The 72,089-nt window shown below is 40.5% G+C and overlaps 2 protein-coding genes and 1 pseudogene across 4 annotated transcripts; 1 reads left to right on the top strand and 2 right to left on the bottom strand.

The window, feature by feature from the left end:
- Positions 1–7,510: 7,510 nt before the first annotated feature.
- Positions 7,511–7,735, top strand: LOC112393269 (small nuclear ribonucleoprotein G pseudogene; annotated as a pseudogene).
- A 7,738-nt stretch (positions 7,736–15,473) lies between these two features.
- On the bottom strand, positions 15,474–35,124 carry DPPA2 (developmental pluripotency associated 2). The gene is made up of 9 exons (XM_024735324.1): positions 34,983–35,124; positions 32,085–32,141; positions 27,686–27,801; positions 25,301–25,448; positions 23,512–23,672; positions 22,718–22,771; positions 22,060–22,318; positions 18,192–18,387; positions 15,474–15,582 (listed from the first exon to the last, which is right to left on the bottom strand). The coding sequence occupies exons 1-9, from the start codon at positions 35,122–35,124 to the stop codon at positions 15,474–15,476; spliced, it is 1,242 nt and encodes a 413-aa protein (XP_024591092.1).
- Positions 35,125–43,007: 7,883 nt separating this feature from the next.
- DPPA4 (developmental pluripotency associated 4) lies at positions 43,008–50,507 on the bottom strand. Of its 3 annotated transcripts, none has more exons than XM_024735352.1 (7): positions 50,436–50,507; positions 48,587–48,746; positions 47,518–47,681; positions 47,380–47,430; positions 46,743–47,040; positions 45,059–45,254; positions 43,008–43,754 (listed from the first exon to the last, which is right to left on the bottom strand). In XM_024735352.1, the coding sequence occupies exons 1-7, from the start codon at positions 50,457–50,459 to the stop codon at positions 43,724–43,726; spliced, it is 924 nt and encodes a 307-aa protein (XP_024591120.1). In that variant the 5' UTR covers positions 50,460–50,507; the 3' UTR covers positions 43,008–43,723. The 3 variants fall into 3 exon arrangements, with proteins under 3 accessions (XP_024591120.1, XP_024591122.1, XP_024591121.1); XM_024735354.1 differs by lacking the exon at positions 43,008–43,754 and adding an exon at positions 46,374–46,444 and having other exon boundaries at positions 45,169–45,254; XM_024735353.1 differs by lacking the exons at positions 43,008–43,754; positions 45,059–45,254 and adding an exon at positions 46,452–46,551.
- Between the last annotated feature and the right edge of the window lie 21,582 nt (positions 50,508–72,089).

The raw sequence follows: 72,089 nt of genomic DNA, 5'->3' as shown, positions 1-72,089 counted from the left end.
ATAAAAATATAATAATAATAATATTGATCAGAAAACAGAAGGACTGAATATAAATGAGCCAATAATTTAACTCAAGGAAAATTACAACTCAAGCTACAAAAAGAACCATTGAATAGATTCAAAGAACCATACAGGAAGGAAAAAATAAAGATAATAACAGAAATTAAGGAAACAGAAAATAAAACAGCAAGTCAGAGAGTGATCAAAACCAGAAATCAGCTATAGTGGACTTGGACGTGAGTTGACCAGATTCCCCTTCAGTGAAAGAGACTGTTGTCAGGAGACAGTCTCCAGCTGTCAGCCCCTGGAAGAGCACCTTAGCTGCAGACAAATGCCCTTTCCCAAGGTCATACCTTCCCTGTGCAGCCCATAACCAGTGACTGATTTGGCTAGGGTATAAGGCAGAAACATTTAACTTAAGGTGGGCCAACCCTGACATTTTAGCTCCAGAACTGCCCCTAGAGGTTAGTCAAGCCTTTGATTCCTGCTTGCATCACTTTCTAATTTCTCCCTCTCCCCAATCCCACTTTCTTCCCTTTCCTTCTATTGGTGTTGGTCCTAAGGTGCTCCCCAATATCCTGTACCCTAACCTCTGTCTCAGAGTCTGCTTCCTGAAGAACCCTACCAGAGCACTGGTCTTTGGAAAGATGAATAACATGAATAAATCCCTACCAAGACTGAAAAAGAAAACAAGAGAAAAATCAAATAAACAAAATATACAATCTAAAAGAGACATTAACTACTGACAGAGCAGACAAAAAAATATGGTGATAACTTTGAAAACCTGCAAGAAACAAAGTTCTGCAAAAACATAAGATGAAATAACTAGCATAAAAATAAATAGGGGGCTTCCCTGGTGGCGCAGTGGTTGAGAGTCCGCCTGCTGATGCAGGGGACACGGGTTCGTGCCCCGGTCTGGGAAGATCCCACATGCCACGGAGCAGCTGGGCCCGTGAGCCATGGCCACTGAGCCTGAGCGTCCGGAACCTGTGCTCCGCAACGGGAGAGGCCACAGCAATGAAAGGCTCATGTATTGCAGAACAAGAAATTGAAATGATCACCTACTTCCCTCAATACAAATCCTGCCTAGATGTTTTTACATGTGAATACCACAAGCTTTCAAGTACTAAATAATTCCGTGATTATACAACTTCTTCCAAAAAACAGAAAGGAGAAAACATTTCCAAACTCTGTTAATGAAACCAGTATAATCTATATTATAAAGCCAGGTAGGTTGGTATGTAAAAAATATGATCAAGCTAATCACTCATGTAATGCAACAAGTTTAAATAAAATATGAGCGAATCGAATCCAAGTGTCTTTTAACACATTATGATAATATTAATTGGCTACAGCACATAATCAAAAGTTAAATATGAAAACACTTTTTAATTAAAGAATAAATAAATTTTTTAAACATTTTTAATCCATGAGGCCATAATGGTACTCAAAAAGGAAAGAGGAAAAGGAAAGTTCTTCTTTACAGTAGAATGTCAGCTAAAAATTGAATAAAGACTGATAAGGTTTTGCAACCTTCAGTGTAATAATTGATTCAGACATGGATGACCACTGGATGCTAAAATTCATTAGGTGAAGATTTGTTGGGAAGACATGAGATAGTCACACAATGTCAAAGTATCACCTTAAAGAGTAGTTACAAATTCCAAAGTGAAATCTGCATCTAGACCTTGGAGAAATCTGGTGGTCATCACTTTAATAAAGTGATAACATTTTTAATGTAATGATGAGACAACCTGAATTGTGTATCTTCTCACACAATGGAATATAAAATCCTCAATCTCATGCATGAAGTATTCTTGCCAAAAACGTTTTATCTGAATCTAATCAAGCTTCCAGTCTTAATTTCTAATTTACAGGAAATATAGAAAATTAATCAAAGAACACTATAAGGAGACAAACAACTAGAATGTGGTATATTGTACAAGAAAACTGACCTTTTCTCTTCAAAAGGTCAATATTAAAAAAAAATCTTTTTTCGTTAAAAGGAACTAAAAAGGTATTAAAATAAAATAGAATGCCTAAGACTCTATTGAATCCTGGATTTTTCAAAGAAAACTACAAAACATATTTTGGGGACAATTAAGCATATTTGAATATGAACTAGACATTAAATGCTATTATGGAATGGCTGTATATTTCTTAGGTTTTATAATGATATTGTGATTACATAGAAGAATGTCCTTATTCTTAGAAGATGCATGCTGAGGTATTTAGGGACCAAGAATGTGTCTGCTTACTCTTGTGTCTGCTTATCTGGCAGGGTAACCAATCAACAACAAATAGAAAAAGAGGTTTATCAAATATGGCCAAAATGTTAACAAGTGGTAAATTATTTCTATTCTTTCAACTTTTCTTCGGTGCAAAATTTTTCAAATAAAACATATAAAATATAATCATAAAATGAATTGTGATAAGTTAGCAGTATAAAAAACACAACTGTGTTTCTACATTTGAAACTGATCAGTTTTATTTTACCACACTAATTAACTAAGGGGGAAAAGTAATTTCTTTCAGCAATGTTTTATAGTTTTCTGTGTACAAGTCTTGTACCTTCTTAGTTAAGGTTATTCTTTAGTATTTTATGCTATTTTTGATGCTATTGTAAATGGAATCATTTTCTTAATTTCCTTTTCAGATCATCACTGCTAGTATAAAGAAATACAACTGATTTTTGTGTTGATTTTTATATTCTGCAAATATAATTAGCTCTTATAGTTTTGTGTGTGGGGGGTTGGTTTCGGTTTTTTTGGCCACACCACACGGCCTGTGGGATCTTAGTTCCCCAACCAGGGATCAAACTCGTGCCCCTACCGTGGAAGTGTGAAGTCTTAACCACTGGACCACCAGGGAAATCCTATAATTAGCTCTAATAGTTTTTTGATGGATGATTTAGAGTTTTCTATATGTAACATCATGTCATGTGTGTATAGACATAACTTTATTTCTGCCTTTTGAAGTAAGATTATGTTTCTTTCTTTTTTTCTTGCCTAACTTCTCTGGCTAGAACCTCTAGTACCATGTTGAAAAGAAGTGGTAAAAATGGGCATTCTTGTTCCTGACTTTAGGGAAAAAACGTTCAGCTTTTCACCACTGAGAATGATGTTAGTTGTGGGCTTTACATATATGACCTTTATCATGTTGAGGAAGTTCCCTTTATCATGAGGAGGAAGGGAACTTCCTCCTCGATTATTCAATGTTTTCATCATGAAATGGTGCTAGATTTTCTTAAATGTTTCTTCTGAAACAATTATGTGTTTTTTTCCTTCTTTCTATTAATGGGTATATTACACTGATTTTCATGTTGAACCACCCTTGTGTCACAGGGATAAATCCCACTTGGTAATAGTGTATAATTCTTTTAATATGTCATTGAATTCAGCTACTTTTTAGTATTTTTGTTCAGGATTTTGGTATCTATACTCACAAGGTACATTGGTCTATCATTTTCTTATAGTGTCTTTGGTTCTGGTATGAGGGTAATGCTTGCCTCCTAGAACAAGTTAGAAAGAGTTTGAGAAAGACTGGTATTAATTCTTCTTTAAATGTTGGATAGAATTCAGCAGTAAAGCCATCTGGTCCTGAGCTTTTCTTTGTTGGGAGGTTTTGATTACTGATTCAGTCTCCTTGTTATTGATTTATTCTGTTTTTCTTGAGTCGGTTTTGGTAGTTTATGGGTTTCTATGAATTCTTCCATTTCATCCAACTTAGACGATTTCTTGGTATACAGCTATTCACAATATTTTCTTAATTATCCTTTTTATTTATGTAAAATTGACAATGCCTGCCTTTCATTTCCAATTTTCGTATTTGAGTTTGTTTTGTTTTATTTTTTAATCTAGCTAAAGGTTTCTCAATTTTCTTGATATTTTCAAAGAACTTCTGGTTTCATTAATTCCATTGTTTTTCTATTATTGACTTCATTTATATCTTCTCTAATCCTTATTATTTCCTCCATCTCCTAACTTTAGGTTTAGTTTTTTTCTGGTTTGTTAAGGTATACAGCTAGGTTATTGATTTGAGATCGTTCTTCTTTTAAAATGTAGACACTTACTGTAAAAGTTTACCCATGAGCACTGCTTTCACTACATCCATGAGTTTTGGTATGTTGCATTTTCATTCTCATTAATCTCTAAGTATTTTCTAATTTCCCTTGTGATTTATTCTTTGATCCACTGGTTATTTTATTTTATTTTTTTTAAGATTTATTTATTATTTATTTATTTTTTGGCTGCATCGGGTCTTAGTTGCGGCACGCAGGATCTTTAATTGAGGCACGTAGGCTTCTCTCTCATTGAGGTGCGCGGGTGCCTCTCTAGCTGTGGTGTGCAGGTTTTCTCTCTCTAGCTGCGGAGTGGAGGCTCCAGGGCATGTGGGCTCTGTAGCTGTGGTACATGGGTTCCAGAGCGTGTGGGTTCTGTAGTTTGTGCCATGCAGGCTCTCTAGTTGAGGCACATGAGCTCAGTAGTTGTGGCATGTGGGCTTAGTTTCCCTGTGGCTTGTGGGATCTTAGTTCCCCAACCAGGGATCGAACCTGCGTCCCCTGCATTGTAAGGCAGACGCTTTACCGCTGGACCACCAGGGAAGTCCCTCCATTGGTTATTTTAAATTGTATTGTTTAATTTCCACATAGATGTGAGTTTTCTAGCTTTCCTTCTGTTATTTCTTCTTATATTATTGATTTCATTTGTATCTGCTCTATTTCCTTCTATTATTGATTCTATTGATTTCTTCATTCCATTTTGGTCAGAAAAAATAGCTGCATGATTCCAATTTTTTTAAACTTACTGAGACTTGTTTTGTGGCCTAATATATTGATTATCCTGGAAAATGTTTCAGGTATACTAGAGAAGAATGTGTATTCTGTTGTTTTGGGGTATTCTACAGATATCTGTTAGGTCTAACTGGTTTATAGTATTATTTAAGTTTCCTATTTCCTTACTGAACTTCTGTTATCTATATATTATGGAAAGTGGGGTATTGAAATTTCCAAATATTGTGGAGCTGTCTATTTACTCTTTCAATTCTGTTTGAGTCATATGTTCCTGGGCTCGTGTTTGGTACAGATATAATTGTTATATCTTCTTGATGAACTGACCCTTCCATTAATATATGATTACTTATTGTCTCTTGGAAGTTCAGATATACAGTTTTTACTTTCTACATTTCTTTTTTGAATATAATGAGCATGTAATCATTTTATAATAGAAAAAAAAGAGTAAGGTAAAGGGAGTAATATCTTCTCACTCAGAATGTAGGACCAATAGTGGGAAAATACCTCAATATAATAAAGGCCAAATATGACAAACCCACAGCTAACAACATACTCAACAGTGAAAACCTGAAAGCATTTCCTCTAAGATGAGGAACAAAACAAGAATGTCCACTCTCACCACTTTTATTCAACATAGTTTTGGAAGTCCTCGCCATGGCAATCAGAGAAGAAAAAGAAATAAAAGAAATTCGAACTGGAAAAGAAGACGTAAAACTGTCACTCTTTGCAGATGACATGATGCTATACATAGAAAATCCCAAAGACACTACCAGAAAACTACTAGAGCTCATCAATGAATTCGGTAAAGTTGCAGGATACAAAATTAATATACAGAAATCTATAGCATTTCTATATACTAACAATGAACTATCAGAAAGAGAAATTAAGGAAACAATCCCACTTACCATCACATCAAAAAGAATAAAAATACCTAGGAATAAACATACCTAAGGAGGTAAAAGACCTGTACCCAAAAAACTATAAGACACTGATGAAAGAAACTGAAGACAACACAAACAGATGGAAAGGTATACCATGTTCTTGGATTGAAAGAATCAATATCATTAAAATGACCATACTACCCAAGGCAATCTACAGATTCAATGCATTCCCTATCAAATTACCAATGGCATTTTTCATAGAACTAGAGCAAAAAATTTTGAAATTTGTATGGAAACACAAAAGGAAACACTTCAGACTACACTACAATGCTATAGTAATCAAAACAGTATGGTACTGGCACAAAAGCAGACACATAGATCAATGGAACAGGATAGGAAGCCCAGAAATAAACCCACACACTTATGGTCAATTAATCTATGACAAATGAGGCAAAAATATACAATGGAGAAAAGACAGCCTCCTGAACAAGTGGTGCTGGAAAAGCTGGACAGCTACATGTAAACAAATAAAATTAAAACATCTTCTAACACCATATAGAAAAATAAACTCAAAATGGATTAAAGACCTAAATGTAAGAACAGATACTATAAAACTCTTAGAAGAAAACATAGGTAGAACACTCTTTGACATAAATCACAGCAACATTTCATTGGATCCATCTCTTAGAGTAATGGAAACAAAAGCAGAAAAAAGGAGGGGGAACTTAATTAAACTTAAAAGCTTTTGCACAACAAAGGAAACCATAAACAAAACTAAAGGACAAGCTACAGAATGGGAGAAAATATTTGCAAATGATAGGACTGGCAAGAGATTATTAATTTCCAAAATATACAAACAGTTCATACACCTCAATATCAAAAAAACGAACAACCCAATCAAAAAAATGAGCAGAAGACCTAAGCAGACACTTCTCCAAAGAAGAAACACAGATGGCCAAAAGGCACATGAAAAGATGTTCAACATCACTATTTATTAGAGAGATACAAATTAAAACTACAATGAGGTACCAACTTACACTGGTCAGAATGACCATCAGCAAAAAGTATACAAATATGGAATTCCCTGGTGATCCAGTGGTTAGGACTCAGCGATTTCATTACCGGGGCCAGGGTTCAATCCCTACTCAGGGAACTAAGATCCCACAAGTTGCATGGCATGGAAAAAAAAAAAAAGTTTACAAATAATAAATGCTGGAGAGGGTATGGAGAAAAGGGAACCCTCCTACACTGTTGCTGGGAATGTAAATGGCTACACCCACTATGGAGAACAGTATGGAGGTTCCTTACAAAACTAAAAATAGAGTTGCCATGTGATCCAACAAACCTACTCCTGGGCATATATCCAGAAAAGACAAAAACTCTAGTTGGAAAAGATACACACACCCCAGTGTTCATAGCAGCACTATTTACAATAGCCAAGATGTGGAAGCAACCTAAATGTCCACCAACAGAGTAACAGATAAAGAAAATGTGGCATATATATTATATATATATATATAATACACACACACACACACACATACACACACACACACAAAATGGAATACTACTCAACCATAAAAAAGAAAGAAATAATGCTATTTGCAGGAACATGGATGGACCTAGAGATTATCATACTAAATTAAGTATATTAGACAAAGACAAATATCATATCACTTATATGTGGCATCTAAAAAAATGACACAAATGAACTTATTTACGAAACAGAAATAGACTCACAGACATAGAAAACAAACATGGCTACTGCTGGAGCATGAGGGATGACTCAAATTCTGTTTGGAGGCATCTTTGAGCTTGCTGAGTAGACATCATAAGCAAAGCTCACCCTCCTGAGTTGAAGAAATTTATGGACAAGAATTTATCATAAAAATTAAATGGTGGCAGACATGTCCAAGGAATACTGTAGGGATTCAATCCCTTTATGAATTTTGTGATAGATGAATGTGTGGAGATGTCAACTAGTGAGCAACAGAACAATACTGGAATGGTGGTAATACGAGGAAATAGTATCATCATGTTAGAAGCCTTGGAACAAGTATGAACAATGGCTGTGTTCACCAGAGAAATCAACTGCTTCTATGTGTCCCCTCTCCACATTTTATTATGATAAAATCTGAGTCATGTACATTTTCTTACTGAACTTTTTTGCTAAATAAACTTTTGTAATAGTCAAAAAGAAACAAACAAAAAAAAAGAAAACAAACTTATCGTTGCCAAAGGGGAAGGGGGGTAGAGATAAATTGGGAATTTGGGATTAACAATTACACACTACTATATATAAAATACATAAACAACAAGGACCTACTGTATAGCACAGGGAACTATATTGAATATCTTGTAAAAATGTACAGTGGAAAAGAATCTGAAAAAGTATATGTATGTATATATATACCTATAACTGAATCACTTTGCTGTATACCTGAAATACTATAAATCAACTATACTTAAAAAAAAAAAGGAGGGGGCTTCCCTGGTGGCACAGTGGTTAAGAATCCACCTGCCAGTGCAGGGGACATGGGTTCAAGCCCTGGTCCGGGAAGATCCCACATACCGTGGAGCAACTAAGCCCATGCACCACAACTACTGAGCCTGTGCTCTAGAGCCCGTGAGCCACAACTACTGAGCCCGTGTGCCACAACTACTGAAGCACAAGCACCCTAGAGCCCATGCTCTGCAATGAGAAGCCACCACAATGAGAAGCCCTCGCACCACAACGAAGAGTAGCCCCTGCTCCCCACAACTAGAGAATGCCTGCGTGCAGCAACGAAGACCGAACACAGCCAAAAATAAATAAATTAAATTTTTTTTTTAAGTAGGACCTTTTGCAAAACAACTGGTTTAGACTCTTCAAAAAAAAATTGTAATTGGGAATTCCCTCGTGGTCCAGTGGTTAGGTTTCCCTTCTTTAACTGCCCAGGGCACAGTTTCAATCCCTGATAGGGGAACTAAGATCCCACAAGCCACAAGGCAGGGCCAAAAAAAAAAGTAATGAAGAAAGTAATGGAGGAATTGATCCTGAAAAAGTTTTAATAACCAAATATAATGTGTAAACATTAACTGGATTTTGTTTAGAAACATTTTGAACAAGTGTGAAATTTTGAAAAACTCTGGTTTTGATCTCTACAACTTTTAAATAATTTAGTAAAAATATTATATATGCTGTAATATATATCAACTTTAGAAAAATATAACACACTAAATTTAGGTAGAGGGAATATAGGTATTCATTGTATTGTTTTTTTCAGTTCTTCAGTGTGTTTTGTTTTTTGTTTGTTTGTTTGTTTTGCGGTACGCGGGCCTCTCAGTGTTGTGGCCTCTCCTGTTGCAGAGCACAGGCTCCGGACACGCAGGCTCAGCGGCCTTGGCTCACGGGCCCAGCCGCTCTGCGGCATGTGAGATCTTCCCAGACCCGGGCACGAACCCGTGTCCCCTGCATCAGCAGGCGGACTCTCAACCACTGCGCCAACAGGGAAGCCCTGTTTTGTTTTTTATAAATTTATTTATTTATTTTTGGCTGTGTTGGGCCTTTGTTGCTGCGCGGGCTTTCTCTAGTTGCGGAGGGGTTACTCTTCGTTGTGGTGCACAGGCTTCTCATTGTGGTAGCTTCTCTTTGTTTCAGAGAATGGGCTCTAGAGCGAAGGCTCAGTAGTTGTGGTGCACAGGCTTAGTTGCTCCACAGCATGTGGGATCTTCCCCAACTAGGGCTCAAACCCGTGTCCCCTGCTTTGGCAGGCAGATTCTTAACCACCGCACCACCAGGAAAGTTCCTTCAGTGTGCTTTAATGTTTTTCTAATGAAGGTCTGGAGGAGAAAGGGGAAATTTATGGCTTCTCGTCGGGAAACATGCAAGCAAGAAAAGAGTGAAGCAGCTTTTTTCACTTATGGTTGGCAATCGTTTGACCGAAGAACTCGGCTGTGATTAGATTATTGATATGATACAGAGTAGTTAAGTGATTTGGGAGAGACCCAGCGTTCCACTGTCTCTCGGGTTCTTTCCAAATAGGTCTGTGCCAATGGAAAACTTGATCTTAAAAAGATTTTTTTTTCTTATTTAATTAAATTAATTAATTAATTTTTGCAGAGTAGAATAGGGCAGGGACAGCACAGTTATGAAAAAGGAAGATAATTGGTAAAGAAATAGGCTGTTAGTACTGTTGAATCCTGTTTTCAAGAATGTCCTAAAACACCTATGGCTTTGACTTTGTTATTGATCCAGATTATTTTTCTTGCATTGGGGAAAATATCTTTCATATGTAAGGGATGGTTTTGCAAGAATAAGTCATGACCAAGACAAACTACCAGCACAAGAGCCCACTGTATTTGTTGCATGACAAAGAGTAACTAATTTGTCCAATTAAAGACACGATCTTTTTGAGTTAAAAAACAAAAAAAGAAAAGAGTGAAGCGATATTTAAAGTACCTAAAGGAAAAAAAAAAACTTAGAACTAACTAATTTGTCCAATTAAAGACACGATCTTTTTGAGTTAAAAAACAAAAAAAGAAAAGAGTGAAGCGATATTTAAAGTACCTAAAGGAAAAAAAAAAACTTAGAACTTTGGCAAAATTTTCCTTCAAAAGTGAAGAAATAATTTCTCAGACAAAAACTGAGGGCATTGGTCACCAGTAGATCTGTCTCGCAATAAATGTTAGAAAATTTTCAGAGGAGGGTGAGGAAAGTGATTGGAAGGGCTGGAGAAGTTTCCCGAGGGGCGGCGGCAAGAGGCTGCTGTCACTGGATCTTACCCACTTCTTTTGTCACCGCGGGACCGTCGCGAAGTCCATACCCTTCCGCAAGTACCGAGCACTCTCACTACCTGCGCCGCCAAGTCGGCGTGCGCCACCCAGTAATTCCGACCGGAACCGCAACGGGAGCCGTGCAGGTTCCGGAGAGGTGGTGCGCCCCACTCCGGACGTAAAGCTGGGTGGACCACGGCTCATTCTCGCCTGGGGCTCCGCCCACAGACACATCTCAGGTGCAAACCCCGCCCAGCCAGGGATCTTTTGAAGGATCATTTGCACAGAAAGCTGGCTCTGCTGGGATGCTTGGACTTGGGAGAGGCTGTAAAGGCCCCTAATCCGGTTGGGGTTTCAGGGAGGATCGGGAGCTGAGTACTTCAAGAGTTATCTAGGCAAAAGGGGACGGGAAGAGCCTTCTGGGCAGAAATTGTACGGAGAAAGGTCTTGAGGTAGAGAAAAAGGAGGCTAGACTTGTAGGCAGAGGCAGATTTATAGTGAAGCTAATGAAGCTTAAGTTTCAGAACCTGTCATTTGCACTACCCCTTTCAAGGCTCGGTACCTAATTTTTGCATTATTTTTCTCGAGGGCCTCCCGAATTGTGTAAGGTCTAGACCCCACAAAACTTGACTCCACATAGGGTGCCAGTGGAAAAGAGGGACATGATCAGATAATTGTTTATAAAAATGATCATCTGATAGCCTATGATCGGAGTAGGTAGGAGTAAGGCGAGGAGATCAGATGAGAGAAGGTAATGGTCTGGATTAGTGTGGTGGCAGTGAAGATGGAGAGGAGAGAATGGATTCCACTTACAGTTAAGAGAGAGTAGTGCAGGACTTTGACTGATTGGACCTATCTAAAACAGTACCATGGGCTGCTTCCCTGGTGGCGCAGTGGTTGAGAGTCCACCTGCCGATGCAGGGGACACGGGTTCGTGCCCCGATCCGGGAGGATCCCACATGCCGCGGAGCGGCTGGGCCCGTGGGCCATGGCCGCTGAGCCTGCGCGTCCAGAGCCTGTGCTCCGCAACGGGAGAGGCCACAACAGTGAGAGGCCCGCGTGCCGCAAAATAAATAAATAAATAAACAGACAGTACCATACTACACCACCGGTTAATAGCTGTCCTTTTGCGCTGTTTTATACTTTTGACTTATTACCACCTGATATGTATTTTATTTTCTTTTAGTCTGCTAAATAATTTTCAAAAGGTTGAAAACATATCTCTTATAAAAATATAAAATGAACACATGACAAAGATTTTATTCATCATAATAAACTACTCATCCATTATTATCTTAAATAATGAGGGAACCAGTAAGATGGTAGGTAAGACTTGTTCAAATGAGAATTTGAGTTTCAGAGATTTAGATTATCAGCCAAAGGAATACTGAAATGAATTTGCTAATAGTTGCAAAAATACTAATATCCTATGAAGCAAAAAACTGTAATTCTGGGAGTTATTTCTTCAACCAGATGGAAATGGATTCCATCTCTACTAGACAAAATCCATTTGCGTTACTAGGAATAGGAAGTATTTGCATTGTTCTCAGACTAGAATTATTTGCATTGCTATCCGTTTTCTACAAGTTAGCCTCTACCCCTACAAAGTTGTATGATAGCTTAGTCAATATAAAGGCAATCAAAGGTATACCCCAGCACTACAATGAAAGATGACCCAGTAATCCTCTTCTGCCCATTTACAAGTTCTGGACAATTTTTCTGGACATGTCTACCCTTACTAGAATGTAAGATTTAAAAGAACAAGGATTTTTTTAAATTCATTGTTGAGTTATGAGCACTTAAAACTCTATATGGGGCTTCCCTGGTGGCGCAGTGGTTGAGAGTCCGCCTGCCGATGCAGGGGATGCAGGTTTGTGCCCCGGTCCGGGAGGATCCCGCGTGCCGCGGAGCAGCTGGGCCTGTGAGCCATGGCCGCTGAGCCTGCGCGTCTGGAGCCTGTGCTCCACAACGGGAGAGGCCACAACAGTGAGAGGCTCGCATACCGCAAAAAAAAAAAAAAAACCTCTATATGGTACATAGCTCTCAATAAATATATATTGAGTGAGTGAGTGAAAGATGAGAAAGTAGGGATATGAGTGTAAACAATTTCTTCAAGAAATTTGTTACAAGGACCTAGCAGTTGTTAGGTGGAAGGAGGTATATGTACAGAGAAAGGCCTTTTTTTAAAAAGTTCAAAGACATTTAAATCCAGATAAGGACCCAATGAAGAGAGAGTGAATACACCAGAGAGGAGGTATCTTTTTCAAAGGCTTTCACCAAATATGGAGTGTCAGGACCAGAGCCACAATCTTCATGGGAAGGGCCCCTTCCCACTCCAAGCCTCTAAATATTGGGGGAGCAAGAGAGGGTTGGACTAGATCAACTATTCTCAACTGTTTTGGTCTTGGAACTCCTTCACACTCTTAAAAATTATTGAGAATTATTGAGATTTTGCTTGTCTATCAATATTTGCCAGATGAGACATTAAAACTGAGTAACTTTTAAAAATATTTTTTCACTAAAAATAATAAACCCATTACATGTTAACATAAATATCTTTATGGAAAATAATATATTTTCATAAAGAAATTTAGTCAGAAGAATAACATTGTTTTACAAATCTCTTGCAAATTAATGTCTGGCTTAATAAACCTGGATTCTTTAAAAAAAAATTCTTCAGAAAGAATACGATATAGGTCAGAAACTCAGCTCTAAAGAAGAGTTCTAGAGAAGAAGTAAAAGGAGATAAAATCTTTTATTTTTCTTATTCCTAATTGAGCTAACATATGTTTGTTCAAAATAAATAAATGGATAAATAAAATGAATGACAGCAATGTTATAAGGGAGAAGTAGGAGTTGGAAATACTATATTACAAGGCACTTGCAATACTTGTGAATTGCTATATTGTTATTTGAAAAAGAGCCTGGGGACTTCCCTGGTGGCACAGTGGTTAAGAATCTGCCTGCCAATGCAGGGGACACGGGTTTGAGCCCTGGTCCAGGAAGATCCCACATGCCACGGATCAACTAAGCCCGTCTGCCACAACTACTGAGCCTGCGCTCTAGAGCCCGCAAGCTACAACTACTGAGCCTGTGTGCCACAACTACTGAAGCCCGCACGCCTACAGCCTATACTCTGCAGCAAGATAAGCTACCGCAATGAGAAGCCCGCGCGCTGCAACAAAGAGTAGCCCCTGCTCACCGCAACTAGAGAAAGCCCACACACAGCAGCAAAGACACTACGTAGCCAAAAATAAATAATAAATAAATTCATTTTTTAAAAAATGACTTATATTTAAAAAAAAAAGAAAAAGAACTTGATTGCTAGTAACCATAGCAAACTCAAGGGCAAGCACACACAAAGAAAAAACAGTAGTGAAAGTGTAATTGATATACAGGAGAGGGGAAAAAAATGGAGTCATATAAAACGTTCAACTAAAATGAGAAGGAAAAGAGGGGAAGACAAAAAAATTCAAAAAGAGGGTGATGAAAACAAATACAGATCTTAATCCATCTATATCAATAATGTTGAACATCGATTTTCTAAATATACTAATTAATCCAGAAAAATTAACAAAAAGAAGCCACCACAATGAGAAGCCCGCACACTGCAACAAAGAGTAGCCCCCACTTGCCGCAACTAAAGAAAGCCTGCGTGCAGCAACGAAGACCCAACGCAGCCAAAAATAAATAAATAAAATAGATAAATTTATTAAAAAAATAAGATAGAAAGGCCAAAATCCAAAGCCCTGACATCCCCAAATGCTAGGGAGGATGTGGGGCAGAAGGAACTCTCATTCATTGCTGGTGGGAATGTAAAAGGGTACAGCCATTTTGGAAGATAGTTTGGCAATTTCTTACAAAACTAAACATACTCTTATGATTCAAAAATCATGTTCCTTGATATTTATCCAAATGAGTTGAAAATGTATGTTCACACAAAAACCTGCACACAAATGTTTATAGCAGCTTTATTCATAATTGCCAAAACTTGGAAGCAACCAAGGTGGCCTTCAATATGTGAATGGATAAATTATGGTACACCCAAACAATGGAGTATTCAGCATTAAAAAGTGGGCAATCCAGCCATGAAAAAACATGAAAGAATTTTAAATACATTTCCTGTTGTGAAAGAAGTAAATCTGAAAAGGCTACTGTATGATTCCAAATGTATGACATTCTGTAAAGAGGCAAAGCTATGCCAACAGGAAGAACATCAGTGGTCTGGAGCTGGGGGGAGAAAGTGTTAAATAGGGGAAGCACAGAACATTTTTATAGCACAGTGAAACTATTTTGTATGAGACTAAAATGATGAGCATGTCATTATACATTGGTCAAAACCCATAGAGTGTACAACACAAAGAATGAACCCTAATATAAACTATGGGCTTTGGGTGACAATGATGGGTCAATGTAGGTTCAACAACTGTGCCTCTCGGGGGCAGGATGTTGATAGTAGAGGAAATGGGGTGGGGAGGAGGGGTGATATTTGAGAATTCTGTACTTTCTGCTCAATTTTTCTGAAAGCTTAAAACTGCTAAAAAAAAAACAAAAATCTATTAACTAAAATAAAACCAGATTACATTCTATATAGCTAGTACTTGAAGCAGCAGTAACAGTCATTTTTTGGTAAACCCCAGTACAGAATCCAGACATTCCCATCTGTACTTAAGGCATCAGGCAACATTGAGGATGGCGAGGACAGAGCATAGCAATCATTGGGATGCAAGTCACTTTAACTGTGGGCTCTCCATCATTTATCTCTTTTTTTTTCATGATTACTAGTAAGGAGTTTGAATCATAATCAAAGATTTCCCAACAAACAAAAGTCCAGGACTAGATGGCTTCACTGGTGTATTCTAACAAACATTTTTTTATATTGAGGTAAAATTGGTATATAACGTTATGTTACAGGTGTACAACATAGTAATTCAATATTTGTGTACACTACAAAACTGATATAAGTCTAGTTACCATCATTACCATACAATTACCCCCCTTCACACATTTCATCCACACCCCACCCCTTCCCCTCCGCTAACCATTTATTTTGTATTAAGACATGGCCCATCTAAAAACAATGATGTTGGTATGTCCAAACCAGGTTTCTTCCTCTTCCCCATTGCAATTAATCTTTTCATAATTTTCTTATTCCTTTAAAGCAAGTCAGAAAAAAATTTTGGAAAATGGTTAGAATAAGATAGACCATTACATACCAGCCCCTTGAAAATGACCAGTAAAATGAGGAATAACCCTTCTGGAGTTTGTGAGTAGTTTGCCCCACAACCCTAGGATGGTGGGTAAAAAGATTTTATGTAATAAGCAAAGGAACAACATTGTTCACTTAATATCAGGGCTCCTATTCTCTAAATTACAACTGGTTCTACTTCCTTTATCTTTATACTCTCCCTTTCCTCCTCACAGCTTCTCCCCACATCCCCTCTCTGTTCACACTGCTCTTGGTATTCCCATTAAAAATTAAAAAGAAGAAACAGAGGAGGGAAGGAAGGAAGGGAAGACACAAACAAGATCCTTTGACATTACTGCCTCAACTAACTGCTATCTCCTCTAGCTCAGGTAGTAGAGATCATCAATATGACCTGTTCCTAGTTTTTCACATGCTCTGCTCCAACTATCACCTGACCCTCTCAACATACTCTCAAAAAGGCTGCCAATGGTGTACCAAATTCACATTCTCAGCAACACTGCATTAACCATAATCTTACATGGCCATCTCACTACCAACTATTTCCTTCTGAAACTCTCGACCCATTGCTTTTTTTCTCATTTATCTCCCAACCTCTAACTGCACTTTTTCAGTCTTCATTGCTCACCTGCCATCGATAAGCTGCTTCTCTTTTAAGGTTCTTCTGCAGTCCCTTCTAATTCTTACATATTCTTATGTTCAATTTGCATGTTAATGACTCCCAAAGATGTTTCTTTCTAACCCATACTTCTCTGAACACTAGACCCATGTGAAGCATGTCCCATGTATCATTCTTTGCCCTTGAACTGAACTTCTGCCTTTCCTCTAATAAGATGGCATTCTGTTCTCTATACTCCTGCAACTCTTACATTTGTCCCATTCCGCTTCAAATTCTTTACCAAGGTCATAAATTACATCTTTCCAGAATTATTATAGTAATCTCTGACACTCCAATCTAGTCTCTGTCACAAAATTTCAATCTACTTTCTTAAAAAACAAAAAAACCTCAGGACTTCCCTGGTGGTCCAGTGGTTAAAAATCTGCCTTCCAATGTAGGGGATGCGGGATTGATCCCTGGTCTGGGAACTAAGATCCCACATGCCATGGGGCAATGAAGCCCACATGCTCTAGGGCCTGCGGCCCACAACTACTGAGTCCACACGCTCTGGAGCCCATGTGCTACAACTACTAAGCCCACACTCCACAGCTAGAAAGAAGCCCACGAGCCGCAACAAAGAGCCCGCACACCGCAATGAAAGATCCCGCATGCCACAATGAAGAGCCTGTGTGCTACAGCTAAGACTTGATGCAGCCAAATAAATAAATAAATAAATATTTTTAAATTATATAACTTTAAAAAAATAAAAACCTAATTTCCCTTCACACCCATCTTGCATCACCTCCATCCAATTCCATCACCAAAAGCTGAATTTTGTGCTCATGAGTTCCACGTCTATATAAAACCTAAAGCACTGCTTATGTGTATGCACAATGTGTGTTTTCTTGAGTGGAGAAGCTGTTGTTATCATTATTTTCTCAAAGAAATCTATGTCCCAAAAGTGACTGAGAAACTATGACCCACAGGATAATATGAGACCTTTAATACAGATATAAAACCTTCAATAGTCTGCTCCTTCCCTTCCCAGACTTATTTGTCAATATAAGCTTCAATCATATTGGCCTATTTGCAATGTAAGCAGGTTATATTCTTCCATGTATTGGTAGGGGCTGTTTCGACTACCAAAATGCCCAAATTTTTACTTTCTAACTGGTAAACTCTTCCTCAGTACATGTAATCCCTTCTGAAGTTTCCCTAAGTCACTGCAATATAGGTACTTTCCAGATAGTTTCATAGCATCTCTTACTCATTTTCATCTCAGCATGCTACATGGGTTTTGTCTTCCTAATTTTTGTATCCCCAGCTAAGTATCTGACATACGGTGAGAACCTAATTTTTTCTTTCTTAAAACAGATCTCTCTAAAATTGAGGCAGTTAAGGTCTTAACTTGTCAACTACCTTGTTAAGGTTGCTAAGAAGAAGACACATTTATCTGAGTTCTAATCCACTGCTAAATTTTTTTTTAATTTATTTTATTTATTTTTATTTTTGGCTGCATTGGGTTTCCGTTGCCGCGCGTGGGCTTTTCTCTAGTTGTGACAAGCGGGGGCTCGCGGTGCATGGCTTCTCATTGCAGTGGCTTCTCTTGTTGCAGAGCACGGGCTATAGGCTCACGGGCTTCAGTAGTTGTGGCTCACGGGCTCCAGAGCACAGGCTCAGTAGTTGTGGCGCACGGGCTTAGTTGCTCCGCGGCATGTGGGATCTTCCCGGACCAGGGCTCGAACCCGTGTCCCCTGCATTGGCAGGTGGATTCCTAACCACTGCGCCACCAGGGAAGCCCCTGCTAAATTATTTTTGCTTCCTATTTTTGCCTGATCTATATGGCAAATTTAGAAAACAGCATGTTTGCCCTCTGCCTTCTCCTACTAAATTTTTCAGAAACCCATCTAGACATCTATTGTTCTGTGTGTCATATTTAGAAAGATACTTAAGGATTACCTCTTAGCACATTCAGGACATAACATATTATCTTCTAGGTCTGGGGATGGGAAAGTGCAGGCAGGTAACATGAAGAGAGAGATCATCCCCCTGGGAGTGTTAGGCACCCAGGTCTGACCTGCATGGAACTGCAGGCGAACCCAACCTTCTGTGTCTGCCAAGAGTGGTCTGCCATGGACCACACACCACCGGACACCTAGGCAAGGAAAAAGAAGCAAACATAAACTGCTATGATCAGGTAACTGTACCCCAATCCAATCCCTCAGTGAGTCACTCTTGAATCAACTGAATGAGAAGCATGGAAAATGTAGACCAAAAGACACTGTAATCTAACTTCACAAACTACATAGCACAGAGGACAATAACAATTAACTTTTGGAAGTTGCTTTGTGTCCAGGATTTTGCTAAGTGACTTACATGTATTAATACATTTATTCTTAAGAACATCATTAATATTTACCTTCTATTTACTTTTCTTATTTACAGGTGAAGTAAGTGAAGCTTACAGTGTTAAAGTATCATAATTTTCCCAGAACCAAAACAAGGATCTAGATATTCTGATTCACAGCCAATTTGCCTAACCATTACATTGTACTACCTCAACTATAGAAAACAGGCAAAAGGATCTTTTTTAAAAGTCTAACGAACAATCTAATTGGAGAGATGGGATATTTGAGAGACCACAGAGTAGTAAGTCCTATAGATATCAAGTGTCTGAAATTGAGGGAAAGGAGCAATATTGTAGGCTTAAATATCTATAAAATCTCCCCAGTCAACTGTAAAATAAGAGTAGAGATGACCACGCTCTTGGATTGGAAGAATTAATATTATTTAAATGGCCATACTACAGAAAGCAATCTACAGATTTAACGTGATCCCTATCAAATAACCCATGATTTTTCACAGAACTAAAAAAATAGTTCTACAGTTTATACTGAACCATAAAAGACCCAGAATTGCCAAAGCAATCCTGAGGGAAAAGAACAAAGTAGGAGGCATAACGCTCCCAGACTTCAGATAACACTACAAATCTGCAGTAATCAAAACAGCATGAAAAAAAAGACAAAACAGCATGGTATTGGCACAAAAACAGACATATGGATCAATGGAACAGAATAGAGAGCCCAGAAATAAACACACACACTATGCTCAATTAATCTTTGACAAAGAAGGCAAGAATATACAATAGAGAAAAGACATCCTCTTCAGCAAATGGTGTTGGAAAAGTTGGACAGCTGCAAGTAAATCAATGAAGTTAGAACACATACTCACACCATATACAAAAACTCAAAATGGCTTAAAGACTTAAATATAAGACATGATAACTATAAGAGAACATAGGCAAAACATTCTCTGACATAAATTGTAGCAGTGTTTTCTCAGGTCAGTCTCCCAAGGCAAAAGAAATAAAAGCAAAAATAAATAAATGGGACCTAATCAAACTTACAAGCTTTTGTACAGCAAAGAAAACCATAAACAAACAAAAAAAAAACTTATGAACTGGGAGAAAATATCTGCAAATGACAAGACCACCAAAGGTGTAATTTCCAAAATATACAAACAGTTCATAACAAAAAAAACAAACAACCCAGTCAAATAATGGGCAGAATACCTAAATAGACATTTCTCCAAAGAAGACGTACAGGTGACCAACGGGCACATGAAAAGATGCTCAATACCACTAATTATTAGAGAAATGCAAATCAAAACTACACTGAGGTACCACCTCACACCATACAGAATTGCCATCATTAAAAAGTCTACAAATAACAAGTGCTGGAGAGGATGTGGAGAAAAGGGGGAACCTTCCTACACTGTTAGTGGGAATGTAAATTGATATAGCCACTATGGAGAACAGTACAGAGTTCCTTAAAAAAAATAAAAACAGAGCTACCATGTGATCCAGCAATCCCACTCCTGGGCATATATCTGGAGAAAAACATGGTTCGAAAGAATACATGCACCCCAGTGTTCATTGCAGAGCTGTTTACAATAGTCAAGACATGGAAGCAACCTAAATGTCCATTGATGGATAAAAAAGATGTGGCACATATACACAATGGAGTATTAGCCATAAAAAAGAATGAAACAACGCCACTTGCAGCAACATGGATGTACCTAGAGATTATCATACTAAGTAAGTCATAAAGAGAAAGATAAATACCATATGATATCACTTATATGTGGAATCTAAAATATGACACAAATGAACTTATCTACAAAACAGAAACAGACACACAGACATAGAGAACACAGACTTGTGGTTGCCAAGGGGGAGGAGGTGTGAGAGGGATGGATTGGGAGTTTGGGATTAGCAGATGCAAACTATTATACACAGAATGGATAAAAAACAAGGCCTTACTGTATAGCACATGGAACTATAGAGTATGAAAAAGAATGTATACATATATGTATAACTGAGTCACTTTGCTGTACAGTAGGAATTAACACAACATTGTAAATCAACTATACTTCAATAAAATAAATTTAAAAAAATAAATTTTAAAAAAGTAATTTAAAGAGTGTGGTTAGGCACACTCCTGGATCCCAGTAGGTGCTTGATAACTGCTGAATGAAGAGGAACTAAAAGGATGAGTAGGGCTTCCCTGGTGGCGCAGTGGTTAAGGATCCACCTGCCAATGCAGGGGACACGGGTTCGAGCCCTGGCCCAGGAAGATCCCACGGGAGTTGTAACGGAGCAACTAAGCTCATGCACCACAACGGCTGAGCCTGCGCTCTAGAGCCCACGAGCCACAACTTCTGAGCCTGCATGCCACAACTACTGAAGCCCGTGCACCTAGAGCCCGTGCTCTGCAGCAGGATGAAGCCACCGCAAGGAGAAGCCTGCGCACTGCCACAAAGAGTAGCCCCGGATCGCAGCAACTAGAGAGTGCCTGCCCGCAGCAACGAAGACCCAATGCAGCCAAAAATAAATTAATTAATTAATAATAAAAAAAGAGGATCCAGAACATCTCTGGAAATGGGATGGAGAGAGGAAAAGAATTCAAGCCAAAAAAGAGAATGACTTTGTGCTGGCCTGAGGTACGGTCTGATGGAAATGTAAACAGAAATATCAGAGTGGAGCAAGAATTGGAGAAAGATGGGGCTAAGTTATTCTCGAGATTTCTCAAGAGGACAGGGGCCCCAAATATTTTAATTATCATTGCCTACTTTTAGGATACCGAGTTGTATTTCATAAGCCTCACAATCATTCTATCAAGTAGAATAGTTGAAATCTTCATTTTATAAATCAGGATACCAGGGTTTATGCTGAGTAACTTGCCAATGTCACATACCTAGGAAGTGGTAAGACGAGGGTTTGAACCATGGTCATTTTAATTAATTCTTCCAATCCAATAGAAAGGGGAAGACCTCAGGCTGTGGCTGACCACATTACCAGATTATGCTTTCTTCCCACCTTGGATCTGTGCTTAGCGATGAGAAAGTGTCCCCACTCAGCCACCTGGCTCAGAGAGCCATTCAGGCAAGACTTGGCTATTTATCAATCACAAGATAAGCCCTCTATGAACCTAACGTCCCATCTGCAGATATTTTAACTAACGCTTTCCCTTTAACTACCATCAGTATTGGACTAATAAAAGTGTGCCTTGGGCTTCCCTGGTGGCGCAGTGGTTGGGAGTCCGCCTGCCGATGCGGGGGACACGGGTTCGTGCCCCGGTCCGGGAGGATCCCACGTGCCGCGGAGCGGCTGGGCCCGTGAGCCACAGCCGCTGAGCCTGCGCGTCCTGAGCCTGTGCTCCGCAACGGGAGAGGCCACAGCAGTGAGAGGCCCGCGTACCGGAAAAAAAAAAAAAAAAGTGTGCCTTTTTTCTCTGGCATGGTAACCATTTTTTAAGGTTGATCTTACCGGAAGCTTGCGGCAGAAAGGACTCAACAGAGGTAGGCAGGGGACGTGAATTTACAGCCTTAGGTTGAACAGCTCTTGCAGCAATTCTTGACCATGCTGCCAACATGGCTGCCTGAGCTGAAGTTATCACTTCAACCATGTTAGTCCTTTCCTCATTCTCACTCATCTTCCTTTTCTGAACACTTGCTGTCTTGGTCACCGTCTTGTGTTTCCCTGGACATGACTGCAATCTGGCCTCCCGTGATGATTCAGGAATATACTGCAAATGGAATTCACGATGAGTATGCAGTGAAGCGTCACTGCCCCAAGGACATTTGGGTTGATTTTATCATTCTTCGTACATTGACCTGTGTATGTCAGTGTGGGAAGGGTTTAGGAATGTTAGTTCCCTCAGAGCAGTGGTTCTTAACTGAGAGAAATTTTGATTGTCAAAACTGTGTATAGGGGAAGGGAGATCACTGACACATTGTGGGTAGAATCCATGGATGTTTAGGCTACTAAACATCCTACAATGCACAGGACAAGCCCCAGGACAAAAAGAAATTAATTGGCCCGAAATGTCAATTGTCTTGGTTGAGAAACCTTGCCACCATATAGAGATGGTGGAGAGGAGGAAAAATTCACAATCAGAACTTACATCATGACACTCCTCACTCACCTGATCTTTTTCAGGATAAGCATGTTTCTGGAGTCTCAGATAAACTTCTATTTTCTAAGGAAATTAAGAGGGAAAATAAAAATTAAAACCTGCAGACTTCCCTGGTGGCACAGTTGTTAAGAATCTGCCTGCCAATACAGGGGACATGGGTTCGATCCCTGCTCCGGGAAGGTCCCACATGCCATGGAGCAACTAAGCCCCTGCACCACAACTACTGAGCCTATGCTCTAGAGCCCCAGGCCCACAACTACTGAAGCCCACATGCCACAACTACTGAAGTCTGCACACCTAGAGCCCATGCTCCACAACAAGAGAAGCCACCGTAATGAGAAGTCCATGCACCACAACGAAGACCCAAAAATAAATAAATAAATAAATAAATTTAAAATTAATTAATTAATTAAAAATTAATTTAGGGCTTCCCTGGTGGTGCAGTGGTTGAGAGTCCGCCTGACAATGCAGGGGACACGGGTTCGAGCACTGGTCTGGGAAGATCCCACATGCCGCGGAGCAACTAGGCCTGTGAGCCACAACTACTGAGCCTGCGCGTCTGGAGCTTGTGCTCTGCAAGAAGAGAGGCCACGACAGTGAGATATCCGCGCACCGCGGGCCAATGAAGAGTGGCCCCCGCTCACTGCAACTAGAGAAAGCCCACGCAGAGAAACGAAGACCCAACAGAGCCATAAATAAATAAATAAATAAATAATTTTTTTAAAAATTGATTAAAAAAATTAAAAGCTGGCAGAGCTCCCATACTTGTTGCAAGCACCAGAGATTCCTACCAGTGCACTCACCTGACCATCGGTACTCAAATTAAGTTGTTGGCACCATTTCCGCAAAGTATCCCGACTCACGTTGTTAATTGGAGGCAATATGGTTGGCAAGGGATAAATAGGTTTACAACAACTAGATTTTGGACAAGCTTTGAACTGTTCATCTGTTTGAGGAGGATGAACTGAGAAAAGAAGAGAACCAAAGTAGTAATAATGTAATATTTGTAAATTCTTTAAAATTTTACAAAGTTCTCACTTATTTCTCATAACCCAATTTGTACATATACATATCAACTATTTTTCCTCATCTTACAAATAAGGTAATAGATTCAGGAGTTAAATGACTTACCCAAGATCACACCACCATTAAAATGGCAGACCTGGGACTCAAATACACATTTTGAAATTCTAAATTCCACTTTTTTTACACTACCTATAGCAGCCTGCTTTTTGCAGCCATAAACAACCACCTGGATAGAACATTATATTGGATTGCTCCTCCAAAATGTGTAGATGTTGGACCACAAAATATCTGTCCTTACAGAAATAATTAAAACCACCCCATCCAACAATGGTCCTCCATTCTGTCAACCTGCCTCATTTTTCTCTACAGAGAAAATGTACCTTGTCTCACATCACTTTGCTTAACTTATCACTGTCTACTTTATCTGGAAGCCCTCGTTATTTGCCCCCAAAATAAAATCATTCTGAAAATACTTATTCAATGCCTTCATATGAAGCCCTGATACAAAGGGTCATGATATTAAGAGCCGCTAGATATTTGATCAGTAATTGCTCACCAAGCAAAAGACTAGTTGCTTTTCAAAATGATTTAGTCTCCCAAATACCATCTGATCTTATATGTGGAATCTAAAAAGGCTGAACTCAGGAACGGAGAGTAGATTGGTGGTTGCCAGGAATTGGGAGTAGGGGAAATGGGAAGATGTTGATCAAAGGGTACAAATTTTCAGTTATGAGTAAGTTCTAGGGATCTAATGTATAGCATGGTGACTACAGTTAATAGTATAATGTATGCTTAAAAATTGAGAAGACAGTAAATCTTAAAATGTTCTCACCACAGTGGGGGAAAAGTTAACTATGTGAGGTGATGGATGTGTTAATTAACCTTATTTTGATAATCATTTTGCAATATATATGTACATCAATCATCACCCTGTACACCTTAAAATTACACCATGTTTTATGTGTCAGTTATATCTCAAAAAAGCTCGAAATAAAAGAAAAAGGAAAAAGCTCGGAATGATTTGGTTTTCATAAGAAGTATGTAAAAATGGAAAGAAGATTGAGCTTCATGGGTTGGGAATTTGAGCTCACATCTAGCTGCCCCATGAGGTCACGCTCTGTCCAAAGCACTCCACATGCCTAGTTTTTTTGGGTTTTTTTGTTTGTTTGTTTTGCGGTATGCAGGCCTCTCACTGTTGTGGCCTCTCCCATTGTGCAGCACAGGCTCCGAACGCGCAGGCTCAGTGGCCATGGCTCACGGGCCCAGCCGCTCCGCGGCATGTGGGATCTTCCCGGACCGGGGCACGAACCTGTGTCCCCTGCATCGGCAGGCGGACTCTCAACCACTGCGCCACCAGGGAAGCCCACATGTCTAGTTTTTGTATCTTTTTAAAAGCAAGACAGTAATGGTGCTTAGCAAATGAGCAGTATGAGAGTTTGAGAAATCTCCTACCACAGATAATTAGGTGAGATTTAAACTGGGTGTTGCATAGTTAAAGGACAGGGGAAGAAGAATCTTCCAGAGTTGGAGGAGCAGCAAACTGAGCTCACTCTGTTGCTCTCATACCTTGATCATCTGGACTCAGTGACTCCACTTTGACTTCTGAAGTTGAAGAAACACTTGGTTCCGTTAGATGGTCTTCAACAATTTCCTCATTAACTGGAATCAATGTAAGAACCATATTTTCTTCACCTAAGAGCTCTTCAAAGAAATTCTGGAAAAGCAAGGCTCAATCACTGATTCTCATTTAATGCTGTACAACTAAAATGTTTACTTTCATGGCACAACTAATGAATAAGGGAAGCCAATAGCTGGATGGAGAGACTGAGATTCCCTGAATTTGGTATTGATTCATAGACCCTTTATTAGATGGGAAAAACAATGAGGAAATGGGCAAAAGCAGATTTACATGTGGATTTTAAGAGGAAATTAAAGCATAGATCTTGGGTTTGGGGAAACCATTTCCTTCATGGCCTTCCTCTCCATCAGTTAAAACACCAAATACTTTCATTTTATCTCCTAAATCTGTGTAGAAGGTGTTTCTGCCTTTTCATCTTCTGTTGTGTGATTCACGTTATCATCACTGGCAGGATCAGTAATCTCCTGTGATTCCAATCCATTCTGGCTCCTTTCTGCAGACTGCTCTCCTGCTTGTTCAAAATACTTAAGTTAAAAGACAAAACTCCCTGGTATAGCCTGTAAGTTCTTAACAGCCGGGCCCCCTGCCTGCCTTTCCAGCTTTAGAGCCCTGAGCTTTCTGAGCTTCAGCCATACCAACCTTGTTTCAGCCCCCAAACCGGTGGGGAGCAAATGTATCTGTCTTACCCTCCATTGCTATCGCAGGGCTTACACAGTGCCCAGCACAGAGTGGACACTCAGTGTTCTTTTAACAATTTCATGAATGAAAGATAAAGTGGATAGGTAGGAAGGAACTGATATTTACTGGTTTTGTACCGTCCACATGCACTGTGCCAGGAGCTTTTTGTATTTCTCATTTAATCCTATAACATACTTGTAGTAATTTATTAGTTTTCATATTTTAGAAATTAGGCAACTGAGGCTCAGAAATTACATGACCGATAACATAGAGTCACGTATGCTTAAGTTTCTAGCTTTTCCTCTCCAATCCAAGGGTGAATAAACTCCATTCCAGCTCAATTGTAATATTCTCTTCTCTGAACATCTAAGTGTATCCGATGCGGCCAGGCCGTTCCCCGTCCCCCCCCACCCCTGCCCACCCGCCCGGTTTAAATCTCTTCAAAGACTTCCCCTTGCTCTGCACTTCAGCTAGCAAAAGGGATTTTGCCTTTGTACACCACTTTTTCAAAGCACTCCAGGAAACATTTCACTGGTCAGCTTAAAAACAAGAAGGACATTATTGGGAGAATATCGCTCCACTCAAGAGGTAAGCAGCTATATGACTTGCCCGTAATCATATACTTCATATTGGCCAATTCAGTTCTCTAGCCCAGTATAGTGGCCCCTGCAAATACCTATGAAACCTACTCAATTTATATTTTCCTCTAGTCCAGGGCTACCCAAGCCTAGTCAGGAAACCCTTTGGTACCAAGGCCATTGGGAGCAGGTTTGCTTCTTACTCCTGGGGGAAAGAAACCTACTAGTCACTTCACTTTCTGACCTTATCCACGTTACCCTTTTCACTTTCTTTTTACGGCAGCTCTCTATTTCTTTACCGTTTTATCTTGCCCAGCTACAACATGTCTTTCTACAAAATAAATATCTTACTTTGAACTAGGAACAGAAATATTTAGTTTCTCCTTTTTTACTTTCGCCCAAGTTGTATACCGCAGTCACATGAAAGAAAAGTAATAATTCGCTTGCAAAGGGGGGAGATTCTCAGATAGAGATTTCTTACATCCAGAAAGACGGAAATATAAGTGAGCTCTAGAAAGGCTTTAAAAAGTGAATCTGTGGGAAAATAAATGAAATTCAAACCAAACTTACCTTCTCACAATTTGGGTGTGCCATTCCAAGGAACTCTCAGAGAAAGGCAGAGCCAGCAATGTTAAGGATATCTGCAATTTAATCCTCTTAACCTGAGGTTTCTAGTCCAATTTCTCCTTTTATAAGCAAATGTCTCCTACTTCCTGTCTTCCTCAAGAGCTGTCTTCCTTCCTCCTCTTTTCCCCCTCCCTTGTTATCTGACTGTGATAATTTCATCAGTTTTATACCCAGGCTTGTCTATTAGGCAAGAGTTAAGTTATTGGGTAATTAATATCTCTCCTGATTTTTAAAAAAATTTTTGGGTTTTATTCCTTTAAGGTGAGACTTAGGTGAAACTTGAAAATGACAAACACTTGTTGACAAGTTACAAACAAATAAACAATCTTTGTAAACAATATTGGTGATGGATTGAATGATGCTTTGTGGAGGGAATAGAAGTTCAAAGGTATTTTATAACTGATTTATGCCCATGGGTGTGTCGCTCACTGGGAGATTAGATTTAGATCGTAGGGACTGGATAACAGGATCTCTTCTGGATCTAGATCTAAACACAGGTTTTAAGCCTGCAATAATGGCGATCTGAGTAGAAGGGAAAGGTTTGGCTATTCAGAATAAGAACAGCAGAAGCCATAACACTAAGGCAAGTGATGTACTAATGAATGCAGGAGAAGGAACTGCAAAAACTTGGGAATTGCTGGAGGATAATGTTGCGGGCAGGATGTGATGAGACAGGAGGCTGGAAAAGTCACAGATGTTTTTATAGGTCACTCTAAAGGAGCCAGAGTTTCTAAAGGAAAATATATTCACAAACAGTATGGCAACTCTGACATTCGTTGGTCTCACAATGGGCTTTCTCTTCCCCTAGGTAAATAGTCTGGTCCCTCAGTCTCAGGACCCAGGGAGCCGAGATCAGTTTAACCTAAATATTATATTATATTCAAAGTGCAAGGGCTCTGCCTCAGTTTGCTGAAGAGCTGGTTGGAAAATTAAACTATGAGACTCCACCCCAGACCTTCAGAATCAGATCCTTAAGGGCAGGACCCAGAAATCTGTGCTTCAACCAGCCCTCAGGGCTGTTCTTATGCACCTAAAAGTCTGTAAACATTGGCTAGATCAGGGTGTGACCAAATGGTTTTGGATTAGGCAGATAATGCTTGGAATCCTGACTCCTCCCTTCCAAGATGGAAACTGAATTGGCCCATAGAGATTCAGCCAAGAAAAACTCCATCTCCCCACTTGGGTGTGGCCCCTACCTACAGGCTTTTTCTGGATGATTTAGAAGGGAGGTGACCTGGTAACCAGAACAGATTGATTCCAGTGCCTTAGGTTAGGATGGGACTTCAAGTGAGAAGACCATTCATTACCATATCTCTTTTCTTAGCATTTATTACAATATAATTATTTATTTTCTTGGGTTTTCCCCTCTGTTTTTTTAAAATATTATATTATGGGAAAGTTCAAACATATAAAAGCAGACAGTTCACAGTGTATACCTATATCAAATCATCACAATGTACACTTTAAACATCTTAGAATTTTATTTGTCAATGATACCTCAATAAAGCTGAAAGAAAAGAAAAAAATAATAAAAGAAGACAGTAATATCACCAGCCCTCATGGATCCAGCTTTGAACAACTATTGACTCCCAGCCAATCTGTTTTCATCTAAACCACCACCTATTCCCCCTCTCTTGGGTTATTTTAAAAGAAATACCAGACTTCATAGCTTTCATTCATAAATTCAGGGGAAAAAAAGACTTTTTCCAACTATAGTTACAATATCTTTTTCATATCTAAAAATAATTTAAAATAATTTTTTAATTTTATTGCACTATTCAGTCTGTTTAAACATCCAGCAGTATTTAAATATGCAATTATCTCATACTCTCATTTTCTTGTTTTAACAATCTGTTGGAATCAGGATCCAGATAAGGGCTACACACCGTGATTAGATATGTGCCTTAATATAAAATAGATAAGGACCTACCATATAGCACAGGGCATGTTTCTCAAAACTCTGTAATGACCTATATGGGAAAAGAATCTAAAAAACAGTGGATATGGGAATTCCCTGGCAGTCCCGTGGTTAGGACTCTGCACTTCCACTGCAGGGGACACGAGTTCAATTCCTGGTAGTGGAACTAAGATCCCGAAAGCTGCGCAGTGTGGCCAAAAAAACAAAACAAAAAAGAGTGGATATATATATGTATAACTGATTCACTTTGCTGTAGAACAGAAACTAACACAACATTTTAAATCAACTATACTCCAATAAAAATTATTTTTAAAAAAGGATATATGCCTTAAATTTTCTTTTCTCTTTTCTTTTTGGCCACGCTGCACGTAGGATATTAGTTCCCTGAGCAGACCAGGGATCCACCCCCGGGCCCTAGTCAGGGAGAGCACGGAGTCCTAATCACTGGACCGCCCGGGAATTCCCACCTTAAATTTTCTTTAATCTGTAAATTCTCCCTCCATCTTTTATTTTCCTCACAAATTTTGGTTTTGTTCCTATTATTGCTTAAAGAATTGTGTGAATTTCCTGTAGTTTTATACCTAGGTTTTGCTAATTTCATTTGTACTTCCACTTTAAGCTAGTCTTCTATCCTCTGCATTTATTGTAAATGGGCTTGATCAGGCTTCCCTGGTGGCGCAGTGGATGAGAGTCTGCCTGCCAATGCAGGGGACACGGGTTCATGCCCCGGTCCAGGAAGATCCCACATGCCGCAGAGCGTCTGGGCCTGCGAGCCATGGCCCGCTGAGCCTGCGCTTCTGGAGCCGGTGCTCCGCAGCGGGAGAGGCCACAACAGTGAGAGGCCCGCGTACCGCACAAAAAAAAAACAAAAACTCTTTCCCTTTCTCTTCACTCATTTGACTCCGCATTCTTTAAACTTATTTTTTTTAACTTATTTTTAATTCAAGTATATCTGACATATAACATTGTGTAAATTTAAGGTGTACATGTTAATTTGATACATCTGTATATTGTAATACTGTTGCCATTATAACTATAATTAGCATTCTATCCTGTTCTTTAAGTGTAAATGCCAGTTTTTTGTAGTGACCCTAAAAGAATTTACTCCTGTTATTCTCTTATTCCTTTTCTTCATAGAATTCCTTTAAATCTGTATATATTTGAAATTTTGATTGTTTAACTTCATCTCCCCAGTTAGACAGCAGGCTCCAGAGAGCAATGGTCTAACCTAGAGCATTGCACTGTATCAGGCTCAGAACAGAGGCTCAATCAATGCTGGTTATTCATCCTGCATCAGCCTCTATTCCCTGCCCCCCACACCATGCCACCAACTCCCTTTTGAGTAGATGGTCCTCTCTGTGCTGCTGCTCTAATGGATATGCTGTAACTGCTGATAACGGACTGACCTGACTCTCTCCTGTCAGACTGTGACATTGTGAAGTTCTCAGACTCACCTTTATTCTCCCCATGCTCAGCTCAGTGTCTGGTTTAGAGAAGGCTCTTAATTAGGCACAACAAAGGACTCAAATTTTATTACACCAATTTCAGTTTAGGGCTCAGTATATACCTCAAAGCTGAAAAGCAGCCACTAAATGGATGTTAAGCTATAAAAAATAACCTAGACTGTAGGGTAGAGATTTTAAAAAGAAAAAAAATTGTTTATGTATACTTGGATTCTAATATTATTCCAATAATAAAGAATAGTTCTGAAATAAAAATGCATTACCTATTTCAAATATATTTTATTTACATATTGTAAGTTAAATATTTAAATACACTGTATTTTTTTGTTTAGATAAATATTTTTCAAAAGTTTTTCTTTTTTTTTTTTTAAATCAAAGGAACATGCTCTGTAATAGTAAATGTTCATGGAGCACCAATATGTAACAGATAAAAATGGAGCAACTCTGGTTGAAAAATAAAAAAACATAAGACATCCCCGCAGAACCCTCAGGTGCTGAGAAACAGTTTGGGAACTATGGTTCGGTATCACTCTCATGTGGAAGGGACAGCTACTGAGTTCTTCAGTTTTCTGAGGAGGAAGATAAAAGATGCACTCTGAAAGATGTTCCCAACTTTGCCACATCCTTCATTTCAAGAAATTCCCACTTCCAAGCACTACTGAAAATTCATTTCTACTTTACAGCGGTAGTTACAGATCTTTGTCTTCTGATCGAGAATAAATGAGCATTTTTGCTTTTTTTTTTTTTTTTCTGAAAAAAATATCTCTTCTCTATCATGAAGCAACAGTCACAATTAGGAGAATCTTAAATTCAGAATCCAGACAAGTAAGGTCTATCCTCTGTTCTGTATGACTCAGAAGATGTGGTTAGGACAGAGCATGGCAGTCAGGGGAGATGAGGTGGGAAGGACAATTTTTTTGTTGTTGTTGTTTTGCGGTACACGGGCCTCTCACTGCTGTGGCCTCTCCCGTTGCGGAGCACAGGCTCCGGACGCGCAAGCTCAGCGTCCATGGCTCACGGGCCCATCCGCTCCGTGGCATGTGGGATCTTCCTAGACCGGGGCACGAACCCATGTCCCCTGCATCGGCAGGCAGACTCTCAACCACTGCGCCACCAGGGAAGCCCAGTTCAACTTTTTGAACATAACTTTTTATTCTGTCTAGTTCCTTTCCTTTCTGGTCTAATAGTTTTTCTGTCTCCTTTTCCCCACCTAACTCCTAAAACACTGATGTCCCATGAGGTTGCATTTCTCTATTCTTGATCATGCTTCATGCTTTTCTAGAGCAGCTTCATCCATTTTTCCAATTTCAACCTCCACCTACATGCTGATGACTCCCATATATGTATTTCTAGCCCAATCTTTTTGCCTGCCTTACTGACCCAAGTTTTGGCATATCAGGCTATGCACTTCAAACTTAGTAAGAAGTAAACTCAGTGACATCCTTACCAACTTTCACCTCCTTTGGTATTTCTTCTTGAGATGTGTTATCATCCACCCAGTCATCTAAAGGCAGAAACATAACAACTACTTAAAACACCCCTTCTCCTTAAACTCCAATAGGTCAAAGTCCTGTGGAGTCAAACATGTACACATCTTGCTTGATTTTCCCTCTCCTATAATTCTACTGCCATTGCCTTATTTCTTGTCTAAAGCATCTCTAACCCGTTATTGAAATCTCTCACTGATCATATTACCTCCCAGCCAACCTATCCTGTCTTTTTTTAATTGAAGTATAGTTGATTTACAATGTTGTATTAGTTTCAGGTGTACAGCAAAATGATTCAGTTTTATACACACACACACACACATTCTTTTTCAGATTCAACCCATTCTGTGTGTTTTGTTTGTTTGTTTTTTTGTCTCCATCAGGTCTTAGTCGCAGCCCGTGAGCTCTTCCTTGCGGCAGCATGAGGGCTCCAGAGTGCGCAGGCTTAGTTGCCCCGTGACATGTGGGATCTTAGTTTCGCAACTGAGGATCTAACCCGTGTCCCCTGCATTGGAGGGCAGATCAGGGAAATCCTTAACCCATTCTTTTTTCTTAATTTATTTATTTTTAATTTTATTTAGTTATTTTTTTTTTTGGTTGTATTGGGTCTTTGTTGCTGCACGTGGGCTTTCTCTAGTTGCAGAGAGTGGGGGCTACTCTTCGTTGCAGTGCACGGGCTTCTCATTGCAGTGGCTTTTCTTGTTGTGGAGCATGGGCTCTAGGCGAGGGGGCTTCAGTAGTTGTGGCACGCGGGCTTAGTTGCTTTGCAGCATGCGGGATGTTCTTAGACCAGGGCTTGAACCCGTGTCCCCTGAATTGGCAGGTGGATTCTTAACCACTGTGCCACGAAGGAAGTCTCCCAACCCATTCTTGATGATGCTTGATGTATGTTACCTCAAGTTGAGTTTCATAACTAGGGAATTTAGTGTCTGTGCTGTGCGCACCAGGGTGAGATAGGAAGCAGTTTTATTTATTTATTTTTAATGAAATTATTTATTTATTTATTGGCCACACTGCGTAGCATGCAGGGTCTTATTTCTCTGACCAGGGATCGAACCTGCTCCCCTTGCAGTGGACGTGCAGAGTCTTAACCACCGGACCACCAGAGAAGTCACAGGAAGTAGTTTTAGAGGTTTAGAATTGGCGTCCCCACTGTGATAGCTCTTATCCCACAGGCCAAGGATCCAATGTGGTGGTTACTTCATCTGTCAAGTATATCAATTCCAATTATACATTCAGAGACTGAGAAAATGATCCCTGGGTGTCTTCATAAAAACAGTGGGCCTACCGGAGCTAGACTTTAGCCAGGACTCAGCTATTATGGGGCTGCTTTAAGCCCCCAACCTAAAAAAAAGGGGGTCATGATGGTAATTTGGGTATCAAAGTCAATTCAGATCCTGTGTCCAATAGTCTTTAAAATGTCTCATTTCTCTTTTCCAGTGTACAGTCACATGGTTAAATGCCTATATATCCCTTTGGAGAAAGACGGGGGAATAATTATAAGAAATACTTGTTATGGGGGCTTCCCTGGTGGCGCAGTGGTTGAGATTCCGCCTGCTGATGCAGGGGACACGGGTTCGTGCCCCGGTCTGGGAAGATCCCACATGCCGCGGAGCGGCTGGGCCCGTGAGCCATGGCCGCTGAGCCTGCGCGTCCGGAGCCTGTGCTCCGCAACGGGAGAGGCCACAACAGTGAGAGGCCCGCGTACCGCAAAAAAAAAAAAAAACTTGTTTTGGTGGTTACAGGGTCCTTCTTCACAGGAAGCCGCCATCTCATCTCCTAGTGGGTTCTGGATCTGAAAATCAGCTGAGGTCTGGGAGCTAAGCAAGAGATGGTGACTTTTTACTAGAATGACTGCCCTTAGCCTCCTGCTCCTCTATCCTTGACTTTGATTGTAGCTGTTAAGAAGCATCCTTTTTCATAATAGATACATGTATTAAATCATTATGTTGTACCCCTCAAACTTGTACAATGTTATATGTCAATTATCTCAATAAAACTGGAAAAATTTTAAATACAAGTAATTGTTTACTTCCACATTAAAAAAAAAAGAAGCAGCATCCTTGTTGGCTGCCCATCTACTTTGCCCCTAGCTGTCATGCACTACTAACCATCTCCATATCCTCCTGTGAATCAAGCCCCCTTGGCTGCCCTCCAACCCTCCTGGTAATTGCAGCCTCCTGGTTTCTGCTGGTTAAGAGCCACCATATGACTCATTTACTTCAGGGACTATAATCCCCAGAATGACATTAACAAGCCCAACTCTGTGACTGCCTCATCTACCATCAGCCTTGTCTCAGTAATACCGGTGCTCCCTTCTCCAGCATGTTCCTGCTGGGCCCTCCTGAGGAACAGTCTCTGGTAGGTGTCTGGCCTCACATAACTTGTCCATCCCTGCAGATTCACTTTCCTCAGCTTCTTTATTCCCTCCTCTACCCTCTGCCAGGGCAGCTTGGGCATTTATACTTTGCTCAGTGTTACCTGTCACTTGCCCTGGGCCTCTAAGAATCATCCTAGCAGTGAATTTGTCCCATCTCCTGGGATGCTTGCTAGGATATTGAATCCCGTGCAAAGAGAAAATATCCCTCCAAGACAATAAATTCTTTCTTATCTAATGTTGTATTCCAGTTCTTTTGGTCAGTTGCTTTTAAAACCTAACACAAGAATTATTTCCCTAGCTCCTGCCAGAACATACTGGCTAATGTCTCCGGATCCTCTGGTGGATATTCTCTGTCCTCTCTTGCCAGGCCCATCACTTCCTCAGCTGGGTTATGCTGGAATGTAATTCTCAGTTATTGGCCTAGTAGCTGGGAGAGGAGTTTGGAGGAACTTTTGAGGGGAGTACCTGTCACTGTTACCTTTCGGGGGAGAGGCCTGTGCGGCATCCTCCAGCATATAGGTAGTGTTAGTTCTTACTGGGGAACCACGGACCAGCTCTGTAAAGTCTGAGAATTCACAGGGCTCTACAGAGCCGACACTCTCAGGGGCACCCACTCCCATACCCCCACCTGATGTTTCAGGGTCCAAGATGTTCCCAATCAGGTTGCTGACTTTAGCATAATAGAGCTGCCTCGGCTAAAATTTTAAGTCTCTGTAGCTCTGCGACTTTATCTATTAGAGCTTCCGTTTGCTGTGTCCATTCATCTAACATCAGGAGATGTGGGCCTCTGTAAATGACTAGGGGCTGTTTGGCTCTCACATCTCATACTTCATCTTCCAATGCTTGTTAATGGCCTTCCATTTCTCATTATCTTATTGATGGACATTAACATGACTTACAAGTAACCAGCCAACTCCACTAACTTTGTAGTTGCTTTTACACCTATATTTTCCAAATGCCTGAATTATTGCATTTGTGAGGGCATTCCCCTCTACAAGGACATTTTCCCAGATCACCTCCAGTAAAATCTTCAGCAATTGGACCACCATTGTAGGCCAGGGATTATCCATCCCCCATATAGCACCCAGAATGTTCTCCTTTTGTGCTCACCAGCAGGTCAGTGAGCCAGTTCCAGAATCTCATCTTATTACCTGGTTTTTCCTGACTGCTCCTGGCACAATAGGTATTTGTTCGTATGTTCCAAGAAGCAGATGGCAAGAAGGGATTAGGTATGCAAGAGATTCGGTATAGAAAATAACTGCGAATGAAAGTAAGAAGGGAGCTGGAAGGCTGGGAGAGTTGTCAGACCATGACGTAGGTCTGACCCCTGTGAAGGAGAAGGAAGGGAGTATGGGTAGGAAGAGTCTTGAACTGCAGTGCAGTTCTAAGGAAGTTTCAGCAAGGCTGATGAAGAGTCCTTGAGTCTAAGCCATAAGAATGCCCCTGCTTTAGAATTCCTGCTACACTTAGTGGCTGGGAGGAGCAGATGGGAGTTATAGCATAGGTGTGAACTTCACAGCAGTGGTGTTAAAGATGGCGCCAGTGACCTGCAGTACAGAGTTGAAAGGCACGTTTGCGTGATCACCACACCATAATGCTATACTCCCTTTGCTTGAATGCCTTGAAGAAAGGGAAGAGAAATAGAGTATACTTAGGTTGGGGCATTCCTCGTCTGAGCACATCAACACTTTATTCTTCCCTCTGAAATTATAATTACACTCAATGATGGGAAAAGAGCAGGGGCCAAATCACTTGGCTTAGAAATCATTTCAGGAAAAACGTTGACATCTGCCCGTAGTAAGTGAGCTGCCGCAAATGGAGAGCTTTATGGAAAAATATTTCCCAACCTATGGACTGTTAAATAGTAAGTGGCTTGTTCCATTACTTTATTTCCATTTGAAGCTATTTTAAATTGAGTTTCTTACCTCTTCCTGACCAGCACTATTATCAGTCTTACCAGAGACTTTCTGGGTCCAGGACTCAGAAGTGGCAGTAAAAATAGCTAGGGCAACTACAATAGGATTGTCTGATCTTGAACCTTTTCTTGAATGTAATAGTTGTACAGTCCCTTTGTCTGAGTTATTTATCACAAATCTTTTAGCCATGTTGAGGGTAGTGACCACTGCAATCTTCTTCCTTCTTTTAGGTCTGCGCTGAGGCATTGCTGGACTAGCTAATATCAGGTCTCTCTCTCTCTTGCTCTCTCTCTTTTTTTTTGAGGGGGAGGGGTTGGTTTTAGTTGAGTTATATATATATATTTTTTTTTTTTTCTTCCAATTGTATCTGGATAATATCTGATCTCCTCTCAAATGTGACAATTTCTGGACCATTTCTGCTGAGGTGAGCATATTCTGCAAACAGGTCTCATGATCAGTGTTCAAAAGTAAGGTATTACTACCATTTTTAAAAAGATTCTGCGCATCCGGAGCCTGTGCTCCGCAATGAGAGAGGCCACAACAGTGAGAGGCCCACTTACCGCAAAAAACAAAACAAAACAAACAAAAGATGAACATTATTTATCTCAATAGTTCAAAATAGAGTATGGAGAGAGTAATGTATGGTAGTAGACACTAAGAATAATATCCTCCTCTTCTCTATCTGTCTGCTTTCTCTGGCTTTGCTTTATACCAAAATTAGGCAAAATGATTCAACATAAGAATTATGATTTTGTAGCATTAATGTCTTCCCAACAAGTGACTTTAAAAAAAAATGCATGTTTACACAATCTCTCATAAATTGTTTATTTTTTCTGGAGAGAATAAGAGGGAAATAAAAGGATTCACATTCCCGTCTTTGTTCTGAGCAGCACAAATTCCCAGTTTACTAACCTTGTTATCACTATGTTGTTGGCACCAACTACCCAAAGTGCTCAAGATAGCCCATCCATAGGAGGCAGACTGCTCGGCTAGGGAAGTATTCTATTCGGGGCAACTTGACGTTGAAGAACAGAAGCTAAGGAAGAGTTTAATAAAATAGTCATAAAGAACATTTGCATAGACTGTCAATTTATGAAGTATTTTATATATATTATCTCATTAATTCTTATAATCCTGTGAGATAAATATTATGATCACTGCTATTCAGGTAACAGATACTCAATATCAACCATCTACTAAAATAGCACCTCTGGTCTCAAACCTAGGTCTTAGACTTCTTACTTCCTTAATCTTGGCAGGTCATTAACACTTTGCCCAACATACATGTGTGTCATCTTTTTTGTTTCTGTAGTCCCCACTCACAGGTCATATCATTGCATTAGATTATAGTTGAGTTATATTAACCATCTAGGGCAATGAAGTCTTAGAATTTAACACAGTTGACTGTTATCTTCATTTCCTAATACCTTCCACACTACATACAACCCACCCGCATTCCATTATTGCCTTCTGCTACTTTGCAGAACTCCTTACACACTGCATTCTACTTAAGGCTAGATATTTTCTTACAGAGGAACGTACTTAAATGTATTCTTCTCGCAAGAAACATCTTTCTTCTCGCAAGAAACATCTTTCTTCTCGCAAGAAACTATCCCTAACACATTACAACACAATACCAAATATCATTTTTCTAGAGTTAGTCTCTCCTGTTGGACCTGCAACAAGCTGCTTTTCCCATTACTCACTGACCCAGAAAACTCATCAAAATCCCTAAAGGATTTTTGCTGCAGAAGGTGACATGCTGATTCTAAATTTATATATAAAGAACTCCTCAAGCTCAATAATAAGAAAACAATCCCCCCCCAACCCCGCTGCCAAAAAAAAAGAGCAAAATACTTTAACAGCCACTCCATCAAGAAGCTATATGGAGGGTAAATTAATATCACAATTAAGATACCACTATACACCTATTAGAATAGCTAAAATTAAAGTCTGATCATATCAAGTGTTGATGAGGATATCATATGTTTCTGGTGAGAATGCAATATGTCACCACCATTTTGGAAAACTGTGTGAGAGTTTCTTGTAAAGCTAAACATACTTAATATATGACTCAGCAATCTCCCTCCTTAGATATTTACCCCCAAATGAGTGAAACTTGAGTGTTCACTCAAAAAACTGTATATGATGGTTTATAGAGAGCTTATTTATAATCACCAAAACCTAGAAATAAACAAATATCCTTCAACTGGTGAATGGTGTAGGAGCAGAAAACTCTTCTAGGTAGTTTGGCTGGTCTAATAATTAAATTGACATGAGACAAATTAACAGGAGAAAATCAAATTTTGTATGTGTGGGAGCCCCATAAAAATATGTGGACTCCCTGGCAGTCAGGTAACTGAGGTGTATATACCATCCCAAGCTAAAGAGAAGGGGTAGGGGTCTGGGGCTTCAAAGCAGAGGAAGACAGTTCTCAGGAAGATGAGAAGAGCAAATGTTTGGTAAACAAATGTTTGATCTGCCACGTAGATGAGTCTTTTATTTTTTGACCATGTCATGCGTCATGCGGGATCTTAGTTCCCTGACCAGGGACCAAAGCTGTGCCCCCTGTATTGAGAGCGTGGAGTCTTAACCACTGGACTGCTGGGGAAGTCCTGTTAATAAGTCTTTCTTATATAAAATATTATCTCTAGTAATAGCTTTCTTCCTAGTATAGGTCCTCTATCTAAATTCTTTGAGGCAGTTAAGGGGAAGGTAAAAAGCTCTTTCTGAATCTGCTGGTCCCTGCTTGTCTTCAGTTCAAAATAATCCATATGCCAAAGCCACATTCTGGGGTGGCATATTTTGCTCCCCCTCAATGGATAAACAAACATGGTATATCCACACAATGGAATACTACTGTTCATCAATAAAAAGGAACAAACTGGTGATACATTCAAAAATATGAGTCAACCTCAAATGCCTTATACTAAATTAAAGAACCCAGTCTCATTCCATTCATAAGACATCCTGGAAAAGACGAAACTATAGGAACAGAAAATAGATCTTTGGTTTTCAGGAGTTTAGGAGGGGAAAGGAGTTAACTACAAAGAGGCAAGAAGGAATTTTCAGGAGCAATGGAAGTTCTAGCTCTTGTGATGGTAGTTACATGGCTGCATGCGTTTATCAAAACTCAAAGGATTATACATTAAAATGGGTGGATTTCACTGTATGTAAATAAACGTATATGTTCAATAAACCTGACTAAGGCTAGAGAGATTAATTAAATTCCCAAAGCCACACGGCTTTGAAATGGCTAATAAGTGCTTGGTAATTACATATCAGCTCAGTGCAGAAAAGAAAGATAGAGACAAAACATAGTAGAAATTACAGCAGTTACTCTCGGCTGAGTGCCTATCACTTTCCTAACATAGCTGTTTTACATACATTATTTTTTTCAACCTAGCAACCTCGCAAGTGTGAGTTGTTACCTTCATTTTAAAAATCAAGTGAACTGAGCTTTCAGGATAGAAACTTGTAAACATATCTAGCTGCCCCCAAAGCTTGGGCTCTTGTGTTTCTTAATAGTAAGAAATAAGTGGTGACTTCCAATCCAGTATGGATAAAAGAGGTAGTAGTTTTAAGAATTGAAATATAGAGACTTCCGTGGTGGTCCAGTGGTTAAGACTCTGTGCTTCCACTGCAGGGGGCATGGGTTTAATTGCTGGTCTGGGAACTAAGATCCCCCATGCTGCACTGCGCAGCCAAAAAAAAAAAAGGAATATATCAAATAAAGTTATCAGAGAAGATTTAATCAGGGCTTTTGAGGAAGAGCAGAAGGAATCAAGTTCTGACCTTCGTTTTCCAGTGTTAGAGCTACAGGAGTTCTGAGTTACTGAGGAAATCTTGTCCAGTCTCTGTGAACTTCTTCTATAACCCTTCTCAGTGTTATAAATCTCCCTAATGTATTGGGCCACTCCTCTTGGTCATCCATCATGAGAATAAACGACCTCCTCAAACTTTACTCTGAGGCCTCTGTATAAAAATCCTAGGAGTCATGTGACTGATGCAATTTCCTCTTTGGTCTCCAAACTAAACCTTTCTTTTTCCTTTGAGGTAAAATTTACAGTAAAATATACAGATTTTTTTTTGATGTGGACCATTTTTTAAAGTCTTTATTGAATTTGTTACAATACTGCTTCTGTTTTATGTTTTGATTTTTGGCCATGAGGCATGCGGGATCTTAGCTCCCTGACCAGGGATCAAACCCACACCCCCTGCATTGGAAGGCAAAGTCTTAACCACTGGATCTGCCAGGGAAGTCCTAAAATACACAGATCTTAAGTGTACAGTTTGATTAGTTTTGAAAAATGGTAGGCAACTCCCTAGTTGAGACAGAAAATATTTCCATCACCACAGAATTTTCTCTTTGCCCCTTCCAGGAGATTCTGGCCACTCCCCCATGGGTTAGTTGGATAAAGAAGTGACCGCTTATTTACTTTGGGTAGGTGGACTGTCCCTCTTCTTACTCATCTTGATTACCAACTGGTTTTTAATATAAAAGATGATGAAGAGAACACAACGTTGTTAATCAACTATACTCCAATAGAAAATAAAATTTTTTAAAAAATGATGAAGAGACTAAAAAATTGAACAATGGAAGTGGTAATTTGTTGATAGACATCAGTTTTAGAATCACTTTTTCCTTACTTTCTATTATCTTCCCTCCAATATCCCGTCCCATTACGGACGTGCAGGCTCAGGGGCCATGGCTCACAGGCTTAGCCGCTCCGCGGCATGTGGGATCTTCACGGACAGGGGCACGAACCTGTGTCCCCTGCATCGGCAGGCGGACTCTCAACCACTGGGCCACCAGGGAAGCCCCCCTCTATTTTTTAAGATAAAGGCAAAACAGAGGATTTCTCTTGTCTGGGCTTCCATTCCTTTCCAGCCTCATCCAATATCTATGTTCCCTGGTTCTGAACTCCCAACGCACTGGCCTTTCAGTTTTCTTGTTTCCCACCTCAGGAGCCTCACAATCCATTCTACTGGCTGGAATGTCCTTTCTTCTCCTTTTTTTAATTCTTATTTGCCATTCAATCTGATGTCAGCTCAAAACTCTTTCTCAGAGAAATCTGTCCCTTTAAGTAGTAGACTCAGAAATGAAAAGTAACGTCTTTTGGAGCAATTTACCTCCTTCAGGCCATTCCAATCTAGGTTTTCCTGGCCAGGAACAAAAGATGACTCAAGTTAATTCTTCTAAAGAGAAGTGTCTTGTGGACCCATTTACTTCATCTTTTGTCATCTGATGTCTACCCCTTAGTAATGGAAGTTCTTTTTCCTCTCCTTATCTTTGAAAAAATACAATTTCAGCTATATCCTTCAGGTAAGGCTGATTGAAATATTGGGTGATTACTGGCATTCTTAACACTTCGGCCCTTCATATTCTAAAACAGGAGGGTAGCTCATGGGGGAAACACAAATCCTGCTAAACAGGATTTAAAACAGTTTTAAAAGAATTTACTAGAGATCTTCCAAAATTGTATTTTGGAGGAAATTAAACTATGAGTTTTATGGCGGAACTAGAAAACAGAATACTGCGTGTTACAACAGAGAAGTTTTTTTTTTCCAAAGGGTAACTCAAAGCAATTTATTTTCCCAGAGAATATAGATAGACAGGACAGAGATCTATTTTTTAATATTGGTTTCCAAGAAACTTGTAATCCATCTCCTTTTATAATTCACTTCATACCTTCTCATTCATCATCCATTGAATAAACATTTATTGAGTACCAACTACGTGTCAGGCTGTTCTAGGAGGCTGTGATACCTAAGTGCACAAAACCGACAGAAATCCATTTTTAAAAAAAATTTATTTTTATTTTTGGCTGTGTTGGGTCTTTGTTGCTGCACACAGGCTTTTTCTAGTTGTGGCGAGCAGGGGCTACTCTTCGTTGCGGTGCATGGGCTTCTCACTGTGGTGGCTTCTCTTGCTGCGGAGCAAGGGCTCTAGGCACGTGAGCCTCAGTAGTTGTGGCATGTGGGCTCAGTAGTTGTGGCTCACGGGCTTAGTTGCTCCGAGGCATGTGGGATCTTCCCGGAACAGGGCTTGAACCTGTGTCCCCAGCACTGGCAGGCAGATTCTTATCCACTGCACCACCAGGGAAGTACCCCAGAAATCCTTTTGTATTGTTAGGGGAAGGCAAATAATAAATTACAAATTAACATGTTAGAGGAGACAAGTGTTATGGAAAAATAGAAATTGGGACCCAGGGTGCTTATAGGGCTGGAGAAACAAATTGTGATTTTAAATAGGGGGTCACAGTATGCCTTTTTGACAAAGTGGCATTCGAAGAAAGAATTAAAAGAAAGTTTACCATATTGACATATGGGGAAAAGAGCATTCCAGCCAGTGACAAGGCCCTGAGGTAAGAGCGTGTGAGGCATGGTCAAAGAACAGCAAAGGCAGGGTGTTGGAGATGAGGCAGGAGATGAAGGGGCACGGGGTAGAATGCACTTTAGTTAAGGTCTTGGAGGTCATTACAATGACTTTGGTTTTCCCTCTGAATGGGATCCATGGGAGGGTTTTGAGTAGTGTCATGATCTGACATATTTCAAAAGGATCATTTCACATACACAATTGAGAATTTTGTTTTAAAATACAAGCTTTAATTTCAAATTTTTCTAGTTGCCTTTTTACTAGAGGCACTATAACTTATCATTCAATGTAGGACACTTAAAAAATTATATATAATTTACAGATAAGTAAAATCCAGATATCTTAAGTGCATAGCTCTGTGAATGTTTACATATGGGTGCATCTAAGTAACTGCCACCCAAAACAAGGTAAGCTCACTTAATTATGCGGAGACAAGAAGCATAATCAGGACTGATTGCTTCCATGTGAATACATTCTTTGGGGCAAGACTATTATCAGTGATATATTGTATCACATCAGGAAACCCATTGCTACTCTTACCATTCCTGGTGATAAGTTTGAATACTTAGTTAAGGTGTACATAACCAAATTTGAACTTTTGCCTATAAGCCCCATTTTTCCCAATGTAGAAATTCACTTGAGGCACTTTCAAGTAAATTAATTCCATTCATCGAATTAGCATTTTTAAAGTGTCCCCATCTCCTTTCTTGTCTGCTCCCTTAGGGCTGGGAGTCTTTGGAGAGATAGCCACTTCCACTTTTGGCAGTTCACAGGCTTTTCTTTATGCAACCCTGTAAGCAGGAAGCATGGAGAGTGCAGTGGCCCAGAGTTCAGCTGTCAAATAGCACCGTGGAGTTGATTTGTAGTCACTTCTCTATCATTAATTATATTCATAGCTGTACCCTTTTTACTGGTATTGTGATCTCACTGCAGGCTTTTCATTAATACTTTATTCCTAAAAAGCAAATGAAATGTTTTAGAATCAAGATGAAATATCAAATTGCATTCTTGAAAATAACCAAGAAACCCACTCCTGGAATGCCAATAAAATTGCCCTTGGGACTTTCCTGGTGGTCCAGTGGTTAGGACTCAGTTCTTTCACTACCATAGCCCCAGGTTCAATCCCTGGTCAGGGAACTAAGATCCCGCAGCTTGAGCTCCCCCCAACCCCATCCCACTTGAGGCTTCTATCCTCTGCCAGCTGCCCTAGATCCCTGGTGTTCAGTCATCATGACGCCAAAGGTGGGTCCCCAGCAGGCCAACAGAGAGCACGGGATGAAGCCCAGGATGATTCCTGGACAATTACAGGGTGAGGAGATGGATTCCTGGGAGCCAAGTCTGGGCTGCTCCAAGCCCCTCTATTCAGAGGGATGGGCTTCTCTCCATCCTCCTCCTCTGCCGGCCCCTCTTCCAAGCTAAGCCCAGAAACACACGTGGCCCAATTTAACAGAAAACACATGGCAATCCCCTCCAAGCATCCTACTGCTCCCCTTCTCCATTCGTATCTTTCAGAAAATACCTCCAATTGTAGCCTCTATTTCTCTCCTCCCCTTATTCAACCACCCCCAAATTATCTATATTCTTTATTGCTTTGAATCCCTTATCTTTTCCAAGCAAGTATGTTATCTCTACCTCCTTTATAAGACAATTTCCCCATGCAAATTCTCCCCACTGACTTCATATTTCAGGTTTTCTCCTTGTTTCTTTTGTCTCCTTTAACATGTCCCTAAAACACTGCTGTTCCTTGAAGCTCTGTCCTCAACCCAATGCAACTCTTCTCCTTATCAGTGTTCAAGTAATTACTGAAAAACTATACAGAAGCCAGGTTTTTCTTACTTCCTCCTTTCCATCTAGACAATTCTTCCCTTAAATTAAGAAACCTCTTCTTTGATACCAGTCATCACATGGTGATACAGTCTTTTACGTACCAGTCATCCCCCTTAGACTGTAGGCCACCTAAAAGAAGGGTTTTTTTGCTAGTCATTATTTCTGTGTAGTGCGTATAGTGAGAATATAGTAATTATACAATTGGTTACTGCTCCAAAATTATGGGTCTCCAGGTAGAAGCATTATGCCTTGACATAAAAATGCCCTTTCTCCTAGGAAGACACTTACTCAAGTAAAACTTTTTGTGAAAATCTTTATTGACAAATTGTGCTTGAAATACAGGGCTAATTAAGATGAATATGTATCTCCTTTTTCGCCCAACTAAAACCCAGATGCCCACTTTTAGTGTGTAGAAGGGTACCATGTGGTTACCTGTGCACACACTCAGGGCACAGCATGTTGTCCTCCAGGTGTGGGGGAGGGAGATTGCCCGCAGGAGGCAAGAAGAGCGCAGACACCCTCCTTCGTTTTTCAGGCACCCAAGCCTGTCCGGCATGAAATTGTAAATGAACCCAGCCCTCTGTGTTAGCAGGGAGACCTCTCCCGTGAACCACACACCACCAGACCCCTGGGGAAGGAAAGAGAGGTTCAGTACGAGCACAGCAAGACCAAAGTCTAAACTTTGAGTTTGCATCATGGCCTTTGATGCTACTGTCTTCCTCAAGTGCCAGCTCCCAGATATGAACCCTGAAACCTAACTTACTCTACCCTGTTCCCCTTTAGAAAATAATGCAAAAACAGTTCCTGTTAAATATTTTAAAAGAAACAAAAAATACATCTGGATGTGTAGAGGCAAGTGGGTAGATGACAGTGTGGCTGGGAGGGTGGCAAAGCTTTTCCTCTGCCCGTCTTAGGTTTTCACCTGGGACTCTAACAAAATGACTAACAAGGGAAAAACAGTTGATGAATTCAGGCAGTGCACAGAGCGCAGGAAAAACGCAAACACTAGCTCAAAATGGCAGCTTGGAATTCCATCTTATGTAACATCTTTGACAAAGAACAATACATTTGCAAAGAAATGACAGGACAAAGGGAAGCAGTTTTAGGCTCCCAAGGGTGGCAAACAGTGGGAAGGTAAATATATGGGAGGAAACTAATGGATGAGGTTTCTTTGCTGGTTGCTCTGGTGCCCACTCTCAGTGGATAAGTCTGTCTCCAGCAAAAGGAGAATAGATAATCCTGCCTTAGGCCGAAAAGGGAGAGCTTTTTTGGGGTTGCTGCTTTTTGATTGCCTTCAGCTCAAGATTTTTATGGCAAAGAGGAATATTTTGGGGGTGACGTTCTGGTTTCCTTCAATAGAAAGACTAAACCAGAGTGGTCTGGGAAGGCCCTCATAAAATAAGTTCAGAGGTCTCAACTTTTTTTTTTTTTTTTTTTAGCGACATCAGTGGTTTAATGGATGGGGGAATCTTACATGTCTGAAGCAAGATCCTGGAGCAACACCCCACTATGTGCAACAGACAGTGGACAGGGCCTGGCCCCAGGCTTTGCTCCCAAAGGGAGGAGGAGGTTACCAGTTATAGGGGGACAGGGGTCTCAACAGGCATTGTACTGTGCTAACCAGTTCATGGTCTTAATTTTATCTCCTGTAACTCTCACAATAACATCATGAGGTAGGTCTTATTATTAACCTACATCACCACGAGCAAACTGAAAACTAGATTAAATAACAGTTAATGCCACTTACTTGACAGATGCTAGAAGATCCAAGGCTTTAGCTCAGGCAGTTGATTTTAGAGACTGCTTTTACTTTTAATTCTTTAAAGGAGGCGAAAAGAAATGAAGCCAGATTTCTATCCCCTTCTGATGACCTCATTAATTTAGATCACCGGTTCTCAAAATGTGGTTCCCCAGATTAGCCGTGCCTGGGAGATTGTTAGAAATGTAAATTCCTAGGGCCTACCCAGACCTGAACCAGAAAAAATGTGTGGGTGGGACCCAGGAATCACCAGGTCTTCAGATGATTTTGATAACACCCTGAAGTTAATCAGCGGTTAATATCAATTAAGCTTATTTTCCCACCTGAACCAGAAGCAGTTCTTACTAATGAGCTTACCACAGGTCTCTTGTGATTGCGCCGACTCCATCTTCATGGCCCTGGCTGTCATTCTGCTCCAAGAAGCAAACACAGTTCCTGGGTCAGAGGCAGAAGTCGATACAACTTCCTGAAGAGTAGGATCTCCTTCAAGGGCAGGAGCTCCTTCAAGGGCAGGTGCTCCCTCCTCAGGAGCAGCAGCCACTTCAGAAGACATCTTTTCATCAGAACATTCCAGAGGTAGTTCCCCCTTGTTCATCTTTGATTTTCTTCTCGCTAGTGATAGGATCCTGGCCTCCTCGGCTGTGGCAGGAATGTTCTACATAGAGGGTTTAAAAGATTAAAGACAATTCTTCTACTCACCTTTTTTTTTTTTTTTTTTGCGGTACGCGGGCCTCTCACTGTTGTGGCCTCTGCTGCGGAGCACAGGCTCCGGATGCGCAGGCTCAGCGGCCATGGTTCACGGGCCCAGCCGCTCCGCGGCATGCGGAATCCTCCCAGACCGGGGCACGAACCTGTGTCCCCTGCATCGGCAGGCGGACTCTCAACCACTGCGCCACCAGGGAAGCCCTCTACTCACCTTTTAACGCTAAAATAGGTGATTAGGATGAGAATAACTAAACCTTCGACTTGGCCAAATTCCCTACAAATTACTCACTTTTTGATGAGGGTAGGCATGTTCACAGAGTCGTTTATATCCGTCTAGTTTCTAAGACAAGAGAAAAATGAGTTAATAATAAAACTGAGGCTCGCAGTCTTCCTCCCAAGAGCATCAACTCCTACCCTGGGCACTCACTGGGCCTTTGGTGCTTAGTTTCAACTGCTGGCACCAAGCGCGTACAACATCCCTGTGAATCAGATTGACAGGCGGCAGTATAGAAGGTAAAGGAGGAATTGGCATCGTCTTCTTCTGAGGTTTCACACTGTCACAACATTGTGGCATTTTTCGTGGACAACAAGCTGAAGGAGAATGAGATAAAATTAGCAATAATGAACTTTTGTGTAGCCTTTTAAAATGTCAAAAGTACAATCACTTTTAGTTCTTATAGTCTAATCCCCACTGTAAAATTAAATGACTTGCCAAAGACCACGTAACCTTCAAGGGATAGAACCTCAAAACTAAAACTGACAATATTTCTGAATCCCTCAGTATTTTTACTTCCTAAAACTCCCCACTACTCACGCACACTTGCTCTTTTGTGAGAGCTCTAAACCACAGACCCTGAGGAGGTTGACCTAGAGATTGCACTTCCAATGCAGGGAATGATAGAAGTTTTAGACCTGAGGTCATAACTACTAGGCCATGCCTTGCCCTCTCACCACAAAAAACAAAATAAGCCACCCAGAAATGCTACACAATGACTAATACCCATAATTCTGGCAGCCCACCCCACTAGGGCAGCACTCTGGTCTCCTGCTGCACCTCACACGCTCTCACCATTCAGGAAAGACTGACGTTAATAGTCACTAGGTTTGACTGAGCACCGATTCAGTCAGATGAAGTGTAGGCTGTTTACCTAATTATTCTGTGTAAATTACAACTGACCCTCCACCCTGACCTCAATCCAACTCAGCAAGGTAGCTACTTTCCTCATATTTTTAAGACAGGAAGTAGAGTTTCAAGGATGGGATTTTGAATTTATAGGTCTCTGTCCCCAGATCATTGCACATTAAGATCCTTAACTCCCAGAATCTAGAGTAGGTAAAATAATGATCACAACCAGGAGGTGAGATTTAAACTAGGCTTCGAAGGAAGTGTAGGATTTGCAGAATACAGGACTGAAATTTCTTCCCTACTTTTTCAGAAAAATCCCTGTCTTCTCGAACCCAGGGAAATAGGATTTGAGGAACTGTAGATCTCTTACCTCTGTTATTTTTTATAGATCTTTTTCTTTTGGTCCTCTTTGCCACGTTTTCTAGTATATCTGGCTTACCAGAAGCCCCCTGTCCCTCTTCGGTATCTACTGATGTACGTTTGAAGTTGCAGCTCATATATTCTTCCTCTGTCTTCTTTGTGGAGTTGCACTGGGGATAGAGGAACCAGAAAGTCACTCCTCTGGGCGTCCAACCCACCACATACACTACATGACTTATGACACCTCACATCCAAGGTACCAAGATAATCATTGAACTCCACTGGCAACATGGGTTCTCTTCTGGGTATCATCTTAATACTCAGGTTTATTTATAAGAAAGGGAGGCAGTGATAGAGAAGTGGAAGGCCAATCTGAAAGTATGAGAAAAGGGGAATTCCCTGGCTGTCCAGTGGTTAGGACTCAGCACTTTCACTGCAAGGGCCAGGGTTCAGTCCCTGGTTGGGGAATTAAGATCCCACAAGCCTCGGCGGCAAGGTCCAAAAATGTACGAGAAAAGACAGAAAAAAAAAATTTTATATGTATATATATATATATATATATATATATATATATATATATATATATATATATATATATATATATATTCGTTTACCTCTTCCAGATAAACCTTTCCCATACTATTGCCCCAAGCTACTGCCACAAAGCTACTTTCCTTTCCAACCTAGTTACTTTGCCTGAAAGGATATCACTCAGCTCCACACATACCACCTTCCCTTATATTCATGTTCTTAAACTCTTAATCCGCTTTCAGAATCTCACTTCAAGTGTTAGTTCAGATGGTGACTTTTCTCCACTTTATAGACCAGTACAAAATCTACTGCACCATTGCCACATTCCTACCACTTGTCAGTTGCAGTTTTACATTTGCTTGTGTGATCTGACCCATGACTGTTACTCCATTTAATTATAAACTCCCCAAGGGTAGAATTCCTTTCCCTCTGGTTGTAGGCACTCAATAAATATTGGTTAATTCAAAAGAAACAAGAGAACAGTGAGAATAAAGCTGTTTGATACAAAGAAACAACATTTTTTGAGCCTATAGTTTCCATCAGGCATTGTTCCACACCACAGACTCCTTATTTTCCTTCTTTTAATCCCCACAGCAATCCAGCAACAATCTATTATTTTGTTTTTCAGATGCAGAAGCTGAGGCTCAGAGGTTACATAACTAAGGGCACACAGGTAGACACTTGCGATAGAAATTAAACCCCAAGTCAATATTAAATCCCAGATTTGCTTCCAAATCTAATTCCTATCACCTCCAAGAAGGGAGTACGAATTACATTTTTACATCTCTATAGCAGGTTTACATTCATATTCAAATCTCACATTGGCATAACACTTACACGAAGTGCACTTTGTACCTCACTCACTCTGGGGCCTCCCAAAAGTCTTAGTTAAAATTGGGAGGGCAAAAAATGACCTAGCTCTAGGAAAGAGACCCGGAGAGCGGTCAGGCTGCACTGGCAGAGGGATTCAATTTTTCTCAACAAAGCCCCACAGCCTGTCTGACTTTAGTTGCTGTCCTCAGTGTTCCTCAATACGTCTGGTTTCCCATTGTTCCTTGGCCCTAACAACCCTAAGAAAAGATGAATCCAGATGCAGCAATTTTGGTCTTGAACCTGTGTCTGTAGAAGCGAAATTAAAGGATCTGGTCCAGTATACCAGGGAGCAATTATATCCAGGAACTTGATTTTTTTTTTCAACAAGTGAAGGGAAGGAAATTCTAAGGGACCTTCTTTTCTCCTCAAAAGAGGGAGTAAGTGTGCCCAAGAGAAAGAGAAACACGAAGATTGACAAAGACAGACAAAAGCAAACCCGTGCAGATTGTACTTACCTCCTTGTTCTTTGCACTCTCCATGATCAGAAATCTCCAGCTTGATAAAACTCTCCTTACTTCTGAAATGGCCCCTGGCCCAAGGTTGCTCTTTTAAAGGCTCCTCCTTCTTCCGGGGCCGGTAAGCACTTTTCCTTTTCTCCTCCCCTCTGTTCCTTCCCCCACAACCCGTGAAAGCTAAGCTTGCACACTTTCTTATTCATGAGTGACTATTGTATGAATGAATACATAATAACATTCCGGGCCCTTTCCTGTGAGTTTTTTTAACATTATTACACAGGGTGTGGTTCCGGAGACATTGGGAAGTTGAAAATTCCTTCAGAAAAATTCCAAGGGAAAAAGAAAAGTTGCTAGAGACTTCTGAAGGGGATGTGTGACAGGATTTAATGATGAAACTTGTGGAAACAACAGAATTCTGGGCCAAACCAGTGGCTTGAAGAAAGCAAAACTGTTTTCTTGTACCATATACGTTTCATTTCTTAAGCAAGTTACTCAACTTATTAAAACTTCAGTTTTCCATCAGTACTAATAATAACTAGAACCTTCCCATCTGCCAACAACTAACAATAATAGTTTTAAAAGTCCATTGAGGGGGCTTCCCTGGTGGCTCAGTGGTTGAGAATCTGCCTATTAATGCAGGGGACACGGGTTCGAGCCCTGGTGAGGATCCCACATGCCACGGAGCAACTAGGCCCATGAACTACAACTACTGAGCCTGCGTGTCTGGAGCCTGTGCTCCGCAACAAGAGAGGCCACGATAGTGAAAGGCCCACGACCGTGACGAAGAGTGGCCCCCGCTTGCCACGACTAGAGAAAGCCCTCACACAGAAACGAAGACCCAACACAGCCATAAATTAATTAATTAATTAATTCCTACCCCCAATATCTTAAAAAAAAAAAAAAAGTCCATTGAGGGACTTCCCTGGTGGCTCAGTGGTTGAGAATCTACCTGCCAATGTAACGGACACGGGTTTGAGCCCTAGTTTGGGAAGACGCCACATGCTGTGGAACAACTAAGTCCGTGCACCACAACTACTGAGACCATGCACCACAACTACTGAAGCCTGCATGCCTAGAGCCCTAGCTCCACAACAAGCGAAGCCACCACAATGAGAAGCCTGCGCACCGCAACGAAGCCTAGCTCCCGCTCACTGCAACTAGAGAAAGCCTGTGCACAGCAATGAAGACCCAACACAGCCAAAAATAAAATTTTTTTTAAAGTCCATTGAGTATTTGTTTTGTACTAATTCTGGGTTTAAAGGTTCACAGCTATTATTATTATCACTATTAATTTCTTTTCTTGGCCATGTCACACGGCTTGCAAGATCTTAGTTCCCCGACCAGGGATCAAACCCATGCCCCCTGCAGTGGAAGCATGGAGTCTTAACCACTGGACCACCAGGAAGTCCCACACAGCCATTGTTTTATTGTTCTCCAGTTCATAGATGACAAAAGTGTGTATAAGATTGTGTGGGTAACTTGTTTGACACAGTAAGTGAAAGAACCAGAAATCAAGTTTAGGTTTGGCTGATTCAGGTATTTCATTGAATCATCTTCCTTTTCGCAGTGTAATTGAAGGTAACATTACTGAGTTCTAAATTAAGAGATACCTAATCCTGGGCAAGATATAATCCGTGATTTGTATGTTGATAGATGGGAGTGTGTGTTGAGATTATAATTTAGAAATCCTTAGACCAACCACTATTTGGAGAAACACAATTCTAAAAGAATTGCACCTGGAATTCCCCAGTGGTCCAGTGATTAAGACGCAGGCTTTCACTGCCGTGTTCCCTGGTTCGATACCCGGTCAGGGAACTAAGATCCCACAAGCTGCACGGCATGGCCAAAAAATAAAAATAAAGACAAAAAAAAAGAATTGCACCAACCATTCAAAAAAAAAATGGGTTAAATAATGTCCTATATATTCAATATAAAGAGGATTAGTACAATTTAAAATATGTGAGCATAATTAATACTACTGAGTTATTGAATGAAGTAAAAATCCAAATATCTTTTTATCTTATATATACACATGTATTACCCAAACAAATGTAAACGATTCAATTATGACCCTTGAAAAGGAGGAAAATTTCCTACATTTGGCAGCCTGCAACAGGGGTTTAGACTTCATGGAGGAAGTCAAGAAAGTAGCAGATCTGAAGGACCAGGTGAGCTACCTAACTGAACAGAGGAAGGTGGGGAGGGATCAGCCCCGCTCTGTTCTGAGGGGGAGGAGGACAGTGTAAACTGAGTCTGGATAGTTTGGCCTTTTGATCTGTAGGCTAAGAGCAATGGAAAGCTATTGAAAAGTTCAAGGTGGCAGTGGGGATGGGATGGGGGTGAGTGAACTCTGATGAGCGTACTTTAAAGGTCTCTCAGCTGCAGTGAGGAGAAGAGTGGAGATGAATCAGGACAGACACCGGAAGATGAGCTAGGAAGCCACTGAGGCATTTTTAGGCCTGTGAAAACTTGTGAGTGGGTGGTGATGTAGAGTTGTGGTTAAGAAAACAGACTCCAGGGACTTCCCTGGCGGTCCAGTGGTTAAGACTCTGTGCTCCCAGTGCAGGGGGCACAGGTTCGATTCCTGGTTGGGGAACTAAAAAAGAGCAGACTCCAAAGCCAGACTGCATTTGAACCTCGACCTCTCCTCTTCTAGCTGTGTGACCTTGGCCAAGTTATTTAACACCTCTAGGTCTTTCCCTTTCTTCACTTGTAAAATGGGGGTGATGAAAATGATACCCCTTGCTCAAAGGGTTGTGGGAGAGTGGAGTGGGCTCTCACATGTTCCAATATATGGTGTCTGGCACAGCACGTGTTGGATCAGTGTTAAATGTTTCTATTATTAGCATGTTGGAAAGGAAGACAGATTTGAGAGATATGGGGGTATTTCTGCCAGGTTTTCTTTTGTCTTTGTTTTTACATGTATTTTCTCTTCCCCCCAAATTTTGATTGAATAAAATGAGCTGAGTTAATGAGGCCTATAGTTGTTTACCTGGAGGCAATGATGTTTAAAAAGCCATTAATCTGCATTTACACTAGATGAAACAGGATTATATCATACATAACCACCATTTCATATTTGATGGTTTAAAGAGATTTTGTGGGAGGTGTGACTGTGGAGGCTGGTTGGAGAATTTGCCTGAATCTTTCTGCACTGTGTATTCCTAGAAGTGCTGTGTCCAAAGTTAGGCTTATTTAAAATTTATGCATAACTCAATTCATATGCAGAGCGATTTTACCAGTTTAAAAGTGTATGAGAACCCCTCTTTCTCCATATCCAAGAGACTGGTACTTTTACAAGTACACTGGAACTTGACACACCTAATTTATGACAATGTACCTTTTAAATAGTATCTCTTATAGTGGGAAATTATTGCTCTTTATTAGGTTATTTTATTTTAAGAAACAGGTCAGTCATTTAGAAGTAAATCTAAACAGTAAAGTAGGCCATCAGCTTTGTTAATAACTTTGGTTTAAAAAGGGAAAAGTTGGAGGTAGCTGATAGAGCTGATAATGAAATAAAAAAAAAAACCTGTGTCTTTATAAACTATCTCTCTCCCAACTTCCCTCCTCCCTTTCTGCCTTCCTTTCTTTGTGTCTTAGGCACTAGTAACAAAAAGGTGGTTTTTGTCCTTAATTTCTTCACAGTAGAAGAAGTTCCAAAACTGTGAACAAACCTAACGGTGTGAATTATATACCTAGTTTTCTTTGGAATCTACTTTAAAGAACAGGACGCATTGTGCTAATCAGGGCAGATTTACCATGAAACTACTAAAGTTTAAGCTTTGAGTACTTGACTTTCACTGTCCCATCCCAAGTTACTGTGAGGGCTCTAGCAATTGTACATTCATAATTTTATATTCTTTTTCTTAAAAAGGGAACTCCGAAGTTGTATAAGCTTCAGACTTTATAGATCTGTCCCAGTGATTATACATAAATACTGAAATGTTTGCGTAAAACAATAACATTCCTTGACAATCTCACCTAATATGTTCTCCTTTTTCTTCCCCTCTCTCCTCCCAATTAACTGCTCCAGGAGAATCATTACTCAATTATTAGGTTTCTAGTTTCTGATCTTCCTGTATGTGCTAAGTGCCAAAGTAATTGTGTGTCCTAGGGCCATTATCAGCCCTTATGAAATTTAGTGTACATCTGAAACCGATAACACTTTGGAGCTGACAAATTGCAAAAAAGTATCCACTCAAGTGGACCAGTTAGAAAAAAGTTGCCACTTTCTCCAGGCTGATGCAGCTGTGAGTGAGGCCACAAGGATTGACAAGAGGCTCCTGAGCTTTATTCCAGCTTCAATTCACATCCTTTCTCTAGAGCTTCCATGTGGAGACCACTACTTGAACTATTACCACGGCAGTTCTGTGTGCCTGGTTTATTTCAAATATGTTATTGAGGACATCTTCAAAAGCTTTTTTTTTTTTTTTTGCGGTATGCGGGCCTCTCACTGCTGTGGCCTCTCCCGTTGCGGAGCACAGGTTCTGGACGTGCAGGATCAGCGGCCATGGCTCATGGGCCCAGCCGCTTCACGGCATGTGGGATCTTCCCGGACCGGGGCACGAACCCGTGTCCACTGCATCGGCAGGCGGACTCTCAACCACTGCGCCACCAGGGAAGCCCAATTCAAAAGCTTTTTGAAGCCAAAATAAATTATATCTATCAACACTCCAGGAGATTCATCACTGCCGTGGAGGATATTGATGTTTCCCAAAGGTTGTTCTTCACCAAGCCAACTGATAGTGTCTGTAGATAGGTCAGTGTTGATTTCCCAAGTCTTTGTATGTTACTGGGGAAGAGAGGCAACTGTGAGCCTGTAGGCCTTAATGAACCTATTTGAACTGAAAACAGAGAAATACCTGGCTCTGTACTAGTCTTTGTGATCATATAAACTCTCCTGGATACAGTCACCTACTTCAAAGTAAAGGAAAGAGAATACAGTAGGAAAGAACATTTTGTATTCTACCACAAGTTAATCACTAAAGGGATGTTGCCTGTAAGCTTAGACTATACATAATGGCCCATCTCTGGGAACCCTGTCTCCCAGGTAATGACCATTAAGCTAAAATACCTTTGTTTAGTTCACAGGAAACATCCTGAACAGGTCCACCTGTGAATGACTACAGGGAGGAAGAAATTAACACATCTTCTCCGGAGGCTGACAAGGAAATGTTTACTCCCTCCCCGTTTAGCATAAAAGAAGCCCAAGTTCTTTTTTTTTTTTTTGACCACGTCATGCGGCACGCGGGGTATTAGCTCCCCCCAGGGATCGAACTCGTGCTTGTAAGAGTGGAAGCACGGAGTCTTAACCACTGGATCGCCAGAGAAGTCCCAGAAGCCTGAATTCTAACGCAGACAAGATGGTTCTTTGGGGCAGGAGTCCACCATCTTCTCAGCCTGCTGGCTTTTTAAATAAAGTTGCTATTCCTTGCCCCCAACAACTCGTCTCTCAATTCATTGGCATATTGTGCAGTGAGCAGTATTAGTTTGGACTCAGTAACAAGACCATTCCTCCATTTCCCAGTGTGAGGGATGAATCCGTCCTTCCTCATCCTCATTCCCCACCAAGTCCTATTGGGTCCACCTCCTCAATGTTTCACAATACTGCCATTCTTCATCTTCATCCCCGCAGCTACCGTTGTACTCAGGATTTCATTTCTTCTCACCTGCACCACTGTAATAGCCTCCTTGTGCTGTTCTTATCTTCATTCAGCCTGCCCCTTCCAAACCATCCTCCACGCGAGGCTTGCTATAGAAGGCTGTGCTCTCCACCTCCAGGGGACACGAGTATGACGCGAGTGGTGTCCCCTAGAGTCCTTTCAGCCCTAGTGTCCCAGTGATGCAGGGAATAGAAAACAGGCATACATGAGGCTTTTTTACCTAGACGACCATCTCAAGGAATTTAGGAGTGAGACTTTGTATAAAAGCAGGCTTAATTTAATTCTGCGGCATGTATGGCATGTATGCATTTTTGCTCAGAAGGCTTAACTGCTGTTAAATATAATTCACTTTCTTTGACTTTAAATGTTATCCAGCTCTGAAATAGGGTGGCTTTTATAAGAATTGCTTTCCTCCTGAGCTAAAAGCATAACCATGCAGAGAACAGTTAAGAGTAACTTAAATGAGAATGATCACTAAATATCTGCAACCTCAAAGAGAAGACAGGTAATACTTTGCATTCAGACAAGCCTGCCTTTCATCTGAGTATCTCAAAGGAAGGCAAAATGTAGCTGATTCTGTGTTATAGTTGAAAATTACAACTGTGCAATTTCCTTATTCCTGAGTGTTTCCCTTCTCAAATATGATAATGAGTTAAAGCATCTCTAGAATTCAGTGTATATTGATTTTGAACACAGGTTTCTCTCTCTTTTTTCCTCCCCTCTAACATCAACCTCAAGGTGCAAAGGCATCGAAGGACCACCTGCCTTTGTGGCATTGAGGCATTTGCTGTCATGGGAGAAAAACATAATGATAAGTGATGAATGGACATCTTTCTGAGCTGTTCTGAAGTTGTGCTGGAAAAATACAGAGATGATGAAGGAGATAAAACATCTTTTACTCCCCAGAATCGATTCAATCATGGTGCTAACAAACACGTCAAGAATGTGTCGGAGAACTGGCCTCTTCACTCTGCTGAAGCAAAAGATTTACAGGATGTGCTCAGTGGTATAAATGGAAATTTTGCCTATTAGAGCCCTGAATTGCACTACTGTAAGTGTTCTGCATATTGATAGTAGGTCTAGAAATTTCCAGAAATACATTGCGACTGATCCTCTTCACACACTTTCTCTTGTGAGGTTGTCACCTTGTATTTTTTTGGTGACTTTAAAATATTCATATTGTACCTGTCTATAGGTACATGCATTTTTTTAAAAAATGTATTTATTTAATTTATCTTTGGCTGAGTTGGGTCTTCGTTGCTGCGAACGGGCTTTCTCTAGTTGCAGTGAGCGGGGATTACTCTTTGTTGCAGTGTGCGGGCTTCTCATTGCAGTGCTTCTCTGGCAGAGAACGGGCTCTTGGCTCACGGGCTCAGTAGTTATGACTTGCAGGTTCTAGAGCGCAGGCTCAGTAGTTGTGGCTCACGGGTTTAATTGCTCTGCGGCATGTGGGATCTTCCCAGACCAGGGCTCGAACCCGTGTCCCCTTCATTGGCAGGCAGATTCTTAACCACTGTGCCACCAGGGAAGCCCGGTGCATGCATTTTTGATTACTGACATAAGAGAAGTTAAACAGTGAGACTCTAAATCTCTAAATAGATTGGGGAAAAAAAAAAGAACTTTTTTTTTTTCTAAATCCCACCCACACACCCTCACTCCAAAAAAGAACCTTTTTGAAGGTTAATCACTCACAGAAAAATTAAGATAAGCAAAGAGTAGACAATATATTTTTTCCCAAGGTAATTAAAATTTTCACGATAAATAAGAACAGGTGTTACCATTAATGAAATAAAATTCATATTTTGTGGCAAGACAAAAAAAAAAATTTTAACGTAAAATTTTTCTCTGTCCCTTCGGGCCTCCTCCCTCCCCTTTAGTGTGTATTGCGAATCCACATTCACCAAACCTCCTTAGGAGATAACATTCCTTCTTAATCTCACCAAGGGTCACAACTCCTTAGGAGATAACCTTCCTAACCTACTACTCGCTTTGTATGTGTAGATATGGATTGTGCGAACTGTCAATAATACGTCATCTAATGTATAGCTGTCTGTCTCAAAAACTTATATAACTGTGCTTTGACCTCTAGAGTGGAACAGTTCCTGGAGATTTCTGAGAAGCTGTTCCTGGGTTATAATCCTCAGTTTGGCTCCCATAAAATTTTCCACCTCTTTCTTAGATTGACTGATTTTTTTCTCAATGCCATAAAGGAAACCAAGAGATCCAAGCTTCACATTTTCAAAGAGCCTCACGTCTAGACAGTTCAAACATCTTCAAAGGAGATTATCCCTATAGCCAGAGATGTACCATCAGGATTAAAAGAAAATATATATCAATTGTTCAATTTAACTGTTAGAAGTAAACTTTCTACAATTGTACATTTTCTGTAAATTTACATTGTCATTTCTTCATTTTGCTATATACATGGAATTTCAAAAAATGGTATTGTCTTGGACCTTGCTCATTGTGATTTATAAGAAATACGAATTTTGTCTTCATTCCCCTTTTTTGGGGCAGAGCTTCTAAAACCCTTGGAATTTCCTAATTGACAGAGCAGTAAAGGCATCTTTTGTTTTGTTAATGAGGTGACCTTTGGAAAGCTCTCAAGGATGGGGGCTGGTTGCCAGGAGAACCAACTACAGGATTAGAGGATTGGAACTTCCAGTCCCTCCCTCACCCCCACCTGACTTCTGGGAAGGCGAAAGGGAATGGAGATTGAATCATTCACCAGTGGCCAATGATTTAATCCAGTGTACCTAATGAAGCATCCATAAAACCCCCAAAAGGGTGGGGATTGGTGAACTTGGGAAGTGCTGGGAGAGCGACACTTGTGCCTCTTCCCCATGCGTTGCTCTATGCATCTCTTCCATCTGGCTGTTCCGGAGCTATATCCTTTTATAATAAGCCAGTGATCTAGTAAGTACAATGTTTCTCTGAGTCCTGTGAGCTGCTCTAGTACATTAATAGAAGCCAAGGGGGGGATTGTTGGAACCTCCAGCCCCTAGCTGGTTGTTCAGAAGTACAGGTGATTGCCTGGACTTGCAACTGGTGTCTGAAGTGGGGCTAGGGGCAGTCTGTGGGACTGTGGGATCTGAAGCGATCTCTGTGAACATAGTGTCAGAATTGAGTTAAATTGTAGGACACCCAGCCGGTGTCAGGGAATAGCTTGTTGTTGTCAGGAACAACCCCACGGCCCCAAGGGGGAAATGGGGGCAGAACCCTTACTCATTATTAGAAAATATGCTTCATTCATACATTGTTATCAGCGAAAGGGAGAGGATAGGAAGGAAAAGAGGAAAGGGAGAAACACAAAGACACAAAACGGGGGTAAAAAGAGCACAAAGTGGAGGCTTCCCTGGTGGCGCAGTGGTTGAGAGTCCGCCTGCCGATGCAGGAGACACGGCTTCGTGCCCTGGTCTGGGGAGATCCCACATGCCGCGGAGCAGCTGGGCCCATGAGCCATGGCCGCTGAGCCTGCGCGTCCGGAGCCTGTGCTCTGCAACGGGAGAAGCCACAACAGTGAGAGGCCCGCGTACTGCAAAAAAAAAAAGAGCACAAAGTAAAAGTTTCAGGAAGGGATATAAACACAGAAGCAAAGAAGAGCAACGGGATAAAGAGAAAGGTAGGGGCTATATGTTTAATATTAACTTTATATATTTCTGTATGGTTTGATTTATAGTGAACACATTGGAAATTAGTCAAATATTATAACTGTGCAGTTTCCTGCTTCCCGAGTGTTTTGCTGTCCAACTGTCCAGCATGGTCCGGTCTGTGCAGCCAGGGAAAGATAGGTGCTATCTACTGTTAGGGCCTGATGACAGGAGCCTTGGAGAACCTCCAATTCTTCAGGCCATGTTTTCTTACTCACCGAACTACATTCCATGTTTAAATTGGCTTCTTATGAACAACTGGCTAGAAAGAGAAAATGACCACCCTAAGGAAGCTATCTGATTCTCTTGAGAGTTACATTTGTCCTTGTAAATTGGCATCATTCTGGTTTATGCCTCTGTCTCCCATGAGGTTGCTTAGTAATTTGCTTAGTGCTGAAGGACTTATTTCCAGGCTTATAAACTGGAGTGTAAGGTCCTGGAATTCTGGGCCAGGAGATGTCCGCTCGTGGGGGTGGCCCAAAGTCCTCCAGCCTCTCTCTTATCTGTGTCCTTTATGCTTCACATGCATTCATTCAGAATTACTGGATACGATCCATTCTATTGAATGAAGAGTCTAAAGTACAGAATATGTCAAAGAAAATTAGTGTATTTTTCAGTCTAATACATCACAAAGACAAAATATAGTACATTTGAACAGTGAAACAAAGTTTCATTGGAAGAAAGTATGTTACAACACATAAAAGTGTTCCACAATATGAAAGTTCCTTAGAAAATATGAAATACTCGCTGTCTGAAATGGTGAAAAACCTAAAATAGCCCAAATATCCAGCCATAGGTAACTGGAGAGGTAAATTTGTGATGCATTCATACAACACGATGCTTTCCAGCCACTGAAAATAATGAAGTAGAGAAATGTACTCTCACATAGTAAAGAAATCTTAGGTATGTTTTTAAGTAAAAGAGCAAATTTCAGAGCAATGTGTATGCTGACACCATTTTTGTACAGTAATGTGGAGAATGAGGGAAGAGATTATTGCTCATTGTCATTTTCTGACATTTCTGTAGTATTTGAAATTCTTTTTTTTTTTTTTTTAATTCTATTTTTGGCTGCATTGGGTCTTTGTTGCTGCACGTGGGCTTTCTCTAGTGGCGAGCGGATGCAACTCTTCATGCTCGGGCTTCTCATTGCAGTGGCTTCTTTTGCTGCAGAGCACAGGCTCTAGGAGCACGGGCTCAGTAGTTGTGGCGCACGGGCTTAGTTGCTCCGAGGCATGTGGGATCTTCGCGGACCAGGGATCAAACCCCTGTCCCCTGCACTGGCAGGCGGATTCTTAACCACTGCGCCATGAGGGAAGTCCCAATATTTGAAATTCTTGCAATTAGCCTGCAATATTTTTATAATTAGTAAAAACAAAACCCAAAAAGCATTAAAATGATTTAAGCACTGTTTCCTATGTTAGAAAATTGTATTTTAAAATACAGTATTTCAAAAAAAATAAAATAAAATACAGTATTTCTTTACCTAAAAGTATTTTAAGCACATGACATTCAAACCACACTAAAAAGATATTTAATTTGTTATGTACAACATTAATCATTGTGTATTAGAGTGAAAGATGGAGCATGGATTCAGGCCAACTAGAAGAAAGGAAAGTATAACTTTCCAATTCATCAGACAAGATGTCTGAATGGAACAGAGATATTCTGAATTTTACTAAGGGTGAGAGGGTCAGGACATCCTTAGAAAGTGGTGAAACTGGTAAAGACTATGTTTAGTGTCGCCATCCTTAAAAATCCTGATGTTCCTTACCCAGAGACACAGGTAGCACCCCAAGAGCCCAGAATCTTAAGCTCTAGGGCATTCTTCTTAGGGACCACTCTGAGCACCCTAATCGTGATCCCTAGTGCTCATTTCCTACTCATCCATCAAAAGCTACCTGTTTTTTGACTGATTTCCTCTAGTTGTGAGTCAGTTAGGCAATAGGATTCAGTTTTGTCTAGGAATCAGTTAGGTACTCGGGAAACTAGGTAGACATAGATAATTATAACAATGAACATTTATTGAGTGTATATGTGATAAGTATTATATTTACATTATTGCATTATTGTTCCTATTTTACAGATAAGAAAACTAATGCCCAGAAGTTTACTTAGTGTCATACACTTAATGAGAAGTGGAGTTAAGATTCAAACTCAGATGTTTCTGTCTCAGTAATCAGAGGTTAACTCCTAAACCAGTGCTTATCAAAATGTAGACCCTGACCAGAAGCATCAGTATCACCTGGGAACTTACTAGAAATGCAAATTCTCTGTCTCTACCTCAGATCTAATGGATAAAAAACTTTGGGACCCATCTATTTTTCAAGCTTTTTTTTTTTTAATGTCCTGCAGGTGATTTTAAAGCACATCAATGTCCTAAATTATAGAGCAGAGTCATCCAATTGAGCTTTTTGGGATGATGGAAATGTTTTATACAATATGCTGTCCAATAAGGTAGCTACTAGCTACATGTGGCTATTGAGCATTTGAAATGCAGCTAGCGTAACTGAGAAACCCCCCCTTTTTTCTTGGCTCTGCTGTGTGGCTTGGGGGATCTCAGTTCCCCGACCAGGGATTGAACCCAGGCCACGGCAGTGAAAGCACCAAACCACTAGACCACCAGGGAACTCCTGAGAAACCACATTTTAAATTTTATTTAATTTTAATTAAAATTTAAATAGCCACATATGGTAGTGGCTGCTAGGTTGGATGGCACAGCTATTGCCTTCTTATATTCTGGCCTACGGTTCTTTTGTAGATCATCCCTCAGCTCTAAGGAGCACTACTAATGCAGTCAATCAAGCAACAAGCATAGCAGAATGGTGATAGGAGTACATTGGGATAAGTGCAGCCTTGTGTGGGATACATTATCCACGAAGTTTCCCATATTGCCTATGTGTAGAATTAGTTTTAAAAAGAACAGGTGAGAGCATTCAAACCACATGACCCTTATATTAGTCCACACAATACCAATTGTGGTGATTAGCTTGTTTACACAGATTGATGATCCAATGCAGACAGTGAATAACAGTTCTGATGCACGAGTAAGATGAATCCCATAAATATTGACCTAGATATGACTTTGGTAAAGGGTCATAAAAATCCTTATGGAATATATCCTTTTTTTTTTTTTTTATAAAAAAAAAGCATGCAAGGGTCTTCCCTGGTGGTGCAGTGGTTTCGAATCCGCCTCCCAATGCGAACCCAAGGAGACATGGGTTCGATCCCTGGTCCGGGAAGATCCCACATGCCCTGGAGCAACTAAGCCCCGTGCACCACAACTACTGAGCCTGCGCTCTAGAGCCCACAAGCCACAACTAAACTCAGCACGCAAGCCACAACTACTGAAGCCCATGTACTCTAGGGCCTACGTGCTGCAAGTGCTGAAGCCTGAGCACCTAGATCCCGTGCTCTGCAACTAGAGAAGCCACCACAATGAGAAGCCCGCACACCGCAATGAAGCGTTGCCCCTGCTTACCACAACTAGAGAAAGCCCATGCACAGCAAGGAAGACCCAATGCAGCCAAAATTAAATAAATGTATATAAATAAATAAATAAAAGTCACAACCACAATACCCAAAAAATAAAATAAAGCATGCAAGTATATACAGGTATGATAACTCATCTGATGTGATTCAAAGGCAATTTTCTGACAAGAAGGCCCTTTATACCACTAGGAAGTAGTCAACCTGAAATACAATAAATGTTAAAAAGTCTGTAAACTTCAAAATAGTAACCCAGTTTGAAAGTGGTGGAAATGCAGAGAGGCAGTGTGATCATGCCCTGTTATAAACCAAAGAGTAGGGTAGAAAAAAAGAACATGTCAGTGCTTGAACTTATTTACAATTGTCCAAAGGAGAGAGAAACTCCAGCTACTGGACATAAACATTCTTGATACTATAGAGAAGCAGATCCTGTGAATATTAAATCCCCTCTGCTTACCTTGGGAAGTTTGTTAGCAGGAGCCAGGGGTCAATTCCAACAAACATTTGTTGACTGCTTATGGGTCAGCACTGATGAGAATTTAATGATGAGCACAGCTGTGTTTCTTAGAGAAGCATCATGGGAATTGGGCTTTAGGAAAATTACTCTGGTAAGGAGCGATTGTGGGATTCCCTTCAAGGGACCATGAAGACCAGCATGAAGTGGTTTTTGGTGGAACTGGAGAGGCAAGGAAGATTATGTGAGGCATGATGAGGTAGAATCCCATGGGAACTTATTAGGTATCGAGGGATTGAAATTTGTTATAAAAGTGAGGTTTAAATATGGGGACCAGGAAAACGGTGGTATTATTAACACCACATTTGAACCAAAGAGAATGTGGAAGGGAGATGTGTCATGGACTTAAGAGATCGCAGCACTTAGTAACTGTTGATAGGTGTTATTTCCTGCAATGACCCACCTGGCATAAAATAAATCCAAAGTTGTGTAATCAAATATCTACCAGGCTTTAGCTAAGATTCTGAAGACAGCGTAGAGGATAGAACTATAATATATCTTTCTTTGTTAAAGAACCTGGAATTGCAAATTCTGGAGTCCATTTAGTGGTCCAAAGTATAGCCAGCTTGATAAAATGTCCTAGTTAGTTATCTGACAAATTGCTTCACCCCATTTAATTCTTCCCTTCTTGACTTTTGCAGATCTTTCACGACTTTTATTCTATAGTATAATGATTTGCTAGATTAGGGTTTCCTGGATTGAAAGGACTCTGTCTTATTTAACTTTGTATTGCCAGCCCTTGTCTAAGAGCCTAGCACACAAATAAATATTGGCTGAGTAATGAGTAAATGACTGAATGGATGAGCAAACAAATTTTCCAGTGCTTGGTTTAGTTCTTCTCATTGTTGCTGAGACTCAGTTTGGGTGTGTGGTCACAGGAATCCTGACATTGGCTCAGATTGCTTCTCTAGTTGGTGTATATTGATGTTGGGTAGGTGTGACTAGTCAGGGCTTTGGTTGACAAGCCGTGGTGGTGATGGTGGTGGTGGTGGTGGTTTGTGGTAGGAGCTCAGGGGAGGGTATTGTGGTGATGGGTGTAAAGAAAACAGAATAGAAGACATCTAAGTAGGTACATTTATTTCTAGTGCCCTCTACTTCCCTTTCTACTAATCTGATCAAATTTTGATTTTCCTTTTCCTAATTCTTATATCCCTATACCTAAGAGGTAATAGGTACCACGAACTGTGCTAAGCACTGGGATACGAAATACAAAGAGCAAGTCCTGGGGTGCAAGTTATTCCACCCATGGGGCCTGCACTGTTCTTTTATGGCTCATGTTGACATGCTCAGTTAATCTTATTAACCTTTTTTTTCTTTTTGGCTGTGCCATGCGGCAAGCGGGATCTTAGTTCCCCAAGCAGGGATCGAACCCGTGCCCCCCTACATTGGGAGCTCAGAGTCTTAACCACTGGACCTCCAGGGAAGTCCAAGCCCAGTTACTCTTTATTAGCCTTCTTGCTTTACAGGGCAATATATCCCATGTTCATCTTATATTGCATCATTTCTTTTTGAAAGATTTTCTCTTACTTCAAAGAAATGCATAATAAAATCCATCTTACCTAAAAATCTTCTCAACGATCTTCTATTTCATGGGAAGAATGTTTTAACCTTAATAAAAACTAACATTGGGGTTTTACTGTATATGCTACTGTTGTAAGATATGCGTTTACTTTCCTTTTCAATTTAATGGCATCTTTATAATTGTCCATGAGATTCAGCAAAGTTCCAATAGTAATATTTAATATTTTAAAGCAAGACTCTTTCTCAGTGATTCTCATATAGGTCCAATATCTGCTTTATATTGATGATGCTCTCAAGTAATATATTGGTTAAAAAACAGATTTAAATGTACGTTTTTTTAAAAGCACTGACCTTGCTTTGGGAAGCAATTTTTTTTTTCGCCCACTGTAAACAAAGCAGCAGTTACAAATGAACTCTATCGTCCTTGTCCCTTATCATTGTCTGTTTGTTTGAGAAGTAAATATATCACATTTTCTTACATGAAAATTGGATACTTGTTTTCATAACTCGTATGAATATTTTATTGTTTCTACTTTAAAATTATACAAGAAAAATAAAAGAACTAAAATGGTCTGCCAAACCCCTCACCATCATTCCCCATCGCTTGCATTACCATCTGAACCGTCTCTTCTCCCCCTCCAACGTCCCCCGCCCCCATAGAAAAATTGTCTTCCACGAAACCGGTCCCTGGTATTAAAAACGTTGGGGACCACTGTTCTACAGGACAAATCAATGACACAGGGGGAAAAGATTGAGCAGTCTACTTTAATTTTATTTATTTATTTATTTTTGGCCACGCCACACCGCACGCGGGATGCGGGGGATCTTAGTTCCCGGACTAGGGATTGAACCTGTGTCCCCTGCAGTGGAAGGATGGAGTCTTAACCACTGGACCGCCGGGGAAGTCCCTTCAGTAGTCTACTTTAGACATTTTAAGACACGGAAATGCATGGCTTGGGTATTAGCCAACATCACATATTATTCTTAATTTTGTTTGGTTGATTTTGACATTCCAGTCAGTAGGAAAATGGCCACATTTTAAAGAGACGCATGCTAAAATATGTAGATATGAAATAATATGATATCTAGGATCTGTTTTAAAATAGGGTTGCAAAGGGAAAAAAGGAATAGGTGAAGGAAGGTGACAAGTTTGGTGAGATATATGTGGATAATTGGTTTACGAATGCATTTTAGTATTCTCTCTACTTTGCATGTGTTTAAAAGTTATAATAAAAATGGAAAGAGAAACCCAACCTCCATAGCTTTTCCTCTCTTAATCCTGATTTATGAAAATTTAAAAATTCGAGGTAAATTTCTTTTCTTTTCTTTTTTGCGGTACTTGGGCCTCTCAGTGTTGTGGCCTCTACCGTTGCGGAGCACAGGCTCCAGACGCGCAGGTTCCGGACGCGCAGGCTCAGCGGCCATGGCTCACGGGCCCAGCTGCTCCGCGGCATGTGGGATCTTCCCGGACCGCGGCACGAATACGTGTGCCCTGCATCGGCAGGCGGACTCTTAACCACTGCTTCACCAGGGAAGCCCTTCGAGGTAAATTTCTATTGTCCTGATATTCTATTTGGAATCTTACCTGCATTACGAATCTACCATGTGACCTTGAGCAAAGTAATTATCAGGTTACTTTTTGGTCAAATGGCAGTAATAATACTATCAACCTCAGGGTCCTTACGAGGATTAAAAAGATAATGGATGTAGGGAATTCCCTGGCAGTCCTGTCCAGTGGTTAGGACTGTGAGCTCTCACTGCCAGGTTCAATCCCTGGTTGGGGAACTAAAATCCCACAAGCTGCGAGGGGTGGCCAAAAAAAAAAAAAGATGATGGATGTAATATCTCTTTACACAGGGTCTGATACATAGTATCATACCATTCAATTAACATTAGTTATTATTATATAAATATTTTTCTTTCCTATTCTTCTAGTGAATCGGGAGTTACTTTCTTCTCATTTTGAGCATTTGTAGAGGAGATTAATAGTAAGAATGTTGTCTAAATAATGAATTTTAATGTGATGAGCTCTACTGGCATAGTTGATTTATAAACTTAGATGATTATTTGAATATATAACATTTGTTAATGACATTAAAATATTTCAGTGGGTTTGGGGGCTTGGGAAAATGATTTTAAACATACTTTCATGATTCATTGATGCTAGTACAGCATGACTTGCTCTTAGTTTGCACAAATAATCTATGTGCATTCTTCAGGAAAGGTAAACATCTTTGCTAAAGCTCTTTATGAAGCCTAGCTGAATTTAGAAGTAAGCTATAATCCCAGTTGATTTAGTCAGCTTCAGAACTGTCTTACCCTTACAGATGGGATGACAGTACTGCAACTGTGATGCTTTTAGTACAATGGGAAGAGATCCAGAGGGTCCCAGGAGGGGAATGCAGATGACTCCCAAGTTCTGTGTGGACAAGGAAGTAAAAGCTAAGAAAGAGTGGCATGTTTCTTGGGAAACATTTCAATATTGTTCTTTATACAAGGAAGCAGAGAGCAATACAGCTGGAGAATTAAGTGGAGAGATGAGCACACAGATGGGTAAGAAAGCACTGTTTGCCAACTGCATAACATCTGGTACTACATTAGAGTCAAGTTAAATACCTAACAAGCTAAACAAAAGTCCAAGTAGCAGATGATTTCTTTATCTTTCTCAGGAATATAACAGCCCAAAGTAAGTCATGTTATATGTGAAAACCAGAGATACACTTAAAGAAAAAAATTCTCCTTTAAACATATGTGGAATACACAGCTGGAATTAAGACTGTATGGTACATGAGAAGAAGGCAGTTTATAGAAAACCTAAATGGTGTATTAACTCTGGTAGTAGGTTACAGTATAAATACAGCAAATTTTTCTTCCTCCTAAAATTGCTATGGTTTATCAGAATATCAGCAGTGCTTACAAGGCAAAGCTTATATAAATATTTTTTTCAGAAACAAAACATTGGTAACCAGTTACAGACCCATGGACCCATGACTGCAATAAAACTTTTCTTTGATATAAATTTACTTGTAAAATGCTCTGTGAGTTATCAATATTATTAAGATGCGTTTCTTGCCAAGATTTCTCTTCTTGATCCTCTCTATATTTTATATCACCATGGCTTGGGATATCTTTCTGAGACAGTGAATCCAATTTGAGTTTTAGTCACAGTGACAGAAATTAAAATAGCATCAAAGATCCAATCTCTTTTTTGTTATCCTCTGACTTTGAGGGAAAAAAAATTCCTCGAGTTTGCAATTCTACTTCCATAATTTAATGTTTCATTATTGAAGAATTGTAATTTTCAAGTCTTTTAAAAAACAATAATATATTGAAAAGTTTCTGTTTTCTTTCTGATGCCTTAAAGGTAAAGATTCATAATGTTTTATTACCACAGTTACCACAACTGGATGAGATGGTGACAACTAATCCACACCATGTTTCTGAAAGATAGTCAGCCAGTATTTACTGAGCACCCAGTATGTCTCAGATAGAATTCTAGGTGCTAGGGATACAGCTGTAAGAAGACAGACAAGGGCCTCAAACATAGGAAGCTTCATTTTAGGGAAAGGAGAGACCAAAAAATAAGCCAAACCATTTCAGACAGTGCCCAGTGCTGGGGGAAAATAGCATAGGGTGGTCTGATAGAGAGTGTCTGGGGGACTACTTTAGATTGAGCGGTCAGGCAAATGCTCTCTGAGGAGGGAACATATAACTGAGAATTAAAAAACAAGCAGCCAGTTATATTAAAAGCTGAGGCAAGAACGTTCTAGACAGAGGACAGAGCTAGTGCTAAGGCCCTAGGGCAGAAATAAACTTGATAAGGGACAAAGCATGGAAAATATAATGCACATGTAATGAAGTCACCGATTGTGTTACATATGCTTAAGATGACAGCGGAAAAACTAGTTCTGAGAGCAATTAAATTCAAAGTATCCAAGAGTGGTGCTGATGATGGCAATGTGCTGCAGGAATAAGCAAGGCCGGTTGACAAAGGCCCGGATATTACAGGATGAATGAACTTAACTCCTGAATTGATTCCAGTTATTCTTGGCCTAGACTCAAAATCAACATAAGAACACCATCCAAATGGACTCAAAGAGTAGAATATGTTTTCACTGACTGAACATTAGGAAGAAGGCAGACTATAGCATCACTATCGCAAAGGGTAACGGCTTGTAATAACTCCCATCTCATTTTAAACCTGTCCTGAAAAAGCACTGCAAAGATATTTCATAAAATATCTTTCAGTTCCCTTGCAGTATTGTAAGCAGATAGAGTAGGGGGGTCCCCAGAAAAAGAGAACCAGGAATGGCTTTCTGGACATAAGAGAAACCATTTTTGGCCTAAGCAATTTTGTGAACTAGGCCTGGCCACAATGCTTTCCCTGGAACAGTTTTCATAATTAATGAAGGCACAAAGGAAAAGCAATCAAGAAACCGTGGTTCAGTGATAAAACAGAGTCCTATTTCCTCTCTAAGGCATATACATAACAATCTGATACATACCTTTAAGTTCTGCAGGACCTATGGCCTCCATGCTGGTGGAGGATGGTAACTACAAGCTGAGACCCCAGACTGGTTGGAACCTAAGGGATGATGATGTTGACCTTTTCTGACCCTCATGACTTCAGTCAACTAAAACTTTGACTCTGGCAACCTTTGTCCCAATTCCATGCTGAATTCTCTTCTGCTGAAGCCCCTTCATGAATATTCATGTACCCTTAGCTTAAAACTTCCCCAGTTTTGCTGTTGGGGAGACACTGCTTTAGGAAAGATTCCCCGGTAGTCTCCTTACTTGCTGCAAGTAATAAAACCTCCTTCTCCTGACCTTTGACTTGGCTGTGTCTTTGGTTGTGTCTTTTGACACCTACCAAAAGGTCAACGAACTTTTTCAGGTAACAGTGTTGGTCAGTAAATATTCATATTCATCATTAGTAAGGGAAAGGTGTCTTACATTTCCATTCCCCTCCTAATCTAATTATTTTAGATTAGTTTTGAGCGAAGTTTGCATTCTCGTGAGGTTATTTGTCAGCCTAGTCTGATTCGTCTTTGGTAGTGTCAATGCTTTTGCTATAAGTTGTCAAGCGGTAGATTTAAATGATAACTACTTGTTGAGGCTGAAAGTTTAGAAAACCTAAAGACAGTGAGATGCTCTCTTGGCAGTTTTCCTCTTAAATGAGTAATGATCTTTTAGAAAGGCGATTTAAGCTAAACCTTTTGCAGTACTACACTGAAGCCCTGAGGCTAAATCATTGTGTGAAAATTTGGAGTGTCCCTTTCCCTTTTCCCTTACACTCATATTGCCCCAATATGAGAAGTTTAATGTGAAAAGAGATCACTTTATTAAAGAAGGGAGAGATGTTGTAGACCCTTTGCTGCAATTTAGGGATCATGGGACCCTACTGTTGACTCCAAAAGTCAGCCACAGACGTGACTAAGAGGGCTGGCAAAAAATGCCCAGGGGGCTCATTCCTGTGCTGGGTGGGATTTGGGAGGAACCAACTCCTCAGAGATGCACAATTACAGTCTCCCTTGGAATCTGCGGGGGTGGGGGGTGGGGGGGAACTGGTTCCAGGAGCCCCCGCGGATATCAAAATCCTTGGCTGCTCAAGTCTCTTATATAAGAGGGTGAAGTACAGTGAATACAGTCTGCCATACTTATCCCCAGGTTTCGCGTTTGCGGATTCAACCAGCCGCACATCCATTGGTCATATCCGCCAGTGTCTTGGTAGAATCTGCGGATGCGAAACCCGGGGATTGGGACTGCGGACTGTATTCAGTTTGAAGAAAAAGCCTTTCCTGAATGCAGGACACCTTGGACTATTGAAAAGCTGAGGACTGATGGAGAGTGGACTTCTTCATTCTAGGCCTTCTATTTGAAGGGAATTAGGCACTTTTGACTCAGGATCACTTTTGTAAGAACATTGTTAGTTTTGTAACTTGTTCAGGGTTGTTCTATTTGACAGCCTGTGGCCTAGTAGAGAAAGCAGTTAATCCTTAACATTAAAAGCCAGTGTGTCTGTCTTCAGGGACAGCAGGACTGTTCTCCTTCAGCGTGGGCAGTTGAAAATCCCCAGGGAGAGAAGTACTTTTGCTAGTGACCAGGGAAAGGAAAACAAGGTGAACCCCTGGGGACTGCTAGGAGGGACAATAAAGAAAAAAGGAGCAGAGGAAATCAGCTGAGCAGGAAAAACAGCTGCTGGTCACCCACTGTGCCTTTTGGGCAGTGGTTTTTAGCCTTTGGAAGATGAATGGCTTCCAAATTTCCCGATGTCCTGGTTGTACCCCGGACCAATAACACCATCCTCTCTGGAAAGATGCTGGCATCAGTATTTTTTATATCTCCCCCAGGTGATTCCAGTCAAGGTTGAGACTCCTGGCTTAGGAAGCATTCCTCAAACTTTAATGTGCTCATGAATCACCTGGGGAGCTTATTAAAATGCAGGTTCTGGGACTTCCCTGGTGGTGCAGTTGTTAAGAATCTGCCTACCAATGCAGGGGACACGGGTTCGAGCTCTGGTCCGGGAAGATCCCATGTGCCACGTAGTAACCAAGCCCGTGTGCCACAACTACTGAGCCTGCACTCTAGAGTCCACATGCCACAATTATGAAGCCTGTGTGCCACAACTACTGAAGGCTGCATGCAGTAACGACGACCCATTGCAGCCAAAAATAAAATAAATAAATAAAAATGCAGGTTGTGATCCAGTCTGGGGCAGGGCCTGACTGGAGTAGGGCATTTCCAGTCCAGCTCCCAGGAATCACCCATGCTGGGAGGGGGAGGGGAGCTGAGCAGCGCAAGCCCTTGGATATAAGGT

The sequence above is a fragment of the Neophocaena asiaeorientalis genome, unplaced genomic scaffold, assembly GCF_003031525.2.
Source record: "Neophocaena asiaeorientalis asiaeorientalis breed wild unplaced genomic scaffold, Neophocaena_asiaeorientalis_V1.1 scaffold136, whole genome shotgun sequence".
Lineage (NCBI taxonomy): Eukaryota > Metazoa > Chordata > Mammalia > Artiodactyla > Phocoenidae > Neophocaena > Neophocaena asiaeorientalis.
Note: the sequence above shows the minus strand (reverse complement) of the source record. Positions and strands in the feature narration are given on the sequence as shown.

What these genes read in the sequence shown, in the direction of transcription:
- DPPA2 (XM_024735324.1), bottom strand. Translation starts at nt 35,124, where the DNA reads ATGGGAGTGGGTGCCCCTGAGAGTGTCGGCTCTGTAGAGCCCTGTGAA. An exon ending in ATTTGAGTACCGATGGTCAG is followed by an intron (nt 22,772 to 23,511) that starts GTGAGTGCACTG and finishes TAATTTCCTTAG; the next exon opens with AAAATAGAAGTTTATCTGAG. An exon ending in TGTCCTGAATGTGCTAAGAG is followed by an intron (nt 15,583 to 18,191) that starts GTAATCCTTAAG and finishes CTTGCTTTAAAG; the next exon opens with GAATAAGAAAATTATGAAAA.
- DPPA4 (XM_024735352.1), bottom strand. Translation starts at nt 50,459, where the DNA reads ATGGAGAGTGCAAAGAACAAGGAG. An exon ending in ATGCCTACCCTCATCAAAAA is followed by an intron (nt 47,041 to 47,379) that starts GTGAGTAATTTG and finishes CCCTCTATGTAG; the next exon opens with AACATTCCTGCCACAGCCGA. An exon ending in TGCCCTGAGTGTGTGCACAG is followed by an intron (nt 43,755 to 45,058) that starts GTAACCACATGG and finishes TTTGCTTTTTAG; the next exon opens with GAATAAAGTATTAATGAAAA.